We start from the raw sequence: 72,089 nt of genomic DNA on the forward strand, positions 1-72,089 counted from the left end.
CACTTTTGGCTTTATTCTCTGTCTCAGTCTCTTCATCTGTAAATGGTGATAATGCCAACACCTCATGGGACAGTGCTGTTGTGAAAATAAATTCATGAATGTTTGGGAAGGACTCAGATACATTAGTGATGAGTGACATAGAAAAGCCTATTAGGAATTTAACAGTGCTGCATTTAGCACACTGTGTTGATGGAGAACAGTAAATAAAGCATGGGGCCACACAATCAATGAAGATAAAAAGAAATATTGAATAGCCACACATTCAGTGAGCACCATCTATCCTTCAAGTATCTCCACGTACCCTGGGCAGTCGTCTCTTGCTATTCAGTTGCTATACTGTGAGAGATCAGGCTTGTGTCTAATAGGAAGTCGAATTGCTTGGACTAGGTGTGTGCATGGGGATGTGGATGGGATCATATTTAAACTAATAATTCCTGCCCACTCCCAGCACAAATCTTCTAAATTGCCCTGAACCAGAAAAGTATTGGAGAAAATAAAGAAAGCATCTTAATTCACATTGCAACATCTTGTCCACCATGCCTGCTTCTCTTGTCCCTCTAAAGCTGCAAATCTGTCTTGCCGTTGTTTCTAATGCAAACTGATCGACCTGTAGTTTTCCAATCTCGGATACTATCGATTGGAAGACCCAAGTGGCTTTCCTGGGTGTTTTGTCTTTCAGCTGAGGCACAAAGGGAACTATGTCGTAAGTTCTGGTGCAGCTTGGTTCCCTTTGTGCCTCCTTGCCTCGTGGGAGGTAGGTTGTTATGGTGCATCACACAGTATTGGCTGTCTTGTTGACCTGAATTTGATGGGTTAGTTGTGGTGGCTCGCCACTGATCACACCCAACCAGAAGATTTATATGTTCTTATCCAATTCAGACTACAGAGTTTAAGAACTCAGAGTTCTATATTGGGAGAGGATTCTCGGGGTGCTTGGCAAGAACAAGTACACGGAGGACAATACTAAATTGATAAAGCCTTATTGAAATTAACATAAAAATAAGAAATGCTAAGAAACTTATAAACTGCCAAACAGTAAAAGAATTCCAAAACTCCTGGTGGTACCATTTCTATTATACCTTAACCTAACATACTCACATCCTTCCTTGAGAACCCAGTAATAGGAGGTGAAGCACCAGCCTCACTCCTGGCATGCCCGATTACATGATGGTGCTGGCTTCCCCAATGGTTAGGAATGTTGAGTAGTTATACTATACTCACAAGCTAAGCTATAGATAGAGGTCAGAATTTAGAAGAGCTGAACTTAGCAGAACCAAACTGCACTGAACTAACTAAAAAACTAACTGAACTCTCTTACAAAGTACTTTATAGGATCCTGACCTATGTAATTCAGGCCCAACCTACTATACCCAAATCTTATTTCCGTACCCTAAGAAATCTATGGGTACCCTTCTCCTATAGGTTAGAATTATGACACTTACTTTCTAAATATATTAATAAAGATTATCTCATTCCAAAACTGCCAACCTAGCCTCACTTGATGACCTCCAAGTTGTGGTGTACCCTGCAGTTACCAACCAGTTGTAAAAGCCAGATAACCTGTAATGTGATGTGGATAGTTCCTCCCTTTGGTTCCCTAAAGTTCAGGGACCATTCAGTTGAGTTATTTCTCTTTCTTAACTGATCTAACTCCCACCACGTGAACTGCTTGAAGCAGTACAATTGCCCTTTTGGAAACTGATGGTAAAGCCATGTTTCAGAAGTGCTCACAGTTCTTTGGCTAGCATCTCCTAATAGTTGACATCTCATATGTCATTTAGAAATGACTCCAAGGGGCTGGTACACTCATTGGTCTCACAGTGAGCAGGACATTTGTGAATGGCTGAGCTTTGACACAGAATATGGAAGTAAACCCAAAGAGCTTCCTGTGGCTTTTTGATAGGGAAATGCATACAAGCCTTCCTGGTAAGTGTGTAAGTACTTGTGATGTATTCTAGGGTTGTGTCAGCATCTCCATCCCAAACTCCCTAGGGTCATTAGGTTTATTTTTGTTGAGATTCTAGAAGTAAAGTAAGCAGATTTCAGATTGGCACTCTTGGGTAGGTGTGTAATCATACCAGCAATTTGCATCTTCTGGAGAAGGGGAGCCTGAAGTCACATTCTGTCTCTGATGTTCCTACTGCCATACTTTTCTTCTGGATGGTGGAAGATCCTTTTGATTGAATCAGATGAAACCGATACAAAAAGGATTCCTGGTTTTTATGGAAGAGCAGGTGGCAGAGCCCACTTTTCTTTCTTTGCATTACATCTGCCATGACATTGTTGAGCTTTCTGAAGTTGGGTTGAGGCTGCCACTTAGTGTGCCTCGTAATTGTTTTCCATATGCTGTCCCCCAGTTGTCTCCCAGGTACTTCAATTGCCACTAAGTTCAAAGATGCAAAGAGATCCTTAGAGTTTGTAGTGGCAGTGGCAACTAAGGAGAAAGATATTGAGAGTTTGTTTAGAAGGGCTTATGAATGCTAACCCTATAACAGGAGCAGCTTCTTGACCTTTCTGAACCAGGCTAAGAATACATGTGCAAAGCACATGGCAGAAGATGCTTACAGAAATCTATCAGCAGCACAATGCCTCAGTTTTCTCATCAACTATCTGAGGAATGGGTTTTGACATGCTGCCACAGTTCCTGTTAGTTTCCACCACTCCTGCTAAAGATTATTGTTGGAGCCTTTTACCAGGAGCCAAATTCTTCTTTGATTTGCCTGTTGATCCCACTTAAGCAGGGCCACTGGCTTGCAAGCAAAAAAAAGAGTTACCTACCTTTCGTAACTGTTCTTCGAGATGCATTGCTCATGTTCATTTCAAGTACGCGTGTGCACACTGTGTGCACAGTCGCCGGAAGGTTTTTCCCCTTGCAGTACCCGCCTGGTCAATTATGGAACCCCCTGGAGCCACGCCTTAATGGAGGTATATATAACTCCCTGACAACCCGCCACCTCTTCAATTCCTTCTTGCCAGATACACCAACAGAGGGAAGGTGGGTGGGTCTTGGAATGGACATGAGCAACACATCTCGAAAAACAACAGTTACAAAAGGTAACAATTTTTTCTTCGCGTGATTGCTCATGTCGATTCCAAGTAGGTGACTCCCAAACAGTCCCTAGGAGAAAGGGTTGGAATTTACCGAGTCACAGACCATAGCACTGCTCTGACAAATGCGATATCATCTCTAGCCTGCTGTGTAATGGCATAGTGTGACATAAAGGCGTGAATAGATGACCTCATCGCCGCCCTGCAGACGTCTTGAATAGGAACCTGTGCCAGACACATTGCAGACGAAGCTTTCACTCTTGTGGAGTGCACATTAATACTGGGGCCAGTACCTTTGCTAGGTTGCAGTACACCCTGATACATGCCATGATCCATGTAGAGATCCTTTGGGATGACACTGGGAGCCCCTTCATCCGCTCAGTAATTGCAATAAAGAGCTGTGTCGATTTCCGAAATGGCTTTATCCGCTCAATGTACAAAGCTAATACTCGTCTGACATCTAGAGAATGGAGCATCCATTCCCAGTTATTAGCATGTGGCTTAGGGAAGAATACTGGAAGAAAAATGTTCTGGTTCGTGTGAAACTGTGAGACCAACTTCGGGAGGAAAGCTGGGTGCGGCCGCAACTGCACCTTGTCTTTATAAGACTCAGTGTAAGGGGGCTTGGACGTCAAGGACTTGAGTTATAGCCACTAGGAATGTCACCTTCCGAGAAAGGTAAAAGAGAGAGCATGTTGCTAGGGGCTCAAAGGCCTTCAGCCTCAAGAGCATCAGGTTGAGATTCCATGGGGGAATCTGTTGCCTTACTTGTGGCTACAGTCTATCTAGCCCTTTGAGGAAGCAGCCAACCATGGGGTTAGCGAATACTGACCATCCAGTTGAGCCGGGATGGAAAGCCAAAATAGCGGCCAGGTGCACCTTTATCAACGATACCACCAGGACCTGTTGCTTTAGGTGAAGTAAATAGTCCAGGGTGAAGGGAATCGATGACTGCAACAGAGGAGTGCCCTTCAGCAGAGACCAAATTGAAAACCTCTTCCACTTAGCCAGATAAGTGGCCCAAATGGATGGCTTTCTGAGGCTAAGGAGAACCTCCTTAACCAAGTCTGAGCATGCAAGCTCTAACAGGTTTAGCCATGGAGTGCCACACTGTGAGGTGAAGAGACTCTAGATTGGGATGCTGGAGGTGACCATGGTTCTGTGTTATCAAGCCTGGGACCATGAGCAGAGTTATAGACATCTAGCAGACTGACAGGTCTAGCAGCTGACGTGGCCACGCTGATGCTATCAAGATTATTGATGCTTCCTCTCATCAGACCTTGAGGAGGACCTTGTGGATGAGCGGGAAAGGTGGAAATGCATACAGCAGGCGCCCCTTCCAAGGAAAGGCATCCGCAAGCGAGCGTGGGCTATGAATCAGGAAACAGCAGAATTGCTGACACTTCCTGTTGCACTGTATCGCAAACAGGTCTATCTGGGGAAATCCCCACCTTTGAAAAATGTTGATTGAGTCATCAGGGCAGAGAGACTACTCGGGGTCATGAAAAGACCTGCTGGGGTGATTGGCCAGTTTGTTCTGTGAGCCTGGAAGGTACAATGCCTTCAAATATATCCAGTGGGCAATGCAGAAGTCCCACAGCTTGAGGGCTTCCTGACCCAGGGGAGAGGAGCGAGCACCACCCTGTCTGTTTATACAGAACATTGCTGTGGTATTGTCTGTAAATACCAATACACATCTGCCCTGTAGATGGGTTTGGAGCGTCTGGCAAGCAAGGCGCACCACACACAGCTCCCTGACATTGACGTGCAGAGCGAAAGTTCTGCCTGAGACCAAAGACCTTGAGTCCTGAGTTTTCCCAGATGTGCCCCCTGATCCCATCAACAATGCATCAGTGACTAGGGACAGCAATGGCTGAAGTCTGGAAAAGGGTATTCCCACACATACTGTTTGCAGGTCAAGCCCGAGGGACTCGAGGACCTGAGGAGTGAGTGTGACCAGTGTAGGTGGTCCCAGTTCGGCCTGTACATCCAGGCTAGCCAAGCCTGAAGGGGCCGGATTCACAGCCTGGCATGCTGTACCACATACATGCAAGCAGCAATATGCCCAAGTAGTCTCAGGCAATTCTGCGCTGTAGTGGTAGGAATTCTTCTGAGATCCTCTATGATGGCGCTCATGGCAAGGAAGCGAGATTCCGGGAGGAATGCTCTCGCCTGACTGGAACCCAGGAGGGCTCCGATGAACTCTATCCTTTGAGTGGGGTTATGGTTGACTGCCACATTCAGAATGAGGCTGAACCTGTGGAACATTGTCCGCTCCAGGCTCATGTGGTCCTCCACTTGTGCCCAGCAGCGGCCCTTGATTAGCCAGTTGTCTAGGTACAGGAATACTTGCACCTGCCGCTTCTGCAGGAAGGCTGCCACGACGGCCATGCACTCGATGAACACCCGAGGGGCCACCTCAAGGCCAAAGGGGAGGGCTGTGAACTGACAGTGGGTGTTGCTGACCACAAATTGAGGCTCCGTCTGTGGCACGGAATTATGGACACGTGAAAGTACATGTCCTTAAAGTCGAAGGCGGTGTACCAGTCCCCTGGATCCAGGAAGGGAATGATGAAAGCCAGGGAGACCATGTGGAACTTTAACTTCCTCATGAATCTGTTTAGGTTTCGCAGGTTTAAAATAGGCCTGAGCCCAGCCTTGGCCTCAGGGAGTAGAACCTCCTGCCCCTGAACTCCAGAGGAACCTCCTCTACTGTCCTGAATTGTGGAGGTTACTTGTGAGAGGGGTCCCTGAAGAGGGATGGGGAGGACGGGTGGGAAGGCAGGAGGGAACAGAATTGGAGAGAGAATATCCTAATTCTACCATGCTCAAGACCCATCAATCGGAGGTTATTTGAGCCCAGGCACAGTAGAAATGGGATAGAGGATTCACAAAGGGAGGGAAAGGATCCAGGATTTGAATTGGTGTGTTGCCCCCGGGCGCAACTTTAAAAGTTTGGCTTAGCAGCAGAGGGCTGCTTTGCTGTGCCCTGGCCTTGACCAGAGGAGGACTGAGGGGACCTCCTCCTGTTACTCCTGACCCGCTTACTGTTACAGTCCTGCCTGGAAGGAGCTGAGTAGAAGCGAGGGGCAGGTTATGGTTTGAATGGCTTTCTCTGGGGGGCTGGCATATGCAGACCCAGGGACTTAAGGGTTGCCTGCGAGTCCTTCAGGCTATGGAGCCTAGTGTCTGTTTGCTCTGCAAAGAGTCCTGAATAGTCAAAAGGCAAGTCCTGAATGGTGTTCTGGACTTCATGCAGGAGTCCCAAGACTTGAAGCCATGAGCTGCATCTCATGGCTATCGCGGTTACCATAGTCCGAGTCACTGAGTACAGGAAGGCCTGTAAGGAGGTCCTTGTGACTACCTTGCCCTCCTCCAGAACCACCACAAATTTGGAGTGGGATTCTGACAGTAGCAGTTCCTGGAACTTGGACAATGTGTTCCAGGAATTGTAGCTAGGACCACCTGCTGGTTGGCAATGCGAAGCTGGAGCCCTCCGGTAGAATACACCTTTCTACCGAAGAGATCCAGCCTCTTTGTCTCTTTAGACTTAAAGGTCAGCCCCAGCTCTCCATCTCTTTCTGGTTGGCCAACTCCACCACCAGAGTACCCGGTTGAGAGTGAGTAAACAGGTGCTCATACCCTCTGGATGGCATGAAATATTTCAGCTCTACCCCTTTTACCGCGGGGGGGAAGAGAGGTGAGTGTTTCCCATAGCACCTTAATGGTGCTAACTAGTGGCAAAGCCACCCTTCAAGGTCCCCTTAGGGACCAGAATGTCCACCATAGGGTCCGTCTCCATCTGCACGTTGAGATTTTGAGCCACCCTCCTGAGCAGCTCCTGGTGTGCCCTAGTGTCCATGGCAGGCAGTGGTGGTGGAACTGCCCATCACCACTTCATCCCCCCCGTCAAGACACCTTGTGCGGTGCCGGTGCTGGTTCCCGGGCCTGGGCCTGCGTCTGCCTCGGTCCCAGAACCCGCACTGGTATCAGTGCCAACCTGCGTGCCCATCTCCTGCCCTCACAGAGGTTCCCGGGCTACTGAAGTAGCTGATGGAGGGACCCAAGCCTCCAAAGCCACCGACAGGGATCTGGATCCCAGTTCTTGGGCTTGGTGGTAGGTCCATGGTGTCCAGAAGGGCCATTGAGCCGGCGCCTGCCACTGCGGAGGCCAAGATATCACGGGAAGCGGCTGCCCTTTTTCCTGCCTCGAGTGGTGCTGGGAGCAGTGCCGGCTGCTCCTAGAGGCATACGACTCCACCTCAGAGTCTGATGAATAGTCTGACCTTGGCGACCAGGATGGTGTGGACCCAGACGGTGCCGGGCAGCAGTGCTGCAGCAAGGGCAAGAGGTGCTGCATCAGTCAGCTTGCCTCTCGAGGGCATGGAGCCTCTCTGCGGCACCGGTGCCGTGCAGGGGACTGCACCATCATCGCAATAAGGCCCCAAGCCACCTCAAAAGGTGTCCGGTGTGGAAGGAAGGTCTATGTCCTCCTCCTGAATCTCCCACACCAGGGAGTCCACAAGAACTACACTCGACGGACCTTCCTGCAAGGCGGGAGTCAATGGTGCCAGCAGAGTCACAGCCAGAGTACGGTGTCCTGACGTGGGACACACCCCTCTGGCACCAGCTCACTCCACTACTTTAGTGGGAGATTTCAGAGCAACAGCCGTGTTAGTCTGTATTCGAAAAAGAAAAGGAGTACTTGTGGCACCTTAGAGACTAACCAATTTATTTGAGCATAAGCTTTCGTGAGCTACAGCTCACTTCATCGGATGCATACTGTGGAAAATGTAGAAGATCTTTTTATATACACACAAAGCATGAAAAAATACCTCCTCCCACCCCACTCTCCCGCTGCTAATAGCTTATCTAAAGTGATCACTCTCTATACAATGTGTATGATAATCAAGTTGGGCCATTTCCAGCACAAATCCAGGCTTTCACACACCCCAACCCCCGGCCCCCCCCCCCACACACACACACACAAACCCACTCTCCTGCTGGCAATAGCTTATCTAAAGTGACCACTCTCCTTACAATGTGTATGATAATCAAGGTGGGCCATTTCCAGCACAAATCCAAGGTTTAACAAGAACGTCTGAGGAGGGCGGGGGGGTAGGAAAAAACAAGGGGAAATAGGTTACCTTGCATAATGACTTAGCCACTCCCAGTCTCTATTCAAGCCTAAGTTAATTGTATCAAATTTGCAAATGAATTCCAATTCAACAGTTTCTCGCTGGAGTCTGGTTTTGAAGTTTTTTTGTTGTAATATCACAACTTTCATGTCTGTAATCGCATGACCAGAGAGATTGAAGTGTTCTCCGACTGGTTTATGAATGTTATAATTCTTGACATCTGATTTGTGTCCATTTATTCTTTACGTAGAGACTGTCCAGTTTGACCAATGTACATGGCAGAGGGGCATTGCTGGCACATGATGGCATATATCACATTGGTGGATATGCAGGTGAACGAGCCTCTGATAGTGTGGCTGATGTTATTAGGCCCTGGTGTCCCCTGAATAGATATGTGGGCACAGTTGGCAACGGGCTTTGTTGCAAGGATAGTGGTTCTGTTGTGTGGTATGTGGTTGCTGGTGAGTATTTGCTTCAGGTTGGGGGGCTGTCTGTAGGCAAGGACTGGCCTGTCTCCCAAGGTTTGTGAGAGTGTTGGGTCATCCTTCAGGATAGGTTGTAGATCCTTAATAATGCGTTGGAGGGGTTTTAGTTGGGGGCTGAAGGTGACGGCTAGCGGTGTTCTGTTATTTTCTTTGTTAGGCCTGTCCTGTAGTAGGAGACTTCTGGGAACTCTTCTGGCTCTATCAATCTGTTTCTTCACTTCCGCAGGTGGGTACTGTAGTTGTAAGAATGCTTGATAGAGCTCTTGTAGGTGTTTGTCTCTGTCTGAGGGGTTGGAGCAAATGCGGTTGTATCGCAGAGCTTGGCTGTAGACGATGGATCATGTGGTGTGGTCAGGGTGAAAGCTGGAGGCATGTAGGTAGGAATAGCAGTCAGTAGGTTTCCGGTATAGGGTGGTGTTTATGTGACCATCGTTTATTAGCACTGTAGTGTCCAGGAAGTGGATCTCTTGTGTGGACTGGACCAGGCTGAGGTTGATGGTGGGATGGAAATTGTTGAAATCATGGTGGAATTCCTCAAGGGCTTCTTTTCCATGGGTCCAGATGATGAAGATGTCATCAATATAGCGCAAGTAGAGTGGGGGCGTTAGGGGATGAGAGCTGAGGAAGCATTGTTCTAAGTCAGCCATAAAAACGTTAGCATACTGTGGGGCCATGCAGGTACCCATAGCAGTGCCGCTGATCTGAAGGTATACATTGTCCCCAAATGTAAAATAGTTATGGGTAAGGACAAAGTCACAAAGTTCAGCCACCAGGTTAGCCGTGACATTATCGGGGATAGTGTTCTTGACGGCTTGTAGTCCATCTTTGTGTGAAATGTTGGTGTAGAGGGCTTCTACATCCACAGTGGCCAGGATGGTGTTATCAGGAAGATCACTGATGCATTGTAGTTTTCTCAGGAAATCAGTGGTGTCTCAAAGGTAGCTGGGAGTGCTGGTAGCATAGGGCCTGAGGAGGGAGTCTACATAGCCAGACAATCCTGCTGTCAGGGTGCCAATGCCTGAGATGATGGAGCGCCCAGGATTTCCAGGTTTATGGATCTTGGGTAGTAGATAGAATATCCCAGATCGGGGTTCCAGAGGTGTGTCTGTGCGGATTTGTGGTCACTTTAGATAAGCTATTACCAGCAGGAGAGTGGGTTTGGGGGGGGGGGGCGCGGGAGTGTGTGTGTGAGAAAACCTGGATTTGTGCTGGAAATGGCCCAACTTGATTATCATACACATTGTATGGAGAGTGATCACCTTAGATAAGCTATTAGCAGCAGGAGCGTGGGGTGGGAGAAGGTATTTTTTCATGCTTTGTGTGTATATAAAAAGATCATCTACACTTTCCACAGTATGCATCCGATGAAGTGAGCTGTAGCTCACGAAAGCTTATGCTCAAATAAATTAGTTAGTCTCTAAGGTGCCACAGGTACTCCTTTTCTTTTTAGTGGGAGAGCGACCTTTGTCCGTTCTCTTCTGCTGGTGCGGCACCGGAAGAGGTCTTTGGCACCGGAGAATGTCAGTACTGAGGGTCCCTGGAGCGTGAGTCCTTTCTCAGCGTCGCAGCCACCTCACATCAAAGTGCTGGGCTTGGGGTTGGACGCCGCCTGGGCTGGCTGGGGACAAAGGGCTGACTCCATGAGCAGCAGTTTCAGCCTAAAGTCCCTCTCTTTTTTGGTCCTCGATCGGAAGCCTCTGCAGATCTTGCACTTATCTGTTTGGTGTGCCTCTCACAGGCACTTCAGAAAGGAGTCATGTGGCTCTCCCTTTGGCATGGGCATCAGACAGGACCCGCACTGTTTGAAACCCTGAGACAGAGGTATGCCCCGGTTCCCGGGAGGGGAAACATGATGGGGATGGGGGAAAAACCCATCTAAACTCACTATACTATTTACACTAACTGTAAGATTTTAACTATTTACAGGACACACTGAACAAGTCAACTAAGGGATTGCTTGCTCTTTGCAAGAGAGAAGCTGCTCCAACAAGCGTCACTGGCAGTAAAAAGGAACTGAAGAGGTGGCAGGTTGGCAGGGACCTAGATACACAGCCACGAAGGCGCGACTCCAGGGAGCTTCGCAGCTGACTCGACAGGTACCATTAGGGGAAAATCCTTCCAGCGACTGGTGTGGGGGTGTGGGAATGAAAACTTGCAAGCCAAAGTAAAAGATATATCTTGGCATCAAAATAGAAAAGGTACATGAATGGTCATTCTGTTACAAAAGAATTTTACTTCCACACCAGTGCAATTCCAGCACCAACCCAAATCCAGAATGTGGTCACCTATATTTATTGAGAATGGGATAAAAAGCATGGTCCTATAACCAAGGCACTGGACTAGGATACAGGTGACCTGGATTTAATTCTTGGCTAAACCACAGAATTCCTCACAAATCTCTCTGTGTCTCAATTTCCTCATCTGTTTAAATGGGAATACTTCCCTAGCTCACAGAGGTACAGAGAGGATAAAGTAATTAATGTTTGAAATACTCAAACTACAGTAATGGGGACCACGTGTACCTAGATAGCCAGAAATCACCCTTCCCTATTAAACACCTGTCTTATTATTGCCATGAAAGCCAAGCGATCCCACGCTAACCCTGAAGGGCTGTTCATTCAGACATTAAAGTTGGCCAGAACAATCAGGCTCTGCAACAATCATCCCAGAAAGGAACTCTGCCAGCTCACATGAGGCTATGAAGTGCAATGGGATGAACAATCTCCCAATACCACATTCCATCTTAACTCCATTACAGGACTTTCACAAAATGGACACACTCGACCAAATCCAGCTTTGGAAAAGGAGGTTTGCAATTCAGATTGGTGCAACAATTATAGCCATGCCTGCCTTTATTTTCCCTCAGTTCAAACTGCCCCTTGTACCTGATGAGATACTTGGGCCAATAGCAGCTTAGACATATCTCAGTAATACATGCATTCAGGGACCATATCTGTGACAGGTTGTCCCCCTTAGGATGTCACCTGATGTGCTGAGATACTGCTGAGCCCGCCTATTATGCCAGCCTGGGCACCCTTTTTACCTGTCTTGATGAGCCAAGCTATTAAGCCTCCTCCAGCACACACACACAGGCAGGGCCACTCCCAACTGCAGAACGAAACAGACACAGAACAGTTCTGGGAAAGCTCAGCTTAAGGGACTTGCCCCAGCACTCAGGTATCCACCTCCCTTGGGGTGCAGACCCAAAGATATATTATGAAATCTCCCTCCTCCCTCAATGTGGAGGAAGGTATACACAGCCTCCGCCCTTTGCCCCCCCCCACACACACACCCCGCACTGTGAATTGTACTAACAGGATTATATTATAAACAAGAAATAAGCTTAACTACAAAAAGTGAATTTTAAGTAAATATGAGATAACAGAACAAAGCAGATTACTGAGCAAATAAAACAAAATATGCAAGTTAAGCTAAATATACTTAAGAAGCAGGTTACAAAATATAATTGCTTACCCTAAATGTTATTTTAGGCAGGTTGCAAAATTTCTGTGGTTTAGAGCTCGTTATACTTCTTTTCAGTCTGGACTCCCCCCTTGCCTTCCCTTCAGGTGTCTTTAGCAGTCTTTCTTCTTGGGCATTTGCCTTCCTCCCCACCCTTAAATAAGATGTACATAAGGCGGGAATCCTTTGTTTCCTAAACTTGACCTCCCTTCCCTCTAAGGTGCCACAAGCACTCCTCGTTGTTTTTGCTGATATAGACTAACATGGCTACCACTCTGAGATAATCAGGTGACAAGACCACCTGACCTAGTAGTGTCACAGTTACGTCCCCAGACACCTCCCAAGAGGGAGAGAGATCAGTATCTTCATGGTTTTGTTGTTCCTTCCTGATGGCCCATCAAATTTGATGGCCTGTCGTCGGGTGGGTGTCTTCCCATTACACACCCAGTTGTAATGGTTACATAGTCCATATTCCTAACCTTAGGTACAGAAATGATACATACATATGAATTGGATAATCACATTCAGTAAATCATAACCTTTCCAATGATACCTTACAAGACCCATCTTGCATAAAGTATATCTGTCATATTCATATTTTAAGCATATTTTCATAAAGACTATGGAGCACAGTGTCAGTGTCAATGATCACATCTTGAATATGTTTTAGTCTCACAGACCACCTACCTTATATTTCGCAAGACGTAAAATTCTCTTTCAGCCAACCCCTGCTCACCTTTTCACTCCGGATCAGCGGGTAGAGATTGATCTATCAGGGATCGATTTATCGCATCTCGTCTAAAATGCGATAATCGATCCCCAAACGCACTCCCTGTTGACTCCAGAACTCCAGCTCACAAGAGGCTGAAGCGGTGTTGACGGGGGAGCGGCAGCAGTCTACTCGCCACCGTCCTCATGGCCAGGTAAGTCGATCTATTCGTGTTGACTGAAGTTGCGTATCTTAGGTCGACCCCCCCCTAGCGTAGACCAGGGTTTAGTTTCCACCACAACTACTTTCCTCCCTCCTCCCCCTAGCCCTTGCTCCTTTATCTCAACCCTCTCTGTAATATAAAAATGGCAGTGAAATAGCTACAAATTAACAGTTTGTTAATGTGTTTTGATTAATCTAGTTCAAAAGAGGACTAGATCAAAGCATATTAAATGTTAATGCACGTCACCAAGGGTCCACAAGGACAGATATTCCACAGCAGGCTAGCACAGGGCTTTCACACCCCAACTGGATAGAACTGTATGCAGAGTGTGCACAAACGCACACACACTCCCCATGTGCACCTACAAAGCAGGTGGAAGCATGGAATGCATATTGATAGGTGGGGACTGAAACTTTGAAGCATCAAACAATAAAGGGTGCTGTGTCAATCACTGAACTGCAAATGGAATAATAGGTTTGCAAATTGGGTTAGTGGGATTTATATTTGAATTTTTACTTACAGACATTTCTTCACAACTGAAAAAAATTAATTTTTGCTAGTATTTAACTACAAAAAATAAGAACACCGATGTTTCTAAAACATTTTATTACTACAAACTGGTACATTTTATCACAAAAAGCTACAAGGCCTGTTTAGAACATGTACACTACTATACAGTGTGCGATACACTCCAAAAAAATAGCCACACTCACAGCACAATTTTTAAATTTATGCATCGTAGCCCTAAGGGGTAAATATTATGAGCTGCATAATGTATTATGTCACACAGCACTTGGAATATTTACCCTCAAACTACCTTTTTCAAGTGATTAGAACAAACACTAATAATATAGCCAATTTTCAACACCAAAAAAAGAAAAAGGAAGCTTAAAAAAATATACAACACAAAATGTTTTAATCAGCTCTAACAGTTTGGTTGCTATAAAAGCTCAACTAAAATGGTCTTAATGTCATTTTAAACAAATGGGAAACACAGAAATTATATAAACAAGTTATCTGCATAATGGCATGCATGCATAGGGTGGGGATGTTACACAAGTCTCATCTGTGAAACTATTACAAAGTCTTGCATTGAGCCACTTTAGAACAGAAGTAAAAAGCTGTTTTTCAACTTCAATTTTTTCATTTTCATGCATTTAGTTATCTTCAGTTTGGTCAAGGGTGAAGTCAGTTTGTTCTTCTGTTTCTTCTTCCTCCTCTTCCTCTTCTTCTTCCTCTTCAGCAGGCTCATCAGCCTTGTCTTCTTCTTCTTCTTCTTCTTCTTCTTCCTCCCCTGCCTGCTGATCCTGAGATTGATCAGTAATTTCAAAAGGATTTTCACCCTAAAATAGAGAAATTAAACTGTTCAAATATTTTGAAATCTAAGACATTAAAAATGAAACCTTAATTTTATTTAGCAGAAACATGCACTGTCAAGTCATGTAAGAGAAAAAACTGTTGAAATAATGCTGGAATTTGTTACAACATTTCTGGGGCAACACATGGAGATCAAAAAATGGATTTTCAAGGTTCATGATGAGCTACATCTAATTTTTATATTTTAAACAGCCACCTCATGAGTATAAAGTGAGAAACAGAAGTACAAATCTCTATATGTTAGAAATCATGATCTCAATATTTGACTCTAATGAAATCAGAACTGGCACTTAACAGTTTGAGTTGATGCAGACTGAAAGCACCCATGTGTTAGATATGCAGATAAAACCTCAGTATCACTTCAGCATTAACAACTCAATAGATAAAACAGCATGCTTAAACTTCGCAAAAAAGCAATTCTTCATGTAGCTCCAAGAGCTTTGCTTCCTGGATTGAAAGGTGAATTTGAAAAAACTGGTTTCCTTCTACCTTCTCTTATTCACACTAAGGGCATGGCTACACTTGCTAGATAGAGCGCATTAATGCAGCCCAGTGCGCTCTAACTCACAACGCGTCCACACTGGCAAGGCGCATAGAGCGCTGCTGGTACTCCACCTCGGCGAGTGGAATAATGTTTGATGCGCCCCCACTGGAGCGCCGCAGTGCCAGTGTGGATGCCATGGTCTGCTAATGCGCTCTGATCAGCCTCCAGAAGTGTCCCACAATGCCTGTTCTAGCCACTCTGGTCATCACTTTGAACTCTACTGCCCTGCCCTCAAGTGACCAACCATCAGACCAGCCCTTTAAATTCTCTGGGAATTTTGAAAATCCCCTTCCTGTTTGCTCAGCCAGGTGTGGAGTGCTCTCAGCGAATCTTTCCAGATTACCAGGCCTCCACGTGCCAGGCGATCCCAAGTATGGAGCAATGGTGAGGTGCTGGACCTCATCAGTGTTTGGGGGGAGGAAGCTGTCCAGTCCCAGTTGCGCTCCAGCTGTAGAAATTACAATATCTTCGGGCAGATATCAAGGGACATGATGGAAAGGGGCCATGACCGGGATGCTCTGCAGGGTTAAAGTGAAAGAGCTGCAGAATGCCTACCACGAAGCCTACGAAGCAAACAGCCGCTCCAGTGCTGCACCCATGACCTGCCATTTTTACAAAGAGCGGGACACGATACTTGGGGGCGACCCCACTTCCACTCCAAGTACCACCATGGACACTTCAGAGCACAGTCCAACAAGGCAGGAGGAGGAGGAGCAAAGCGGGAGCGAGGGTGCTGAGGAGGAGGAAGACACCCCGGCATCCCTAGATGCACGCATCCAGGAGCTGTTCTCAAGCCAGGAGGAAGGTGGCCGGTGCTTGGGGAAGGACAACCACCAGAGGAGGTTCCCGGTAAGTGGCTTTTATTTTGGGAAGGAAGTTATTCAGTGTGGGCTCTTGGGACGAGGAGGGTTATGGCTGCATGCATGCCTAGATGCAAGATAGGGCGCTGATGTGCTCTCTCACATCGTGGTAATCGGCCTCAGTGATCTCTTCAAAGCTCTCATCCAGAACTTGGGCAATGTGGTTGCATAGGTTTTGTGGGAGAGCCACTGTGGTCCTTAACCCAGTCAGTCTAACGTGTCCACACCACTGTGCCATGAGGTGCGGGGAGACCATTGCTGCATACAGGCAAGCTGCATATGGGCCAGGGCGGAAGCTGCATTGTAGTAGAAGACCCTCCCTTGCTTCTCAGGTCACCCTCAGCAGCAAGATATCTCCCAGGACGAACTCCTATTGAAAATGTGGGAACAGTGTTCAGTATAGGGGCCCCCTGCAGCTATTGACTCTCCCCAAGGCACAGAAACCCAGAGGACAGTACAGCCATGAAAGAATCAGTTCCCACTGACCCTGTGCTTACTCACCATTCTGGGGCTCCTGGGGGTTGTGCGCGCTCGCTTTGGGACAGGCAAATTATGAGACTGTGCTCACCCTCCTTAAGTACGGGGGAATCACTGCTCTGTCTGGTGTGAACAATGCTGCCCCTGTTAAGTGTTGCATTTTGCCTTTACAGATGCAACCTTGAGATCTCAGCCGTCCGTGTTATCACCGGCCGAGAGGCTGCAAAGAATCAGGAAGAGGCCACATAGAAGCAAAGAGGACATGCTGCATGAAGTCATGCAGAACTCCCTTAATAAAAATCAAAAAGTGCAGGAGTGGTGGGAGAGTGAAAGGAGGGTCCGCCACCAGAATGCATATCGCCAGCACCAAAGCACAGAGCAGCTGATAAGCATCATGGGGCGCCAAGCAGACTCGATCCAGGTGCTCGTAGCCATGCAGGCAGAGTACTACCACCCTCTTTCCCCCACCCCCCCCGGCAGCCCTCATCCCAAAACTCTTTCCCTTGTGCCCCATGTCACCTCCAACCCACTTTCTCCAACATCCGGGTTCTTACTGCAACCAGCTGCCTCCAACACCTGTAGCTTCACCACCCAGCCCTGAAAACTATGACCCTTACCCACTGCACTCAACCCCCATCACCATGCAGTGTAGCCATCCTGAAGTGCAGCACTCATTGCACAGCACTCCGAACAGGAAGGCTTGAGTATGATAACAGAACATACTAAAACCTGTGATTGTACCGTTCCCCACCCCACCTCCTTGCCCTTGTGTTTCCCAAGCAGTTGTATTTCTTTTCAATAAATGCATTTTCTTTTCATTAAATAGATTTTTTTTGCTTTGAAAACATTATTTATTATTGCATAAAGTAAAAGATACCTTAGTCCAGGAAAGCAACAGGTACTGCAAGTCAGTGTATCATACGTAGCGAACACAAATTCCTACTAACATTGGAACCACTGCACTTCACTCCCGTGCAGGGCACCAGACACCACTGGTGGCTTTCAGCCTCAAATTGCTCCCTCAACGCATCCCTAATCCTTGCAACCCCACGCTGGGCCCCTCTAATAGCCCTGCTCTCTGGCTCTTCAAATTCAGCCTCCAGGTGTTGAACCTCCGAGTTCCATGCCTGAGTGAAGCTTTCACCCTTCCCTTCACAAAAGTTATGGCGGGTACAGCAAACGGATATAACTGTGGGGATGCAGTCATCGACCAGGTCCAGCTTCCCATACAGAGAGCGCCAGCGGCCCTTTAAACAGCTAAAAGCACACTCCACAATCATTCTGCACCAGCTCAGCCTGTTGTTGAATCACTCCTTGCTGCTGTCAAGGCTCCCCGTATATGGTTTCATGAGCCATGGCATTAAAGGGTAAGTGGGGTCTCCAAGGATCAGAATGGGCATTTCCACTTCCCCTACGGTGATCTTCTGGTCTGGGAAAAAAGTCCCAGCTTGCAGCTTCCTGAACAGGCCAGTGTTCCGAAAGATGTGTGCATCATGCACCTTTCCGGGCCAGCCTGCGTTAATGTCAATGAAATGCCCACGGTGATCCACAAGCGCCTGGAGAACCATAGAGAAATACCCCTTGCAATTAACGTACTCAGAGGCTAGGTGGACTGATGTCAGAATTGGAATATGCGTGCCATCTATCGCCCCTCTGCAGTTAGGAAAACCTATTTGTGCAAAGCCAGCCATAACATCATGCACATTACCCGGAGTCACAGTTCTTCTGAGCAGGATGCGATTAATGGCCCTACAAACTTGCATCAACACGATTCCAACAGTCAATTTCCCCACTCCAAACTGGTTAGCGACCGATCGGTAGCTGTCTGGAGTTGCCAGCTTCCAGATTGCAATAGCCACCATCTTCTCCACCATGAGGGCAACTCTCAATCTCGTGTTCTTGCGCCGCAGGGTGAGGGTGAGCTCCTCACACAGTCCCATGAAAGTGGCTTTTCGCATCCAAAAGTTCTGCAGCCACTGCTAGTCATCCCAGACTTGTATGACGATGTGATCCCAGCACTCAGTGCTTGTTTCCCGAGCCCAGAAGCAGCGTTCCATGGTGGTGAGCATGTCCGTGAATGCCACAAGCAATCTCATATCTTATGTGTTACTCGTGTCGATATTATTGGAGTCCTCACTGTCACTTTGGATCTTAAGGAGTAACTCGACTGCCAAATGTGATGTGCTGGCTAGACTCATCAGCATATTCCTCAGCAGTTCGGGCTCCACTCCCACAGACCGAAAGGGGAGAGAGAGTGCGCAGTACAAAAAATGTCGAAAGATAGCGCCAATTGTGGATGGAAGCAGAGGGACTGCTGGGATGCGAACCGATGCATCATGGGGCGTGGAGACAGGACCCAGAATGCCCCGCACTCCCTGCCCCCTTCCCACAAGCCACAGCACCAGAATGGGAAGAGGTGTTCTGTGGGATAGCTGCCCACAATGCACTGCTCCAAATGCTGCTGCAAGTGCTGCAAATGTGGACATGCCAGTGCACTTGCAGCAGTCAGTGTGGACAGACTGCAGCGCTTTCCCTACTGCGCTCTACGAAGGCTGGTTTAACTCAAAGGACTCTACATTTGCAAGTGTAGCCATGCCCTAAGTCAGTCTATTCATCCTCAAGAAGACAATTCTATTTTAAAGGTGAACTGTAAGGCAAAATTAAAACAAGTTAGACCCAGAATTATAAATCTTTTAATGGTCACTGAAATTGTCTGATCTGAAATTCATATTCTTGGTTATCCTTACTGAACCAGGAAGTAGCAAGCAGATTTCAGACAGAAGTTTATTTTAAATAGATTAGTCAAAACTTAATTTTCTCATGAATGCTCTCCCTGTTTAGTAGGGACATTCAATACAGAACATTTTTGTTTTGCTGTACACCTTTAAGAACTGTGTATTAATAGTAAGTAAAAACAATGGAATTACATGAAATGTAGACAGCTGTTTTGCACAGGCTGCTAATTAAAGCACAGCTAGTTTTCCAAGAGTATTACTTAAAGGTGATCTGAAAAGGAAAAAATATTGGGCTTCTGCCTTTTTTGCTTATGATGTGCAAAGAAAGTCATGTAAGTTTTGGAGTTTATTTTTTAAGATTTTTTCAAGCACCACGGTGTTATTCAAGGTCGACTTAGGAGGACTACAACACCAGACATGACTGGAACTTGATAACCTCAATATTTCTTAGGTTAAAAAAGCAACACTTAAATCTGGATTTATGCCCTCTTTTGAGATACACACACACAGCCTGAAACCAGAGGTTACTGACCTTACGGTAACTGGAGTTCAAGATGCTTTTGTCCACATGGATCCCAATGCAGACACATGCACCTAAGGCATGCAAGTGTCCACTGGGGTTATGAATTCACCCTGTGTACCTTTACGGATGTTTCTTACAGGAAAGATATAGAGCAGCTCAAACTTCCAGTCAGTTCTTTCAATAATTCAGAAATCCAAAAATTCAGAAATCCAAGAACTCTGTATCAGTGGGGAAGGCGGGTGCATCCTGGGATCCATGTGGACAAAAACATCTTGAAGAACTCCAGTTACTGTAACATAAGTAACCTCTCTTTATCCACATGGATCCAACTATAGAACTAGCAATTATCCTTCAAAGAGGTGGGTGATAGAGTCCTATCTAAATGGCGACTGTAGAACAGCATTACCTAACTTGGCATCTGATCTAGAACCTATCACAATGAAGCAGTGATTGGTAAACATATGAACAGAACTCCAAGTAGCTGCTCTACAAATTTCAGAAATAGGAAGCCCTCTGAAAGAAGCCACAGATATCAACTGGATCCTAGAAGAGTGTATCCTAACTTGAGGGGGAACAGGTAGTTTATTCAAAAGAACAGGAAATTTTAATACAGTCTGTAACCTATTTACAGAGTCTGAGAGGATACAGCCTACCCCTCAGCTTTACTACCAAAGCTACAAAAAAAAGTCTAGATGATTTACAAAAAGGCTTCGTTGTGAAAAGATAAAAGGGCATATCCCTAAGAACATCTACATGTGTGGAGTTTAGTCTCCACAGAAGAGAGCCATGAGACTTAAGAAAAAATACCAGTAAGGGAAGAAACTGATTTACATGAAGTCCAAAACTACTTTTGGTAAAAATCCTGGATGAAGCCCGAGTGTAACTTTGTCCTTATGAAACAGCATATGGAGGGCCAGACATCAAAATTTGAATTTCGCTCATCTTGTGTGCTGAGGTGATGGCTACCAAAAACATCACTTTAAACAGAGAGGTGATACAAAAAACATGACAAGTTCAAATGGAGGGTCCGTCAGACTTAAGGACCACGCGCAAGTCCCAGGTAGCAAATGGTTCCTTAATATTGGTGGAAATATGTGAATTAAGCCTTTTAAAAACCTACATAACATAGGGTGATAGGAAAATCTAATGACCATCAACATATGGATTATATGCTGATCTGCGGCCAGATGGACCGTAACAGAGCTAACTAAAAGCCCTGAGTACTTAAAAGACAGTAAGTATTCCATAACATAATTAATTACAAACCCAAAGTAACGTATTATAAAATTTTATTTATTTTGGTCTTGATCATGTTTAGGCATCAATGAGGAGACAAAGATACACACACACACAGCCTACTAATACAGTACCAACTGGTACCAATACAGTACTAATACAGTACCAACTAGTAGCTGAATCTTTGCAGAATCCTACCGCAGAAATTAGGTTAGGTTTAACCAAAAATAAGACTGTGGGGGAGATATGATTGCTCTCTATGAATAAATCAGAGGGATAAATACCAGGAAGGAGAAGCATTATTTAAGTTGAAGGTCACAAGAACAAATAGAAAAGGAGTACTTGTGGCACCTTAGAGACTAACCAATTTATTTGAGCATGAGCTTTCGTGAGCTACAGCTCACTTCATCGGATGCATACTGTGGAAACTGCAGCAGACTTTATATATACACAGAGAATATGAAACAATACCTCCTCCCACCCCACTGTCCTGCTGGTAATAGCTTATCTAAAGTGATCATCAGGTTGGGCCATTTCCAGCACAAATCCAGGTTTTCTCACCCTCCACCCCCCCCACACAAATTCACTCTCCTGCTGGTGATAGCCCATCCAAAGTGACAACTCTTTACACAATGTGCATGATAATCAAGTTGGGCCATTTCCTGCACAAATCCAGGTTCTCTCACCCCCTCACCCCCCTCCCAAAGACCACACACACAAACTCACTATCCTGCTGGTAATAGCTCATCCAAAGTGACCATTCTCCCTACAATGTGCATGATAATCAAGGTGGGCCATTTCCAGCACAAATCCAGGTTCTCACATCCCCCCCACCCCCATACACACACAAACTCACTCCTCTGCTGGTAATAGCTCAAACTGACCACTCTCCAAGTTTAAATCCAAGTTAAACCAGAACATCTGGGGGGGGGGGGGGGGTAGGAAAAAACAAGAGGAAATAGGCTACCTTGCATAATGACTTAGCCACTCCCAGTCTCTATTTAAGCCTAAATTAATAGTATCCAATTTGCAAATGAATTCCAATTCAGCAGTTTCTCGCTGGAATCTGGATTTGAAGTTTTTTTGTTTTAAGATAGCGAGGGGGTGAGAGAACCTGGATTTGTGCAGGAAATGGCCCAAGCCTTAGAGTACAAGTACTCCTTTTCTTTTTGCGAATACAGACTAACACGGCTGTTACTCTGAAACAAGAACAAATGGATATAAACTGGCCGTGAACAAGTTTAGGCTTGAAATTAGATGGAAGTTTCTAACCATCAAAGTGAAGTGAAGTTCTGGAACAGCCTTCCACAGGAGCAGTAGGGGCAAAAAACCTAACTTGCTTCAAGACTGAGCTTGATAAGTTTATGAAAGGGATGGTATGATGAAATTGCCTACAATGGCATGTAGCTCAGGGATGGCCAACATGAGCCTGAGAAGGACTCAAGTTGGCCACCCAACTCACAACCACAGGCAGTAAGAAGGAACTGAGTGGCAGATGGTGCTTCTCTGCCTTTTATACCCTTGCTGTGAGAGGTGCAAACGTACACCAGTTGCCTGTGCAGCCCAAAGGGACACTTATGGCTAAAAGATTTCAGGTTTATGTGCACACACCTATGGTGGGATCCGTGTATATGAATTCTCAAACTATAGTTTGTTTATTTTTGACACTTTGCAGGTCAATTGTAGGTTGCTATTATGTCCAGGTACAATCACAACTTGCCTTTGGTAGTAGCGAAATGAATATTTAACAAATCAATAAGTGTGAAGTGTATATAACTCAAAATTCCAAACCTTCTTTAAATTGTTGTATATGTTCAATCTTACATCTGCAACTTCAGGGAAAGACATTTTAAACTATCAGCTTTAAGAACTAAATGCAAGAAAACCAGGAAATTCCAAGTATAGAAATGCACTTTTAAAGTCACCTAAACAAATTTACCTCTATTCTCTTCTCTCCTCCTCACCCCCAACTACCTTAGCTTGCAAGCTAGAAATGTTTTGCTAAGGATATTGAACTATAAGTCCAAATTCTGTATATTTGTAGAATTTAATTAAAGACTCAAGAGGCTAGAGCTCATGGCTTCAACTGATGCATCTATGCTAAATCTTACAGGATGAGAACAATTTGAGATTTTAAATCCTGGTTATTTGGCTCATTGATTGCAATCTTGTAATTTTTCCTGAAGACTTTACTCTTGTCAGTATAGATTGAAAAATCTGTATTATTTTGACACCCTATGTATGGACAAAATTATGGCTATTTTGACACCTACTTATAGTTACTCTCACTACAGTTTAAATATCAAAGCATGGTTATTTAGTTGATCCAGAAAATTGTGCATTATACATGAAACTGCATTCACAGGCATCCCAACAGATGTCCTGCTCAAGGATTGCAAAGGTTCTTTAATTCTAAGTTTATGGTAGCATAGACTGCTATTGGCAATGCTGATTTATTTGGACACTGAAATAAACGATATCAGACTAGTCATTTTCTTCTGCAGCAAACAGAAGTGGAATAATCAAGTGGTCTGTGGACATACTAGCAATTTAGTATGACAGTTATGAGATGTGTAATGGAATCTTTGCATTTATGTTACTGATGAAGGAGGATATTTCAGCAAAAGGATTACCGCAGCTTTAATACAAAGTCACAGGATTTGCAACCTCTGCAAGAGTCAGTGTCATACATACTGTTATTTACTAATAAAGCATCAACAATGCACCTAATTTACAAACTCAACATGAGTCTCTGCTTAAAAAGTAAAAAGGACACACAAGACTGGACAAACTAGGACACCCCAAAATGGGAATACAAAAGGATTTAAAAAAAAAAAAAAAACCAACATGTTAATAGCTGACTTATTAGCATCACAAAATTTTTGTAAGGTACTTAAAAGAGGGTAGAGAGGTGGCTCAGTGAATAAAGATGGAAGGGTATTCCATGCATTGGGGTGGTCTGTAAGAAGGCAGAGGAGACAAAAATGCACTGAGATTAGCATCAATGGGGAATGTAGAAGGAACAGGGTGACACCATAAACAAGATCAGAGATGACAGTATCATTTTTTCCTTTCATATCTTACCTTGACATACAGCTCATATCGTGCCTTCACTATTGGGTTATTCAGGATGCTGGTAGCAGTCAGTACACTCTCCCTTTTTATTTGTTCTCTGTAGGCCTATGAAATGGATTTAATTGTAACTATTACAAACCTGATCTATTTAAATAGTTGTGTGATACAAATTTAATTCATGCTCTATTGGTTAAGGCTGCTACATTAGAGCTGTTACACATTTACTTGTCAAAGCAGGAAATACTAACTCTTGGCATAAAAGGTCCAACCTACACAATAAATGAAATAAGAGGAACTGGGTACAACACAGCTGTATCTGTATTTGGGCGAGTGGACTGGCCCCTGGCTTTAGCCTTGTCTAGGGATACAGTTAAGCCCTCATCTACATTACAAACTGCAACCATGTAACTGGTTTCTCTGAATGTATTTAATGTACATTTAAACTTACACTGGCCGCTAATGCAAAAAAGTTCTCTGACTTACCATCTTACCAGAGCAGATTGCCCTGCATATCATTTTCTATAATTATTGAAAATATACAAAATCTCAGTAACTGTATAATGGACAAGGAATGTCCAAACTACTGCAGATTTATATTATTCTCCAAGCCACACTCACCAGCTACCACCGTTTTTCAAGTCATGTTCCTCTTTCAACCAATCACTTTAGTAGATTAGCTAAATTAAAAATGCAGCATTTTAAATTGCAATGGAAATTTTGTTTCTGTATATCACTACTACTTCTCAACTGTTCTAATTCTTTCTATATAAGACTTTTCCTTCTGATTAAAAAAGTGCTTAACAATCAGAACACACACCTTGGCTTTAAACATCAGTGAGGTGGCATGCGTATGTGTACATGAAACCAGCAGAGGAAATGATGGCAGCAGCACCACCCAAAATATATGAATTTAGGCCTTGCACTAGGTATACATTAAAGTCTGATACAGACAGGAAAGGACAATGAACTATTGCAATATCACTATAAATAAGTACCTAAATCAATGCTCTAAACTCCTATTTATAGACTTAAATAACTATTGTTCCAACAATTCCTTTCATTTATCTCATGCATTCAACCAAGAACAGTATTTAGTACTACTTAATATTTAATGCAGTAAGTTTTCTTACTAGTTTCAATTTCTAATAGAGCGAGGAATTTAACAGAGAAGTATGTCACCACTGATTTTCTTTTGATCCTTATTGGCAGCCATAAAGCACATTATTAATGTATACACTGTTACTGGAAAGTTGAACCTTCATAAACCATTACTTTCACTAGAAAACTAGCATATCAGAGTGTATACTCATTAGTCAGAATATAAATCTCTCATCAAATCGCAACTTAAAATGATTGTTCCATTTAGTAACATAAACCTAAATCTTACACTGAATCACAAGAAAACTATAAAACCCCATAGCAACAGATCACAATGTAAGCTGTCTATTTGATAAGACGGCTGAATTTATTGCTCCTCATTAGATGCCCAGTATTAAAACAGAAGATTCTAAAGTTAAAAAGGAAACCTGCATTCTATTTTCTGTTCAGATTAGACTGTACCTTCAGCAGTTCACAGAACAAGTAATTACGAACATTTATAAAATACTAAATCTTACTTGCTTTCCCTTTGTGTGATCAGGAGATTTTAAGTGCTGTTGAACAGAACTGTGTAGTGCAGGAACATACACACTGCAAGCACTGCAGTGAACAGTCTCAACTTTCATCATGTGGTCATCAGCAGTAACGCCTAGCAAAGAAAACAAGACATTACCACAATTATGAGGCTCTATTGTCTATATCAGTGGTCTCCAAAGTGGGGTGCACAAGACAATCGATTGGGGGGTGCAACAGGAGGAGAGCCGCCGGAGGGAAAAAAAAGGGGGGCAGGGGTGGCCCTGAGTCCTCCGGCCCGTGGAGGAGCAGGGGCAGCCATGCAGCCAGCGGCCAGAAAAAAGCAGCACTTTCCCCTTCAAAGTCGGCCTGAGAGAAGCGGTGCTTTGAACGGGAAAGCGCCACTTCTCTCCAGCCGCTGGCTGCGCAGCTGCCCCTGCTCCTCCTGAGTCCTCCGGCCCGTGTTCGCAGGGCCGCATTCCGAAAGGGGCTTTAGAGCTGCAGGCCAGGGCCCCCTTAGCCCAGGGCCCTGAAGCCCCCGCGTTCCGGGTGGCCCTGCCTGCTGGGGGGGGGCAGCTCCCAGAATCGTGGCCATGGGGGTGGTGCTGTGCTGCACAGAGCCACCTGCACACCCCTGCACCAAACAGGATCTGCCCCAGGTAAGTGCGCTGCACCTCCTGCCTGCCCCTGTCCTGAGCCTCCTCCCACAGTCCCACCCTGAGCGCCCTCCCACACCCTAACTCCTTCCCAGACCCCGCACCCCACTCTGAACACCCGCTGTATCACAAAGTGTTAAACCAAGATTTTCAAAAATAATAAAGCATATTCAATCACATTGCTCTCACTAAAAATATTAATAATAATTATTTTTAGGGAGAGCAAAAAGGTTTTTTGTACCGTTAATAAAATAAAAAAAATTTAAAATATTGTTTATTTCATCTTTATCTCATTGTTTTTTAATTTCTATTTTTTGTGTGTTTTATAATTTACATAATATATTAGTACAGTAGTACATGTATATAATTTATAATTTATACATATATTGGGGGTGCGTGCTCAAAAATTTTTTACTGATGGGGTGCACGATCAAAAAAAGAGGAGACCACTGGTCTATACCAATCATACACAAGCAAACATTTACAAAGCTCAGTTCACGCTAATTAAATTGGTCAAAGACAGTCACAGTTGCTTAACTGAAAGAAGTCAAAGATGCTCCTGGGAAATAAATCAAACCCACTTTAATATCAAAGATATGATTCATTTAAAAAAAACAAAAAACACCAAAGACTCAGGTCTAGAACTCTTAAATGGAGCTGGTGGATGACAGTCTTTATGTTTAGAAATCGGAACCGAAGACAGTCCTGACAGATCCTTTTTCTTATGCATTTTAACCACCTGCCCGGGGGTCTTATGTGGTCCTGAGCCCTTCAGAATTGCGAGCGAAGGCTCACCTGACCTTGACAGAGTCAGGGAGGGGTCTCTTCTTTTAGGAGTAGACCTGGATGGGGATCTGTCCTTGTATCAATGAGTGCACCCCTCCCGTGCAAAGCCCATGGTGACAATTCCTTGGGCTTAGCAGCTCTAGGCTCCACTCTCAAGCTCATCCTTAGAGGGTAACTGCTCGTCAGTTAAGGTCACTGTACAGGGGAGTCTCCCTTGCCTGAATCCAAGCGAGATCTCATGGCTTTCTCCATAAGGTGCTTCCCAAGCTGAACATCATGAACTTCACATATTCATGGGGGAAACAAACTGTAAATACTGCACTTTGCTGAGATATGCATCTTACCCAGACAGCAGTGGCAGCACAGATGCTAACTGCTCATGGAGAAAGAGAGAGGCCAAGATATGCAGTTCTTGAACCCTAGGACACCAGGCCTAGTCCCAATCCACAGGGAGGGACTCCCTACAATGGGAAAAACTAAGCCGAACTAGCTATATTATCGCAAAACTTTAACTATGCTAAATATTAAAACTATTTACAATATATATTTACAGGTTGATGAGAAAGAAGCTGGGGAAAACTGTGGACCCAGAGGATTCTGAGTAAGGCCATGTAGTAGTAAGAAAGAATGGGAGAGGTGTCAGCCTGCACTGCCTCTTATGCCCTCGGTCTGCAGCACAAGGACAGCGACTGCACAAGTGAAGGCCACCAGACACTGCTTACTAAGAATTTCCAGACTCGGGCACACGGCATGCATTGGTACCCATGTGTGGAATACACATACGGACCAGCACTCACAGAAGAACCTCATTTTATTTAGGGTACTTAGATATTTTTAAAGTAAAATAAATAAATAAATAAATAAATAAAACCCCCCCAAAAAACCCAAGTATTTTCTATAGGACTGATCCTATTGTAGTAGCTGTATGAATTGCCACTCTGCCCTACTTAAGGACATATGAATTTTTTTTCCCCCAGACAGGAAAAGTTGCAGGACTCAAATTCTACTTAAAAACTTACAATATTTGCATTCAAGGTTTTCTGTTAACAAGCTAACATGAAAAGATTTTCCTATACACACACACACAAGAATTTAAGGGGATGACTTTTTAGAACTGCTGTAAATAGTTTAATTTAAACTATTTAACATGTTTTATAGTACACTGTATTTTACACCGCATTTAGCAGATATGACATCCACTGGACCAAAGGTCTAAGGGCTTACTTACACATGAAGCGTGTGGATCTCTTATCTAATAAGTGCTATGCTAATTAACACCGTACAAAGATCAAGGATAAGTTCCTGGCCACTATATGCTCTATAAAAGGGTCAGAGTAGCAGGAGGGAGGATTCTTCTTAGTGCACACACTCTGGAAAACAGCCACAATGCTGCCTCCTGAAAACCCCTTGTAAGACCCAGCATAGAAGCTCCACCTGGACAGAGAGGGGTGTTGGGGCAGGGCTGCTTACACAGTACTGCAGCTCATAAGGCAGGGAGGACACTGCCATTCAGAAAAGTCTCTAGGGCTAAATTACACCAAGGGCTTCTCCAGCCCCAGGACAGCCCCAGAATGGCTACAACAGTGGCTTAAAAGTCATTTTAGCCCCACCACCTCCCCAAGTTGCGAGTTTAGTGCTGCACTTCTTAAAGGCCCAGAACAGAATCTCATCCCAAAATAGGAAGGGTGTGGAAAAAGTGATATGTAATCTGACTCAAAATCTTAGTAGTAATACCTATTCTTGGAAAGTTTTGAGACCACTAACACTACAGATGCACTGGAGACCAGAACTGTAGAACTAAAAGGAGGAGACTTGCCTTTGGAGTAAATAGCTTTTAAAGAGAGTCTTAAGAGTCCAACAGATATTATAAAGTGCACTGGAACTGATTTTAATCCAAACATCAGATCAGCATGTTCAAATGAAATGAAAAGAAAAGAAAAAAAAAAAAAAGACATGGATATTCCCAAAACATGCACTTTCACATGGAGTCTGTTACTTGCCTTCCATTACATCTTTTTCAACAACTTGGACATTTTCAGTTTGGTTGTTGGTCTGCTGCTTGCGCATAGCTGTCTTCTTGAATTTATTCACCATACACTCCTTGAATGCAGGAAACAGAATATCAATTTTAAATGACTGACGTATTTCTCCACCCATACAGCACCCCAAATCAGAAACATACTAAATTTTGAAAGTTACCCAGCTCTTTCTATTCTTGATTATTAGATTTGTTTGTATCAACTATTATTAGTTCCAAGGGAATTTTCTGGCATAATGACTAACAAAGACATTCAAAGCTATTAACTTCAATAACGGCGTATTTTGTTACCTAGCTATGAAGCAATGCTACTTTTCAAAAATTCTGAACTTGCCTTTCTGTTCAGTAGTGTTTACTGTGAACAACCCTTTTCCTAAGTGAAATGATCTAATGAAAAATTAAGTACATGTTTTGAAGACGATAAATGGTACAATTTAAACTCCAATATGCAAGTGACCTACAAATCAAGGTTTCAGAGTAACAGCCGTATTAGTCTGTATTCGCAAAAAGAAAAGGAGTACTTGTGGCACCTGAGAGACTAACCAATTTATTTGAGCATAAGCTTTCGTGAGCTACAGCTCACTTCATCGGATGCATACTGTGGAAAGCGTAGAAGATCTTTTTATACACACGAAGCATGAAAAAATACCTCCTCCCACCCCACTCTCCTGCTGGTAATAGCTTATCTAAAGTGATCACTCTCCTTACAATGTGTATGATGATCAAGTTGGGCCATTTCCAGCACAGATCCAAGTTTTCTTCCCCCCCCCGCCCCCCCCCAAACACACACACACACACAAACATTGTAAGGAGAGCTGTAGCTCACGAAAGCTTATGCTCAAATAAATTGGTTAGTCTCTCAGGTGCCACAAGTACTCCTTTTCTTTCTACAAATCAAGATAATTTAGATGTATTCAAGTTAGCAAGGCCTGACAAAATTCATCCACAGGTCTTTAAGGAACTAGCTGAAGCAATCTCAGAACCATTAACAATTATCTTATCTAATTAGATAAGATAATTAGATAAGGTAATAGCTTATCTAAAGTGATCACTCTCCTTACAATGTGTATGATGATCAAGTTGGGCCATTTCCAGCACAGATCCAAGTTTTCTTCCCCCACCCCTCCCCCCACCCCCCAAACACACACACACACACAAACATTGTAAGGAGAGCTGTAGCTCACGAAAGCTTATGCTCAAATAAATTGGTTAGTCTCTCAGGTGCCACAAGTACTCCTTTTCTTTCTACAAATCAAGATAATTTAGATGTATTCAAGTTAGCAAGGCCTGACAAAATTCATCCACAGGTCTTTAAGGAACTAGCTGAAGCAATCTCAGAACCATTAACAATTATCTGCAAGAAATCATGGAAGACAGGTGAGGTCCCACAGCACTGGAGAAGGACAAATATAGTACCTATCTTCAAAATGGGGAACAGATGACCCAACGAATTATAGACCAGTCAGCCTAACTTTGATACCTGGAAAGATACTGGAACAAGTTATTGAACAATTAATATGTAAAACCTAGAGAACAATAGGGTTATATAGAATAACCAATATGGATTTGTCAAGGACAAATCCAGCCAAGCCAACAATTTCCTTCTTTGTCAGGGTTACTGTCCTAGTGGGTAGAGGGGAGCACTAGATGAGATATATCTGATTTTAGTAAGGCTTTTGAAACAGTCCCACTTGACATTCTCATAAGCAAATTAGGGAAATGCAGTAAAAGGTTTAGAAAGCCTGACCTATGGAGAAAGGTTAAAAAAACTGGGCATATTTAGTCTTGAAAAAAGAAAAATATGGGGGATCTGAAAACAGACTTCAAATATGTTAAGGGCTGTTACAGCTTATGTCAACACTTACAACAACATGTAAAGTACAGGCACTACACATGTAGCTACATGCCGCAGTGAAAGGCAGGTTTACAGATATACACAGCAATGAAAGGCTCCAGCAGCCCTCCCTGACCCACCACCAAAGCCTTTCCCCGCTGCCTCCTCCTTTCCTCACTACCTCCCTTTTTCCCGACACCTGCCACCGCCAGAGCCTTTCCCCACTACCACCCCGCTCCCTTCCCCTCCCACCACCAGCCTTTCCCTCCCTCCCCTCCAGCCGCCAGAGCCTTTTCCCAACTATCTCTCCTGCTCCCTCCCCCTCCACCACCAGAGACTTTCCCCACTTCCTCCCCTGCTCCCTTCCCCCACACCATCAGAGCCTTTCTCTGCTCCTTCCCCTGCCAAAGCCTTTCCCCACTGCCTCCTCTCCTCCACCATGGGAAAAGGCTTTGGCAGTGGGGAGACAGCTGGGCACTACACTACTAAAAATTGCAGCGTAGACATGGGAGGCACAGTTTCAGCATGTAGAGAGCCATGTAGGGTATATACCCTAGGGGTTCAGGGTACAGGGCACTTAATCTATTCTACTTAAGCCATGACTCACTGTATACACTGTATTTATACTGGTGCTAGCTTTGCATGCCATGACTGAACTCTACACACCACCATCAGTGCACCTATAAAGAGGACCATACTTAATTGTTCTCCATGTCCACTGAAGAGAGGACAAGAAATAATGGGCTTACTCTAGAGCAAGCAGAGAAATTTAGGTCAGATGTTAACAAAAATGTTCTAACTGTAAGGGTAGTTAAATTCTGGAATAGCCTTAGGTTGTAGAAGACTCACTGGAGGCTTTCAAGAACAGGTTGGACTAACATCTGTCAGTGATGGTCTGGGTTTACCTGGTCATGCCTCAGCACTTGAGGCTGTACTAGATGATCTCTTGGGGTTCCTTCCAGCCCTACATTTCTATGATTCTATGAACATTATGACTTACGTGCAGAAATTCCATCACTACTTTGTCAAATTTGGTTTGCTTCTGAATATGATCCAATGTTTCCTGGTGAGCAGCACTTTCCAAATGAGCTTCAATGTCTTTCTCTTCAAAGGTTCGAAATTTACAAAATGAGCAAGTGAATGCCATTCTAGCAGGAGAAACACGTATGTTAAAGGTGTTACTGTTCAATAAGTTTCTGTTTGTTTTTTTAAGTCACTGTTTTTCAAAAATTACCTACATGGCTTATGTGGGGACATGTTAAATCCAGTCATCTGTGGCAAGTAGGAAAGCTTTCCCTAGTAAGTGTAGAACATTAAGCCAACTTTTTCTATAATTTTTATTAATGACATTTACATAAAAGAAAGCTAAATTTGCAGTGCTATGGTTCTGAAGGTAAGGGCCAAAAGTGAGCCGAATACAAACCCAGCTACTGAATTTTCAAATAGGCATGTACTGAACTGTCACTTAACATTTTGTAAACTGTAGAATGAAACAGCTTGGTTAATTTTATTGCTGATATTCAAAAACACTGTCAGTGTTTAGCAACAGTGAAACTGTCAAGTGTGTCAATCTCATATTGGTGGGGAAAGGTACTAACAGCAGGAACAGGAAAGAGGGCCAAAAAAAAATGGAGACTGTTTGAGGAACAGATGTAGCTCAAGAGTGCTTCTTTCCCTCCACCCATATAATACGTAATCCTATATAATCACAAAACTACCAAAAAAAACCCCACTTCAGGACGAGATCACATCAGGGAGATCTCAATTTATTTTTACTACAAAGTTGAAGTCTTACATCAAAATTCCCCTTGCACTCTGGAGAGTCTGAGATCACGGTATAATCTTAATGAATCCATTTTCCTGGGGCACAGTTTAGTGGAATATACTTGAAACTGAATACTCCTCTTATTTACAAAAGTATTGCCTTTTTGTGTGAAAATCAGGTCTCCCACATAATTTGGCACTTTTGTAATACTTAAAATGGAGACACATGAAACACAGAATAAGATCAATTCCTATCCTCAGGAGCTTAGGAAGGATAGCAGGAATACCCTTTCAGCATGTAGATTCACCTAATTGTACTATAAACACATGGCGTAGTACTGGAAGATGGTACCACTATAAAAGATAATTATTTGAACATCTCATGAGCGTAGTGGTGTGCACAAATATATTTTCAGAAATATTAATGCTACTATATCTCAAAATGTTTCAAGTTCTCTGGTTGAGCAATCTCCTCTTCTCCAAGACAAAACCGTTTTTTTTTTTTTTTAAAAAAAACACTGTTGTATACCTAGCACTCTTTCATGTATTCCTCTATAGAGAGTACTGGGACCAGCAAAAGGTGCTAGGGAATGATGACAGATGTTAAGTAGAAAAAAACAACAGCACAAACCTGTATCCATCACCATATTTTTCACTGTTTTTCTCCCTTCTACGCCTCTGTTTCTCTCTTCTTGCCTCAATTCGACGTTTTTCCTCCTCTTCACTTTTGACCTCTGGTTTGGTACCTTAACACATAGTGAATTGGGTTAAACACTTTATATCTCCAAAATCCAGAGTGTAGAAAGTGTAATGCTTGACTTCCCCTACCTCTTTCACAACCATCTTTTCTAGTCCCAAAATGTAAAATAAATTCAAGTCATAGTGTTTCAATGGCATCTAAAAGTTTTGGGTATTTTTAATTTAAAAAAATCAGTAAACATTAATATTTCAATGCAAGTTTAGTGGTTAAGGGCCTGACTAAAAATCTCAAAAGTGAGGAAATTCAGAGTTAAAGCCAACCCAACCACATTACTAAGGCATTTCCAAGTAAGTGACTAGGAGGGACACTGGAAAAATCGCAATTATTCAAACACCCCACAATTTTAGTGTTTCACTGCAATATTTGCTGTTGCATAAAACATAATTTATTAAAAAGAAATCAGTCTCTAGCCACCCTTTTTGTTGTGAAGATAGCTTATACAATGGAAACGAATACAAAGATAATCTACAAGGAAAAAAGACAATTGTTAATGCTTCTTTTTGATTATTTATGATGTATAGGCACTGAATGTCAAATTTGAAATCCTCCCACACACTTTTGGCTTATAGCTTAAAGATAAATAATAGATCTTCCTGGTTTTTGCTAGAGGGCTAGAGTAGTGGAGGACCAATTTTCTTAGCAGGGATAGTAGAATCTTAAAGAAATTCTGTCAAGTGTTTCTCAGGCATTTGAATAAGAATATGTTGACAAGAAACTAAGTTTTAAAATGTCTGACTAAAAATCCCTTCCTTTCTAAACTGCTCAGTTTTCAGTCTTATCAATCACAATAGTTCTATATTTCTGCTCTAGAATTCTATGAACATGTAAAAAAAAGTCATTCAGGCCACCGTTCACAAGAAGTAAGGTGGTATAATTTGTTTTTTCTTTTTGCAGGTCAACTTTAAAGAAAGGTCATTTCCCCTGAAATGTGTGTCCAGCCAAACAATAGCAGAAAATGTGTACACACTCCCATGACAAACTCATCCCAGTGAAGAGAATTTCAAAAAGGTTGCTGGGCCCAGAAGTATTATTAAGTGTTCAAAACATTCATAATTACTTTAGAAGAGCTGTGCTTCCCTATTGGCCTCCAAAGACTTTTTGTATTTTATTTTGTGGAATAGGCTCTTCACCCTTCATGTAGGGCCTGAATACTACTCTGCTCCTGCGGGAAAGAGAGTATCCTCCCCCCATATCATTCTTTTTTTACATTTCCCAATAAAGCCTTCCAGAGTTAAAATTTTCAATGCGGCGCCTTACCTTCAACCCAGAAAATGGGCAAAGGATTCCTTGTTTAACTGCTGCATAAATCATCTGGTATGGAGTTTTGTGGAGTGAAATGGCCTGAGCAGCTTACCCTCAAGATCAGTAGATACCTTGAAAATGCCCAGCCTCTACCAGACCAGGGGAATGAAAGCCTCAGTCCAGATATGGACTTGTGTCTCCCACTTTCCTGCATGACATTGCATTCATTTTAAAAGCTGCATAAATTTTCATATGCATTTGCTAAAGTGGCATTATTGATGGATCCATAGATTTGCAATGTTTCATACAGACCGCATTAGAAAAGCACACCTGCAAAATAGGTTAACTAGCAGTCCATTCTTCACAATTTACTATTTAAAGTTAATGACTTGCAGTATTTTGCAATTACTGAGTGAAAGTCTCAGAAACTGTTCTGCAGATTTCAGTTGGTCCTGTAAGCAGAGTAACCACACAAACAAAAAGTGTTATAGTTTAATGGAAAGTCCATTACACAGCATCTTATAGGCATCAATATTTTTCTATCTTTACCCCAAACAGACAGTTTCCACAATACTGGAAAGAAAGTCATGAAAATTGCAAAGTACCATTTTGAAGTAAACGTCCATACTGTGTAATTTATTTTCAATTACATTGTTACACACCTTTTAATTTCAAAACTTCACAATTCCTGCTTAGAGCACCCTCCAGATTATGTCCCAATGATTTGTATTTTGCCACACAGAAAATTAAGTGGTACTTCCCACCCTCCCCATAACCTTAGGGCAGGCAGACTAAGGGCCTGTCTACAGCATGCAGCAGTGTGTGCTATGGGAGTGTGAATTCTAAAGCACACCAATATGATACGCACTAACTGGCCCATATAGACCCTGCTGGTTGTAGCCAGACAGCCAGCCCCACCCCCCTCAGACCAGCATTGCTGGAAACACAGGAGGAAGCAGGAACAGGGCACTTAACATATATTCCAGCACAGCCTTTGAAGCTGTGAAAGCACAGGTGTGCTGCTACAATGTGCCTCTGGGAACAGATACAAGGATTAAGCTCACAGCAGGCAGAGGCCCTGTGACAGACATGGCTCTTAGCCCCAACTAAATAGCGTGATGCACACACACCAACATCCTAGTTGGGAAAATATTTACCCTGATAAAAGAAATGTCCAGTAGTCGACACTTATTGTTTCTCTCCTTTGCAAGTGTAAACTACTCTTGCGAAAGCTGGCGTCACCCCGACAGACCAGCCTCAATTTGGCATAAGAAAGGAGAAAGAGAATAAAGGAGTACAGAGGTATAAGTAGGGGACCTACAGCACCATGATTTTTGAGTGCTTTTCACTATCTATCTGCTGGTCAGATAAGTGACAGCCTCCCAAGGCTTCTGCAGCTAAGAGGGTCCCTACGCCTTGTCCCTTATTCGTCTTTCCGCGGAATTGAGTGACCGATCCTGGCTTGGCACCGCTGGAATCGAGAGATGCAAGGAGGGTAAGAAGCACCCACACCTGATCTCCTATCTTTAGTGTACACATATTTTGAAATAGAGCTCTATACTTTGTTTTCTTTCTTTGGGATTGTGGCTTCAGTTTTGTAACTTGTTTGTGTGTGTAACATCTCTACATTTAAATAAGTAGGCACTAGCAATTTTGTAACCACATGATTAGAATCTAGCTTAATAAATTTTGGTAACCATTTATGCATAAGCCTGACTTGTTTTCTCTGGTTTACTGTAAAGCAGCCAACACAATTAAAGAACCTCAGCCGTTTTGGCTCTAAAGCCTGGCCATTAGGTGAGAGTACTAAGAGCCTAGCGTTGAGTTGTGCCGCCTCCACGGGGCAAACTCTTGGGGCACCTGTCAGTCAATCCTGGCTGCCCGCTGCGAAGGAGCTCTGAGCTCTAGCAGTTAAAGTCACGGGTGTGGAGAGGCTCTTAGTGCTGCCATTGGGGCACCTGTCAGTCAGTATTGACTGCCCGCTGCGAAGGAGCTCTGAGCTCTAGCAGTTAAAGTCACGGGTGGTTAGGACCTTGGGGCATCCGTCAGCCTAGCCCGGGCTGCCCGCCGCGAAGGGACAGTGCGTCCTAGCGGTTAAAGTCACGGATGGTATAAACGGGCATAGCTGGCACCTCACCAAACATCCTTGGCCGTCGGCTAACACTGGTGCATATTGAAAGTCTGTGCACAAAGCACCAATGAGCACCAATAGGCTCCACGTTGGGCAGTTAGTGTGCAGCACACTAGTGCGCTTCAGAATTCATACTCCCAGAGCACACATTGCCACACAATGTAGACAAGCCCTCAAACTCCATTCTGAGAAGCACTGTCCTCCAGTACTTTAGGAAGTGCATTAAGCCATTTCAATATACTATTAGTCTACAAAGATCAGGGGGAAAACAACATGTTCTGGACATGGCTTTGTCCTGAGGGGATCTGCCAAGGCGAAGGTACCTCTCAACAAGGTGAACATCACCATAAGGCAGTGAATGAAGAAGTGGATGTTTCTTCCTGAGACGACCAGTAATGAACTGATGCACATCCTGCACAAGCAGGGCGGCGCCAACATCCCTTGAATGGGTGATCTGTGTCATGTTGCAATGATCACTCATGCATTCCACCTTCTAACATGCACAGACGTACAAGGAACATTGTGGAGAGTGCTATGCATGATGCCATCAGTAAACGAATCGCCAGGACCCCCTCCAACCAATATGTCGCCACCCAGCTCCCTGGAAGGCAAATTTGGATGAGATGGGGGAAACTTTGCTTCACTTTGGACTTGTGCCCACAATGTTATGCAAAAGCTGGAGAAGAGAGTCAGCTACCACTGAACATGGTGTGAGGAACATCAGGAGTTGGGAGAGCGAGAACTATGCTGGAGACGACCCTGAAGGATGCCAACCATTGCCAGTATGTGGAAAAACCTGAGACGGAAGGCCTTTGAGGTGACGTGCAAGTGGGACACCAGCAACCACTCCCTCCCTAGGGGCAGTTTCACCCCACTTGCTGACTGGAGATTCATTCACAGGGCCTGGCTTGACTGTGTCCCGCTGAACAGAGCTGTCCGCCACAGGAATCAAAACAAGCAATGCAAAAAGTGCAGCTATGCCAATGAGAGACTATCCCACGACTTCTGTAGCTGCTAGCCCCATTCCAGAGCCTATCAGCTGTGCCACAATGTCATCCAAGATCGCCTAGTCAAAGTCATCCTGCCACCCATGGGGAAAGTTGGCGTGAACTCCACTATCCCTGGAATGAACAGTCAACTGCGACCGAACATCATCATCAACACTAAAGAGGAACCTAAGACGACTGTCATGGTGGACATCACAGTTCCCTTTAAGAACAGGACCCCGGCCTTCTGCGACGCATAAGCTCAAAAGTGGAAAAATAGGCCCCTCAGGCTGATGCCTTGAGAGCTAGGGGTATGAAGTTCAAACACACACTCTGATCACTGGAAGTCTGGACGCATGGGACCCCAGTAACGAGCAAGTGTTGCGACAACATGGAATCGATCAGCGCTATGCTTGGATGATGTGGCAACTTATGGTGTCAGACACCATCGGGTGGTCAAGGGACATCTGATGTTGCCTATATCTGGTGAGATGTTCTAAATAAGAGAGATGAGCTGGAGTGCCGCTGAGAAGTGAAGTCAGGAAAGATAACTGAAATACTTCTCTGATGGACTGTACTTACTGAGGGACAACCTATCCTAAATCATTGAGGGACAATCTACACTCATTGCTACATTTGCTTCCCACAAGCTACTCTTAGTATAACTTTTTATGAGTGATGTACCCAAATATGTGGATACCAGTATTTTAACTGTACCATTAAATATATTAACCTTAATTTGGGATACTTCAGATTATGTACTATATGTATTTTATGGCTTTTAAACTAAACTTTGTACTTTCGGATAATTTAAGCATTATACCCAGATGTATAGAAACTCTTTCCTTAACTTGTGTATTAGATAATTTTAACATTAGCTTTAATAAAAAAAATCTGCCTCTTTATAAGGGGTGTGGGAAGAAGAGTAACTGTCCAGGGCTGTGGAGGAAAAGACTGAGGCAGATATACTCCAGACCTATTTTTGTATGACAGTGTTGTTTCTTAACTCCATCTCCTGACTGCCTCTCATTTCAATCTCTTTCAAATTAATAGAATCTCTGCTCTCTCGAATTTCTGTAATGATGCCAGCAGCAGAGTAAAAATGGTTAGGGCCGCTCAACTTTATCTTTGCAATCCTGTTGCCAGCACCACTGACAGAAGATTTATTATGCAGATATGATCACAGGGATCACATCTTTAACCTGAATAAATGGAAAAAATAAAAGCAGACACAAGGAAATGTGGGCTCAGTAACCTATTTGAACACCTGGAAGTAAAGAGGTAGCAAGCTACAATGGGGGCAATTTTAAAATTTAAAATATGTTCTGACATTTATAAATGAGATTAACCAAATACAGTATCTGGTGCTTGATGCAATAAGTTTCAATTTGCAGCAACTAAGACTTTTCCATTGTACTCATGAGAAAGGTTCCCCTACCCGCACCCCCAACTGGATAAATTACACTAAAGACACTTAAATTAAATATGAAAGATTGAATTTTGAGGCTATGACTAATACAGGGAAAGTAAAGATCTCTCTTAAAATGTGCCCTGGAAACAGTCAGCTGGAGAAAGACCCACAGGGATTTGTGACAAGAAAACACTTTTCCCTACAAAAGGAATAGCAACATTTTGAATATGGCAAGTATACCTAAGTATCTGAATATGGCATAAAAGAACAGTAATTAAGGGAAATGGATATCTTAGAATAGTGTTAATGAACAGGTCATAACTTAGGGTCAATGGCTTGACTGTCACTACTAACCTATCCAGTTACTTGATGGATGTGGCCTATGTAAAGTAAGTTTGGGGATCTCTAGTTCCAGATGATTAAGTCTTCACATTACAATTGTTACTTTTTAGTGATCCCAAAAGGAGATCACAAACTGAATGATCAGAGAGAACGAATGACTATCCAACCTCGAGATAAAAGTCCTTCAAGGTCAAAATACCATGGCAGGGCCAGTGTTTGTGCATGCACGTATAAGCTTTCAATGCTGCTGTTGTACCTGTTCTTGAAATAGTGCACTTCACTTTTCTAGTTCAGTCAATATAGTATCTCTCAAAACACTAGACTTACTTATTTTTGTATGTTTTAAAAAAAAGAACGCTTTATCTTTCTTACAGTGCCACTTACCCAGGAATGAGATGAATAGAAATTTCTAGAATCGAGTCACCTCCACAAACACCAGCTTAGCACAACTGGGCTACGCAGCTCCAAAGACAAATTAGGAGATCTTTAAGATGTACTGCACAGCTTGGAAGTATCTGGATGTGTATTTTACAGACCTGTTCTGTCACACCAACTCTGGACAAGTCAAGCAACACTGTTTCCTATGTAATGTGTATAGGAATATTTCCTCAGCACCCACTGCAATTAGTCCATGAAAAGTTTAACAGCACTCCTGAAGTGAAAGGCAAGGGGACAAATATCTGTAATTCCCAGTTGTCCATCCAGAGCTGTGCAATTCACAGTATTATTACAAGGTCGATATATTAGACAATGGCTTGCATGTGGAAGTTTCTCCAAAATCTGCATATTAACTTTACTTCACAAGTTTATAAGACGATTTTTAAACTTATTTTGCAGGTGTAGTTTGAAAACAGGATTTACAGAAAACATTGCAGATCCATCAACAACACGAAATTAGCAAGGATACAACAACAGGTATGCAATTAGGACTTAAAGTTCTGGTGTAAGAAAAGTGACTGCTAGACATACAACTTAAGATTTTTGATCCTTAAATTCATGTACTGCAAAAACAAACAATTAAGTCAAGTTCCATTAACAACTTTCTGTCATTACCTTGTTCCAGTAACTTCAAAATTTCTGGAGAAATGAACTGCTAAAAATGAACAAGTATAAAAATAAGTTTCACTAAACCAGCTGCTATACATGTTGTCTTTTCTTGCTTGGGTCTCTCCTTTCTTCTTTCCAATTTCTGCTTTTTGCCACTCTTTTTTTTCCTTCACTCGTCTCCTTTTCCTTCATTAATGAATTTCTTCTTTTATAAGCCACAAACATCTTCCCTTCCCATTTACCTTTTAATGACTTTCATTACTTCCTCACTCCCTCGGTTTCCCCTTCCCTCTTCCTCCCCACCCATCACCTCTGCCACTCTTTCAGTTGTACTATAGATAAGTTTCTTGTGGTGTGAACAAAAGGGATACTCAGGAGTTGCTAACGAGGTAGGGATAGAGCAGGGGTTCTCAAACTGGGGGTCGTGACCCATCAGGGGGTTGCAAGGTTATTACGTGGGGGGTCATGAGCTGTCAGCCTCCACCCCAAACCCTGCTTTACCTCCAGCATTTATAATGGTATTAAATATATTTAGAAGTGTTTTTAATTTATAAGGAGAGTTGCACTCAGAGGCTTGCTGTATGAAAGGAGTCCCCAGTACAAAAGTTTGAGAACCACTCTGATGGAGCACTGTAGTAAAGAACCAGTGGGACTTGGTTTACAGAAAAGCAGAAGGAAACTGCTTTCATCCTTGTCAAGTACATTAAAAAAAAACAAAAAAAAGAGGACACCCAGTTATGGCAACTGACAAGAACTAAAACACAGTAGAAAAATTCATGACAGGAGTCAAGTTTCCATTCCTCTGGCTTATACAACAATGCACTTTTTAGGACTTGGCAAGTCTCAACAGCTACAATACAAAATACTATGGAACAGGAAGCACTTATCATGCATCTTTACTGAACTCAGCATCTGCGCAGGCACTCATGCGTCACACTGCAGTTTTTCCACAGAGGATTGGTATACTGGGAATACATTTTAACACAGCAAGGATAAAGGTATGCACAATCCCATTCTTACAGCCTCAGAGCCAAGCATGGAAAAGAAACCTGAAGTAAGGTTCAATACTTAAAAAGAGTGCCCACGTTCAAGCTGAATGTCAGACTTCCAGGTTTAATATTTGCATTTGCACCCTAAGATCTGAAATTACTTTAAATAATGAAGGGGAATTATTTAATCACAAATTTGCTGTGATACTGTTTGCTTAGAGACAGTCTTCTGCCATACTTATTTAACACACCATCACGACACTTGTTCTCATTTGATAAGCTATCTTCACAATAAAAGAGCAAGAAAGTTTATTTAAATAAACAATTTGTTGGAGAAAAAAAAGATACACCTGAAGGGACTTACCTTCTACCCTTATGCATTTCTAACATGCCCATAATATCTACACACCAAGGTGACTATCTGATCTATAGTTTTTAAAGCCCCTAGTTAATAAAGTTTTGACTTGTGCCAACACCAAGCCCTAGTAGAGTACTTCAGTGCTGAAGAATGAAGAATTGCAAAACATCACAAACGCCTGTGTCTAAAAAAAGGAAATTAAACAATGCCATTTGTATTATTTTTCATTTAATTACTTACTAGGTAGTTTATTCTGGTTCATCATAATAGGTTTTGTCAGTTTGGGTTTCTTGATAAATGTCCCACCAGGTTTGTTATATGGCTGCTGTATAATTTTTCTCTTTATTCCTCTTGCAGCAACTGCTGCAGAACTGGGTTTGTTATGATAGTCAACAACAATTCCAGGTCTATGCATCCCTCCAAAGTCTCCCATATGCTGGAAATTTGTGAAATCAAGAAAAAGTATTAGTATATGAAATCAACAGAAACAACACAATTGTTACATGTAAATATTTATAAATACATTTAAGCAGATAAAAATCTGCATTCTGGAACAAAACACTGCTAAAATAAAACACATCAAAATTGGGTGCTTAATGACTTTGTTGATGCTTCACTAATAGATTAAATGTGCACCTATGAACTGGGTTTCTGCTTATTCAGAACCATTAGTCCAGGCTATGAGTATGCCTATCAGAATTCATAGCTCAGTACACTTCAGCTCCTTCTCTTTAGATTCTCTAGTTGATATGTCTGTTCTTTTTTCTGGCGAGAAAGCCATCCAAGTTCTTTAGAACTCATCTGACAGTCAGAAAATAAGTTTTCTTTGTGGGTTTAGGACAAGGAAATAGAGATGACCATCAAGATTTTTCTATTTTGATGGCAACCTTAAAGCATAGAAGTTGTCCGGTGTGGACCACTGACTACTGGAGAACACCCAAAATACTCTAGTAACTTTATCCTGTCAAGAGGATTTAAGACAGTGAACCCAGTGAATTTAGGACTTCTTTAAAAAATTGCTTTTAGGGGCAAAAACATCCATGCAAAGCAGAACAAGTCAGCAACAGGGACAAGGAATTGGGCTAGATGACAAGTCCGTTAATTCCTTTCTGTCTTGTCTTTGAAAGAGACTGTATAATGTACAGACATCTGGGGAGTTGTATCTGTGACAGTCAATTCTTTGGAGGCAATGGAGTAATCTGAAGAGGAGGAACCAAGGCGTAACAGCACAAAACTGATCTCCTATTTGCTCATTTACTTGATTAACAGAGGGTAGACAGGAAAGCCCACCTGACTGGACGGATGAATCAGATAAGCAGAAATACCTGTAATGTCACGAAAACAAAACTAATGTTTTACTACTCAAATTAAGAGTACCTTACAATCATTTAGTATAACGTACTATATGAAAAAAAATATACTCATAAACAGTGAATATATTTTAAACACACACGGCTGGAGTATAGTACGTATTTTAAATAGGTATATTTACAGTTTTAAAAACATAAAAGTCCATGCACAAATTCTCAAGTAATTCCAATTTATCTATTTAATTATCAAGGTACTACTACAAAGGTATCTAGCACATGTGTTCATACTGCATGTATTTAAATTTGATGTGAAGTACACACTTGAATAAACAGTCTTTCCAGGTGATCCACATTTTTAAAAGCAAATATTTCCATCGTCTATTAAAGGTGCAATGCATTTTACATATGGAAAGTTGTTTAGCTTTTATATTGTCCTCAAATAATTCCTTTATGAAGGGTAAAACTGATAACATTAATTTTTAAGAAAAATTTTAGATAAAAGTACTCTACTATATTTTTAGACAGAACTTTTAGCTCGGAAACAATTCTAAAAGGAGGGCATCTGAATTTAAAACCCCACCACTTTCAGTTTGACAAACAGAGGGATATAAAAATTAGACTCTCTTTCAATTAAGCTACCTGTTAGTTAGCAGCTATGTGTAAGTTTTCTGTGCTAAATTGATTGTGGCAGCTATATTACTTAAGAATATTGGGTAAGTAATCCTTTTTAACAAAAACAAAAAACAAAAAACACACAGGCATTTAGAAGACCCAATACAAATTATTCTCATCTACATTTTAAGCTACAAACAAGCTATATAGTTTACTATAACAAAACTGCTTCATAAAGAAACATGGTATGTTTACAAATTTTATAAGATAGTAAGATACCTCTAAGGTATAGGCAAAAAATGTTCAGTAAGTGAACTATTTGCACGAAAAAAAATCAAAGATGGAATTATAAAATTAAATTAAAGAGACACCATCAACTTAAATATCAATTCTGTCTGGATATTTTTCCCTACTGTTATAACATCTCAGATTTAACAAACTGAAAAATGTAGAGATGTTTCTCCAATCTTTCAGCTTTTGTACTTTGTGCAGTCAGTTTCCCTATTTCCTATTTGCCTGGCTCTTTTACATAACATGGGAAATGTGTAAGTACAACAAAATTGGCAGAGGTAGTGGATAAGTAGATGTCGTATATGAAACTCATTTTAATTCCTTTTAAGATGACTAGATTTCAAGTTGATGACATCCTTTTAAACAATACTTTAAATTTAAGGAAAACCACTATAACTGCTTGCCACCTACCTTTGACATTTCCGCCCCTTTCCCCAGATACAAGTTAGAGTAAGAACTAAGTTAAAAATGAGACCTCCTGTTTGGTCAAGCATGTGTTTAATAAAGAATTAGCTAAAATTTCACCTGCCCATATGAAGACGAAAAAAAAAAAACAGTTTTATGGCATACACAGCCTAACATTTTATTTTTACATATACATTGCACCTTTAACCTACTCAAAACTTCAAAAAGGTTCAAGTTAACCTTTTATAATTATCCAAGAACTTTCCCACCAGCAAATATGCTAGTGTTTACAAGGAAAAAGGCAACTCCTTTTAACCCCTTTTAGACCAAACCTAGTACTTTTATCTTCACCTTTCAAACAAAAGGAGAGATTTAACAAAACCTTATCAACTAATCTTATATTGCTCTTTACTTCCAAAACAGAGGGTCTCCGTACTTCTTCATAAATCAACTTCAAAGGGATTACCAGGCTGATCAACTATGACAGTTTGCTTGGTCAGAAGTACACTGCGATGAACAGTGTATTAGTTTTAAAGCTGTGGTCTTGAAAGGGTTTAAAAGAGTGACTAGTGAAAAGAATCTGAAAAGATTCTGTACTTACTCCTCGGCCTCGGCCTCTGCCTGTTGATGGTCCTCCAAAAGCATCATAGCTTCTGCTTCCAAATCCACTTTCAGGATAAGCAGGCGTTCCTCTCCCCCGAGAGCCTACAGGTGCAGGCTTCATATGGGGTGAAGAAAAACTGCTGTAGGAAGAGTAACTCTCTCTTCCTCTGTCCTCCATAAACCCAGGCCTCAATTTTGAACGTGAGTAAGGTGCTTCCCAGCTAGACCCGCCCTGGTTTCTACCTCCGAAAGAGTCAAGGCTATTCCGGTAGGAGCTGTCAAATCGACCACCATAACTACCTCCGAAGCGGCTTTGTTCGGGTTCATTATAACCATAGCCAGATCTGTACAGATCTCGCCCACCCAGAGAAGACCCGGAGTCATAAGACTCATAAGGTCCAAACCTGGAAAAGTTGCACAGTGAGGGAAAAAAAAAAAAAGTAAGCTTACTAGTGTTATACATTTCAAAAGACAAGTTATCAGTTGACATTTATCAACTAAAATCAATTTATACTATACTGGTTTGTACGGTTGTGTTACTGTTTTTATCTTGATTAGGGCTGGGCAATTCAAGCTGTGACCAGATAGAACACTATCTGAGCCATTTTCTGTACAAACAATTCTAAAGTTCAGTATGTCTGAACTTTGTTCAATTTAATTTCTCAGCAGTATTTACTAAACATTATTTGAGCCCAGCCCTAGTCTCAGGAAAATAATCACCTGCAGAAGCTCACAGGGTAGTCAAACTGTTTCTTTTTCAAAGTCATGCCTAACATTTTAACAATTAAACAGCATTTAAAATGGCCTATTTTCCCAATTGAAAATTAAGCTAAAATATATTTAGTATTTATAATACAACAGAGGTGATTTTTACACCCCCATAGTTTTACTTTAAAAAATAGAAAATTAGTGATCTATAGTTCACTTGTATTTTTGGACATTCTTCTTGTAAAATTTAAAATTTTCCAGTCACAGAGATCATGATCACCAATACCCCTTCATCTTTTACTTGTAGACCATTAAGTCTAGCAACTTCAGCATTTGGAAAATCTGTACAAATATGTACACATTACACATGGAGATGGTCCATGGGAATCTCAAGGTAGAGTGATAAGTAGCAGAACTCTTTAGTTATTCACTGGGGTTTGTTTTGTTTTTAGTTTTTTGGGGTTAGGGAGGAGGCGGGGCAAGGAATCATTATCATCTCTAACCACATTGGGAAAGGGAGCTCATTAGTCTCCCCAGAGAATTAAAATAGGGCAATTCCACAGAAACTGGGAAAGGGAAGCCCTTTACTAACAGAAATACAAACTAATAAAATGAACTCAATTGCTTCCCATGTCTATGGTAACATGAATGCCTTCATTTTAAATACATTAGTCTCAGAAGATCCAAAACTACACACAAAAATGACACTATTTACAGAAACAGTCCATGCACAATTGCAAGGTTTTATGGCAATAGACATTTTAATGTGTTCAAGTCTCCTGTCAACCTCAATCATATACAGATTACTAAATGGTAGGTACATCTTATTCCTGGATCTGTGCACAGATTTTAATTGATCATAAGATTTATCATTTGCAAATCCTAATATTCATCAACTAGTAGTCTAACAAAACTGCAAAGTATATTTTCTCTATTCTCCCTACTTGCCTAATGGCATTTTCTCTATCCTCCCACCTGTCCTTTCCCAATGGCACTGCCATGCCTACATACAGTTACCATACAGTAGTCCTGCTACCTCCAGTCGAGGATTCAACTGTGCAAATGAGGACACCAACAAGTTATTTACATTTTCTTGTAGTTTTATTTTGTTCCAGTTGAAACACTGCTCTTAGAAGCAAACTACTCTGCCCAGGATTTTAAAACCTGAAATAAACCAGTTGGTATATACTGTATGTGTAAATTTAGTCTGAAAGAGTATCAGGAACACTTGAGTATTAAATATGCAACACTGCACCAGAAATTTTACTTTTAGATCAATCCATTTTACAAAATAGCCCAGAATACGCAATTTTGGTGTAATTAGTACCTGCCAATAAAATAATCTGGACATGACTTTAAGTCATAATACCAGTGAACATTCTCACAGTTTACATTAGAATTGAAGGGGTAAACATAGATCCTAAATGTTCCTTGGAAATGGAATGCTGATTCCATTCTTAGACTCAATCTAAAGCACTGAACCAATTAAAACATTTTAGCTATAGACTGCTAAATTAAGAGACATTAAACCAGTCTAAATTTACTAATCAGGTACAGACTGCTGAAAGTCACTAAATAAAAAAAGAGCATTGTAAGTTTTAGTTAAAAAAATAAGTATGTCATTATGATTGCAAGAATTATCCACAGAAGTATTGATTTGGACTGTCAAGATGTCATAGCATAAGTTTTCCAGTCTTTATTGAACATGAAGACTTATAGAGAATGGAACGCTATATATATATATATATCACACAACATGCCTAAGGAACACTTAAGTTGGAAAAAGATATACTTTAAAATTTTAACTGGATTTTTTAAAGTTCTTGAGACAACTGAATGATTATTTTACCTGTTACCACCTCCTCCTCCTCCTCCACCACCTCCTCCTCCATGACTCTCCATCCCGTAAGATTGATTTAGATAAGAGTCCATGGATCTTGGGCCACCATAAGCTCCATGTCCATAGTCACGGTCCATTTCTTAAAAGAACAAGAAAAACATTTAATAGAAGTTCTCGTTTATTTTGAGAAACAGGTAAAGTAAATCTGTGCGATGATATCCATAGAAGATTTGGTAGAGCATGCAGATGACACGCAGCTCTTCAGCTTTTTGATCAAGACTGTATTGTGTAGTGTCCTTGCCTGTCAAAGGCTAGTGCTTGCATGACAGTCAGCTAGGTTCACTCTGGGTAAAATGGAATTATTGCTGGCTGTAGAAAATACCTGGAATATGGCAATGACAACCCCATTAAAGGTTGGTCCACCCTCCACTTAGAATTTTTCAAAGGAAAACATTTTACAAAAATCAAAAAGATGTTAACTCTGTGGACCACAAATTTATCCAGCTCTGGGACTAAGAACCTGTTGTCATACGAGTGATTTTTAAACGACATCAAGTTCTATGTTGATTGTTACAGTGACCTCCATATCATATCGTTTGCACACCAAAATTAATTCTTGCTACCTTTGCTGTTCTTTATTTACACACAAATCATTTTGCCTACTTTATTTAAAATCAAGAAGTAATTTAGCTATTAAAATGAAATTTTATTGAACCTTTTCATGTTTACACTTTTTCATTCCTAGTTTGGGTGGGAGGGGGATTTCGGGAGAGTCAAGACCAGGTAAGTACCACTTTGGCTGTTCCCAGCCCTACCACAACAGGGGCAAATGCATAGCTAAGTTCCCTCTAAGCACCGTGCAGGCGCTCAGAGCTGTGGCGGAGAGAGATGCCCCTCCCCAAACCTGCCGCAGTTCCTCTCCCCGGGCCCCGACCCAGCCACAAACCTCCTGCGGCCAGGCGCCCCTCCCCCAGCCCCAACCCAGCCGCCCCTCCCACGGCCCATCTGCCGCGGCTGGGGGAGAGGTGCCTCTCCCCGCCAGCCCAGGTGCTGCTGTGGGAAGAGAGAACTGGAGGGGGGTCCTCTCTCCACAGTCCCCCTGGAGAACCCCACTGCACCCCAAACCCCTCATCCCCAGCCCACCCCAGAGCCCACACCCCCAGCTGGAGTCCTCACCCAACCCTGCACCTCAACCCTCTGCCCCAGACCTGAGCCCCTCATCCCTGTCCCCACCCCAGAGCCCCTACCCCCCGCCCTCTGCCCCAGCCCTGAGCCCCCTCTCACACTCTGAACTACTCAACCCCACCCCACCACATGAATTTTGTTATGTGCACCAATATGGAAGTGATGTGTCACACATCACCTCCATATTGGTGCACATAAAATCCATTCTGCAAATGCGTGGGAATAATTAGAGGGAACACTGATGCATGTGTGTGTTAGGGGACAAAGGAGAGAGGGTCAAGCTGAGGCAAAAATCAATTATCACCTCAGCTGCTCCTAGGACAGCACAAGTTATATGTAAACTTTTTTTAAAAGTAAATGAACACCCTACAATAAAGCAATATTCCAGAATACCACTGAAAACAGAATAACATCAGCTCATTCAGATTATTAATTTATTTTAAAGCTCCTTAGAAAAGTTAGCCTTTTAGACATAACACCTGAAAAAAAATACCTAAAAATAAGTTTTAGCTTGAAATTGCTATTGCATTATTTTCTGGTTTGGTTTTTTTTTTGAAACACATACACAAAAACACCTACAAATCTGCTGAGCTAATAAAAAGCTCAAGAGTTCGCGAATGCCTAACTGACGTCATCCCTAATGGAGGCCTGCCCTTTCAAGGCATTCAACATAAAATTAGGGAGTACTATAAATATATTTAGAACCAAAAGGACGAGCATCATTTTCATGCACAGATAACTGTGAAGAATAAAGCCAAAAGAAGCAGGGACAGAAAAAGAAAGTTCTTGCTACTAATTTGAAACAACTAATGGAAAAGAAGAATCTTTTTGTGAACAATTTCAATGCCATCCTTAAAGAAACTATCCTTTTTTTTTTTTTTTTTTTTTTAAAGTTTAAAAATCTGAGCTAAGGGACTCCACTTGACTGACAATTCCTGTATGCAGTGTTGTTGTAGCTGTACTGGTCCCAGAATATTAGAGAGGTAAGGTGGATGAGGCAATATCTTTACTGGACCAACTTCTGTCCATTTCAGATGGCAAAAAATTTGATGCCATTTTACAACCAGAATTGCCTATAGTAATCTTAAGTTTTGGTTGTGCAACAGTCAGTCCAATGTTTTCTGGCAAAAATTGTGTGTTAAAGTTGACTTTGTCCCTTTTAAGACCACTGTCCCTCAATTAAATCCAGAAAGTCACACCTCTGTGACTACAGAGCCCCACTCAAGTCAATGCCTCATCCATCCATATGGATGAATTTGTGGAATCAGGGTTTATGTGCACATAAAACATTCAGGAACTGAATGCAGACATGAGCATATTTAATATGTGTAACAGGTAACATTCAGGTATGTTCTAGAACATGTATGCATCTAGTTCCATTTTCTTTCCAGACTAAAATTAAATTGCAGATTACAGCAGTCTATGTATTTACATTAATTTACTATAGTTTTAATTTATTCCACAAACCGCTACAAGTTTTTTTTTACTGTCTCTTCATAATTTCAGACCAGGCTATAGATCCTTGAAGAGTTACAGCAGTCAGTCACCCTTTAAAAAGTGCTTAGAACTGGCTAAAAAAATTCCATCAGAAAGAAACTTGCCAAAAGCTCAAACCAGTTTTAATTGTTGAGAAAAAGGAAAAAGTCCATATACTGTACTATATGCCGTTTGTGTCCTCTATTGCCATCTACTGGACATTTGCAATTTAACTTTCAATCCACACTGCTCTGTAGGGTAGAATTGACCCAATCTGGATGCAACCATGGGTCACGCATCCCCTTCTACAGCATACCTAGCAAGGATTAAAATCTGATCCTATACACAAGTCTGTAGCATCACAACTGATTTCTTCTAGTACTTTTTTAAAGTGTTCTGTTTTATTTTAACTAATACAAAGCAAAACCATTTTAGAAGCATGTTAAAGTTAATTCTAATGATATGATATATACAACTTGCCACTATCCCTCATTCAGAGAGAAAACTGATTTTGGATTCACTATAAAAATAATTAAAAAATAAATAAATAAATACCATACAGATCTTTTATAGCACTTTTCATCAGAGAGGTTTTAGAGCCATCCCACTTGGTTAATGATTTTACTGAATGTTTTAATAAATATTTTAAATGCCCATTTAAAAATTGCATTTTTCTTCCACTGACAATGCACTTTCTACTAAAAAAATGAAAATTACTAAAGATGGGCATTTTAACTTAATATCAAGATGAAAGATTTTAAACTGGTTATTCTGGCTTCTATAAAAGATAATCAAACTCTGGATTTATTGGGAATACATACGTACGTACAGCCAAAGGCTGAAAGACCATACCATAGGAACTGCCACACTGAATCCCAATCTTTTAGTGGATTGTTTATGTACTGAAGCATAAGGATTTAGGAAACCTATATTTTTTTTTTTAAAAAAGCCATTCTAATGTAAGGGTGGATATAGTTAATGAGACTATTGATGTCTAATCCTTTTTTGAATCCTTATCTCTTGTCCTTGTACTTCTTGTAGAAATGAATTCCACACATTAATTATGCATAAAGCTGCGAGTCTGTCACAGAGGTCAGGGATTCCATGACTTCCCGGGACCTCCATGACTTCTGCAACTGCCGTGCAGCTGATCCCAGAGCTGCTCGAGCAGCTGGGGCAGCCCAGGGACCAGACACATGGGCTGCTGCTCCTGCAACCCCAAGCAGCTTTCCCCAGGGGATGCCACAGCAGCCCAGAGCAACAACAGTGTCCCCAGGCCGCCCCGCCCCCTAGCAGCCATGAGGCCTCAGGCTGCCCCACCTTTCCCCAGAGCAGGCACAGCGCCCCCCCAGGCCGCCGCCCCCTTTCTGCGGAGCAAGCGTGCCCCCCACTCTTTCCCCAGAGCAGGCAAGGCAGCCCCCAGGCCACCCCCACCATTCCTGGAGCAGCCACAGCACCCTGGAGCGCACTAGAAGCACCTAAGAGTTAGTCGGGAGTGTTTATAGTACAAGTCATGAACAGGTCATGAACAGGTCACAGGCTGTGAATTTTTGTTTACTGCCCATGACCTGTCCATGACTTGTACTAAAAATACTTGTGACTAAAACGTAGCCTTAATTGTGCATCCTGTTAACACTTATTACTTTTATCACTTAAATCTGTGGCCCCATTTTTAAAACCCTTTTTCATAATACAAGAACAAGGTGCCTTCTCTGAACCATTTATTATTTCAGATCCCTTTCAAGTCCCCTCTTACTCAAGTCATCTCTAAACTAAACAATCCCAATCTTTACTCATATGGAAGTTTTTTCCATGCCCGTAAAAATGGGATGACAACAAACCCTGCTCTATTTCTACTATATCCTTTGTGATGCAGAGTAACAAGAATTGAGCACAGTATGCCAAGTAATGTCATTCTATTTTTTTCTTTCATTAATTCCCATCCTATTCTTTGAGTATCTCAACATTTTATCCCCACCCCACCCCTTTTTTTTTTTTTTTTGAACGAGCAGAGGTTTGCATTGATATGTCCACGCAGACACTCAACACCTTTTCCTGGCTGATTACAATTAATCTGGATCCCGATCATGTGTACAGCTAGCCCGCCTTATACTCATTAAAGCGAATAACCTTGTTATTATCACCAGTGACTTCTCAGCCAGATCGCTTTGGACTGGCTTTACTGCTCACACCTGAAACTGGCCCGCTGTGTCAATTCACACCATAACTGCAAGGGAATGCCTGGCGAGCCGCAGCTGGGGCGGGCGGGCCAGTGGGAATGCCCTGAGGCTGGGCTGCCCTGAGGCAGCTACTGCTCCTGTCACAAGCTCGCCCCCAGGGCCCCTCACTCCCCTCCGGCCGCGTGCCGCCCCCTGCACAGAGGCTGCAGGTCCTCAGGGCCCGCTCCCGGCTTCCCGGGCACAGAGGCGGAGCCGGGGGCGCCCGTCGCCGCTGCACGACACAAAGCGGACGCTGCCATTTTGAGATAGAGGCGGGTCCTGAGGAGGAGGCGGCGGCCGGACTCTCCCCTCGCTCCGGGGGGGGGGCGCCCTCACCTTCCCCGTAATCCATGGCAACGGCGGCGGTGCCCTGTGTCGGGATCGGTGCAGGCCTCCTTGGGACCACGACAGCGGCGACCGCAGCTTCTCTCAATGGCGCCTTCGACAACAACGAGGCTGGGCGGGGCACTGGAGCGACCCCACAGAGACGTCGGTCCTCGATTGGTCACGTTAGGGACATCACGTGACGACCCGTGGGCGTAAAGACCATCGAGAGGGCATAGAAATGAAAGGCAACGCGGAGGGGAAGAGCAGTGGGCGCCGCCATGTCTGCTTCGGGCATCGTTCTTTAGGGCCATGTAGGTCACTGGCTGACTAGTCGGCGGCCGTTTTGGCGTCTGGTGGCGGCCATGTTTGAGTCTGGCACATAGCCTAAGAGCAGGCCTTTGTTTATTAAATCACTTTTAAATGCAAAACAATGGCGTGGTTAACTTTTTGTTTTTTAAGGTATCCAGCCCATGGAAGGTAGCTCTATTTAATAAAAAAAAAAAATACAGTTGTGCCTTTTAACTTCCATCCACATAAAGCTTGACATTAATCACAAGTAAATAATCACTTAATAAACAAGAAGTGCATCAGTCACCATTTTCTAAGGTCACTTACATTAACTCAGATCCTTACATTTGTTAAGTTATATAATTCCTTAAATAAATATACAGTGTATCCTCTTTGTTAGCCAAAAGAAGTACCACATTTAGTGTACAGGCTAGCTTTAGTTGCTAACCAGCAATCAACCATTTTAAAGAAAATGACTAACCAGTACAAATGTAAAACAAGATTAAAACTGATTTAAATAAAATTCCTACTTACTGACTTAAATCAATATATGCTGATTCTCTTGCTCACTCCCTCAAACGGGGAGAAAGTCAGTCCCCTGTTGAAGAAGTGCAGAACTGTTTGCACAGCGGAGTGCTTATTTATCTAATATCTCCATATCATATACTGAACCCAATGTTTTTCAGCACCCACTTGTCTATGAACGCAAGGCAAGTTACTATAGCCTATTACAGGAGAGAGGAACATGAGACTAACCCAGGACCAGGCCCCTTTTTTTGTCCTAAACCAAAACCTAAGTTTTAGAGCAGCTGTAAGTATGTTTTCTACCCTCCATCTCTGCAAGGAGGCAATTGAGAATACTCCTGACCTTGATCTTTGGAAAAGGTAGATTGAGAGGGTCACACACTCTAGCTTTTCTTGTAGAGCAATCCTGTTCTAAAAATCTAACCTCCTATTTCACCCCTGCAGAGGTGTGGCCAGAGGGGATGAAAATTTTCTTCCAAATGGAGCCTTCACCTTGGCTCTAATCACAGAGTTCTCAGCCAAAGATCCATTAGGCTTGGTTACAGCAACAATTTCAAGAGCCAAGTATTCAGCATGTAGTCTGTGCACACACCCCTCTGCACATACAGCCCTCTGTAAGCAAAATGTTTGTGTACTATTACTTATGTATGTAAAATTTCAGAGTAACAGCCGTGTTAGTCTGTATTCGCAAAAAGAAAAGGAGTACTTGTGGCACCTTAGAGACTAACCAATTTATTTGAGCATAAACTTAGCTCACGAAAGCTTATGCTCAAATAAATTGGTTAGTCTCTAAGGTGCCACAAGTACTCCTTTTCTTTTTATGTATGTAAAGGACAGAACCCCTTTTCCAATGAGCCTGACTGGGCAATCGGAGGTGCCTATGTAATATCAAAAAAGACATCAAGTAAAAAGTTATGAGGAGGAAGTAACTGCTCGGTTTCGGTAGCTTTATGGTTGCATAATCCAGAAAGGTTGTATAGCTCCTGTCAATCAAAAGATGCAGAGATCATTTCCCTATGAATAAAGTATTTGAGGACTAATTCAACTAAAATAAAGTTTGTAGTTTCCACATGGAAGGGCATAAAATGGACTCCACAGACACCTGATGAAGTGGAAGCAGACTACGCAACAGCTTGTTACAATCATTCCTTTACCACTTAATCCTATAGGTTGAAATATTCCATTTAACACCAGACACTGGCCTCTGGACTGGCTGAGCTGTGTTCTGCACAAGTCTGGAAGGAACAGAAATGGGACTAAGGCACCTTTGTGGCTCATCAAATCCTGAGATAAAGTGACCTTGGTACAAGACAGAATAGCTTTTCTGCAGATATTCTCCATTGTTATCTTAAAAGACACGGTCTCTGAACATTCTACTGAAAAACTTATGCGCTAGAATACACTGGAAAATTATCACAAAATGGACACAAACAGTAAAAGCAAATTCTACAAAACATTTATAGAAATAAATTTGTAATATCCACCTAGTTCTATTCTGTCACCTCTTCATTCAACTGTCTAGTCTCCATTGACAAGAGCACATAGTTCTCTGCTGTTTGCTATTGAGATTCATGAGATCCCTATCCAGCATATGAAAATTAAATTCCAAAAGGATAGAAGTAACCCACAGAAACAATCAACATCATACAAAATATGTCTATAGAGCCTGATCCAAAGGCCACTGAAATCAGTAAAAGGATTGCCATTGACTTTGGTGAGCTTTGAATGAGGCCCATTCAAAGAAAGATTAAAGTCCAGCATAATTTAAATATAAAACACAAAGTGCTGACTAGAATTACTGCTATATACATTGGGGTCATTTTACATTATAAAGCAATTACTGACAGATGAAGAGACTGTCTTGGGGACAGTGATATGTCTCATTAGTAACACTGGTATAAAAGGGATGTATGACACAAAAAACAACAAGGAATCCAGTGGCACCTTAAAGACTAACAGATTTATTTGGGCATAAGCTTTTGTGGGTAAAAAACCACTTCTTCAGATGCATGGAGTGAAAATTACAGGCTGAAAGTGTTTTTTTACCCACAAAAGCTTATGCCCAAATAAATCTGTTAGTCTTTAAGGTGCCACCAGACTCCTTGTTGTTTTTGTAGATACAGACTAACATGGCTACCCCCTGATACATGACAAAAAAAAGTGAACACAGAACAGTAACAACGGAGGTGCTTTGGGCACTAAGCATCGCCCCCAATAAGCTTGGGACTTACAAAATGATAGAGAGTGATAAGAAACTGGACCTGCAAGCAGATTGAAGGTGCAGCAGGCATATCACATAGGTCTTTCGATTCAAGATAAACAGTCCAATAAAAGTGTATTATTTTAGCCTTAATTATGATCAATTGGCTGCTGTTGGTTTGACCCTTTTTTAAAACAAAAGCTCATTTTTTTACTCCCTGCAGGATTCCCAGAAGTGAAAAACAAAGCAAAGAAAAACAAATGGAGAGACAAATAGGGAGTGAGAATAGAATAGTACTGTGCTTTATCATCCAAAATGTGAACGTTTTGGCTAAGCACAGAATCCCCCTCAGAATGCTCATTCTGCTCTTGAATTCATGTTCTATTGCCTCCTTTATTGTATTGGTGTTTTTGTAAGTTATTTTGAGTAGTCCATGAATAAGAAAACAATTGGTCATCTAGTCAAGCATCAACAGCAGAGAGAGTATTATAAAAATCTCTCTCTTTTGTAGTTTGATAGTATCACTACCCAGATTCTCTCTCTGTTTTGAATGCCATGTTTTCTGTTACTTTCTGTACATTCAGAATATTGTCTAAAAACTGAAGAAAATTTGCAAAAAGTTTCCACGGTTGCTAACAATGGGTCAGCTCCACTGGTATTGGAAATGTTGGGAGCCCTCCTATGGACAAGTCATCAGTGTTTTTAAACATTGTGGGCTTGATTCAAAGCCCAATGAAGACAATGAAAGTCTTTCCACTGATTTTCATGGACTTTGGTTCAAGGCCCTGTGTCTTCTAACCCTATTTAAAGCGGGTTTAATTGACAAAAAGATTCCAGAAGCCTATCTGTATTCCAAGGGACCAATGCTGCTAACACCAGTGGATATGAGCGACATTATTAACACAGGGCTCTATCATTTGACATTTTAGGAGACTAACCACTTGGATTTCTTCTCTCACATTTCAATACAATATTCCATGCGGGAGTGGGGGGAAACCTGGAATCATTCTTATTTCTAGAATTTGAAATCTAATTCCTCCATTTCAATTAGATATAAGCAGACCCTGATTCTTCAAGCAGGCAGACCAACACAACCATCCAGAGCCCACTGACTTCAGTGGGCCCAGATGCACACATGGATCTAATTTCAAGACTGATCAGAACCATAGTCTGGCATTTCCTATACTGCCATATTACTGCCTTTGCGCTACATTCAAAGACTACATCAGACACTAGAGTGGGAGGGAAGGGTCAAACTCATTCTGTGATGGAATGGCCACATGGTACATTCCCACAGTCAAACCCACAGGAGGTAGACAGAGAGCTCAGTAAATTCCATGAGCTTTTCCTTCACATGCTCCCCTGTTGAGGAAAAGGGTTGGGAGTGTAAGACCCACAGAACCCAGGGATCCTCTGGGAACTATTGTACACAGCCCCACAGTTCCTGAAACTTTTGCCCTGCTCCTTCCCTGAGAATATAGCTCCTCAGAAATAAATACATAGCATTCAGAAATCAGAAGAATAATTTGAAAGAACACTTCATTTGACAATAGTGAAATATACTAGGGTGGCAGTCAAACTCATTTTATTCTCCAGTTCAGTTTTGATATGTTTTGCAGTATGTGGCTGGGAATATATACAGAGAGAATGAAGATTTAATAATCTCACCTCCCTAGAGCATGAAGATCTCTGCACAGCAGCATATTAGTAACCAGCAAATTACCAATGAAGTACTCTACTTTTCTTACATCCAAATACCTCATTAAAAAGGCTACAATTTAGTCACAGGTATTTTTAGTAAAAGTCATGGACAGGTCATGGGCAATAAACAAAAATTCACAGATCGTGATCTGTTCATGATTTATACTAAAAATACCTGTGATTAAATCTTGGGAGAGGGTGCTGGGGGGCAGCATCCTGGGGGCTGCTGCTAGGGAGAGACTGAGTGGGGATGCCCAGGGCCAGTGGCACCAGCTGCTGGGGGCTGCGGACCACAGCTACTCCAGCCAGTTGCCCAGGGACCAGTGCTCTGGGCCACGGACTGCGGATGGCCACACAATGACTGCTGCCTGGGGCCATGGACTGCGGCGGCTCCGGCTGCCCCAGGACTACTGCCGGGGGCTACCAGAGCAGCTGCTGGTGTGGCTGTCCCAGAGCCAGCTGCTCAGGTGGCTCTGGGGTCAGCCACCCTGGCCCCTTACATAAGTCTTGGAAGTCACGGAAAGTAACAGAATCCATGACTTCCACAGTATTCACGACAGACATGGAGCCCTACTCGTTAACAATTATGCTTACTGCTTTTTAGATTTACAACTGGCCTTCATTTTTTCACAATTTGGATGTCAACTGCAGTTATCTGATCTGTACATCAAAGTGCCATTTCAGATGTACAGGACTCTGGCTGGACTGTATGCCTTGGCTATCTCTTCTCTCCATGGTGGGCAAGGGAGAGAAAAAGGGATCATAGTTGCATTGCTGTCCTAAGCAAATATAGGATTTGGAATCCTGCCATTGCTCCTTATTCTCTTTCTACCAGCCACCCACCCACCAGTGCCTTGTATCATTTCTTCTTCCAGCTTGATGTTACATTTTAATTTTATGCTTAGTCATATGCAGTGGGAGCCTCACTTCCTTCCTAAGAAAAATGCAAGTGGAGAACCAATAAATAAAATGCATTTATAGATATATTACATGGGAATTTTGTGGTTTGTTTATATACTTTTGCCTTTTAAAAAAATTCTTTAAAACAGTGATACTGCTCGGATACAGCTGGGAGTGGTGACAGTAGAGACCAATACACAGGCCAGAGTAAGACCTGAGGGAACGTTTCCCTTTAGTGGCTAGCACCAAGGATACAAGTCTCCTACATACTCATAACTAGGACTCTGTGTTTGTCACAGAGGTCGCGGAAGTCATGGATTCCGTGACTTCCTGCAACCTTCATGACTTCTGCAGTAGCCGCTGTGGCTGACCCCAGAGCCACCTAAGCTCAGGCGGCCCTGGGGACAGCCACACCGGCTGGTACTGGAGGCATTCTGCAGCCAGCCACTCAGGCGGCCTCCCAGCCAGCCACACTGGCTGCTGCTTTGGTGGCCCTGGGCAGCTGGCCCCAGGGACCACCCAAGCAGCAGCCAGTGCGGCTGGCCCCAGAAACCGCCTAAGCAATGGTCCTAGGGGCGGCAGGAGCAGCTGCAGCTTAGTGGCTCCTGGCAGCAGTCCCAGGGTGGCCGGAGCAGTTCCCCCCGCCCAGTGGCGGCCAGAGTGGCAGCGGCCCCCCCAGGACTTCCCCCCCTCCAAGATTCAATCAGGGCTATTTATGGTATAAGTCATGGACAGTTCTTGGGCCATGATTTTTTGTTTCTTGCCTGTGACCTGTCCATGACTTTTGCTAAAAATACTTGTGATTATATCATAGCCTTACTAACAAAGTTATTTGTTTAGCTGAAGTAATAGAGGCTTCTGCTTTTGGTGCTGAAGATCCTGGGTTCCCACCCTGCTGCTGAACATGGTGTCTGTGTATATAAAAAACCTTGGGTTTGTTACAGGAGGACAGAAAGGGAAGCATGCAGCCTTCATTTAGAAAGGTGGCTGTCTCCAGGGGACATGCTACTCAAAAAAATAAAGTCTCTTTCCATACCAGCTGGTGTGGGTGGAGCAGAAGCAAACTATCACAGGCAGCTTTGCTCGATCTATTGTTCTGCCTTTTTTCAGAGTAGCAGCCGTGTTAGTCTGTATCTGCAAAAACAAAAGGAGTACTTGTGGCACCTTAGAGACTAAAAAATTTATTTGAGCGTAAGCTTTCATGACGGCATGCATCCGATGAAGTGAGCTGTAGTTCACAAAAGCTTATGCTCAAATAAATTGGTTAGTCTCTAAGGTGCCACAAGTATTCCTTTTCTTTTTGTTCTGCCTTGGTTCTCCACCTATTCAACAGTGCATCACAGTGTCCCTGTTGCGCTCCAATCTGTGTTTTGGAGGGGAGGGAGGGACAAAGGCATTCTTCCTAACTCTGCTCTCTGTTAATCACTTCTCCATTTCAGACTTTTCTCCATATTGACCTTGGTTCAAAAGTAATTGGGATGCAGTACTGCCAACATAAAGCATTCAAGAGTTATGAGTCAGGGTCCTGACAATTATGAAATTGGCTTAAAAACCATGAGATTTTTAAAAATGTTATTTTTATTTGCATTCTAATTTCTAAGCCGTTAGGATGCATTTGAGTGAAATTTTCAAGCTTTTCTCTGCAGCCATCAGGACTATAAACTTTTTTCAGCTGAAATTCTCATTCAGGCTTTGTCCACACTACCAAGTTTTGTCACCCAGCCTAGGGGCCACTGCCAGAGAGGTGTGCGGGGGCTGCTTTCAGGAGCCGCCTGAGGTAAGTGCCACACCCCTCACCCCCTCCCGCATCCCAATCTCCTGCCCCAGCCCAGAGCCTGCACCCCATACCCAAACTCCATCCCAGAGCCCTCACTCCTCACACACCCAAACTCCCTCCCAGAGCTTGCACCTCTCATGCACTCAAACTCCCTCCCAGAGCCTGCACTCCAAACCCCCTCCTGCATCCAAACTCCCTCCCAGAGCCCACACCCCCTCCTGCACCCCAACTCCCTGCCCCAGCCCAGAGCCTGCACCCAGCACCCAAACTCCCTCCCAGAGCCTTTACCCCTCCCGCAGCCAAACTCCCTTCCAGAGCCTTAGGCAGGTATGGGGGCGGGGGCAGGACTTCGACCTGTTCTGGGCACCACCAAAAATTACACAAACCTGCTGCCCCTGCTGGTAAGTGGCTGTGGCTTTTGTAGGGCAGAGGTGGGTTCAGGGCATAGAAATGTGGGAGGCTGGCTGTGTTTCTGTGGGCTGGACATGTCCCCGTGTAGTACGGCAGAACAGGGTGTTGATGCATGCCGAGATCTCATGGGAATCCTCCAGAGAGATCTCCAAGAAAGTTTCCTGGAGGTACTCAGTAATTCTCTGCCGCATGGTTCTGTGGTATTTCAGCTTTGTTCCTTCCCCCATTGTAGGACACTGTCCCGCACCATTCAGCAATCACTTGGGCAGGAACCAAAGCAGCACATAGGTAAGCTGCATATAGAGCAGGGCGGAAGCCATAAGCATGCAGTAGATGTACCCTGGTTTCCCTGCTTACCCTCAGCAGTGAGATGTCTGGTAGAATGATATCTGCCTGTGTAATAGTGTGGGATAATTTTAGAATTATTTACCTGTAAAGCTGCATCGCAACCCCTGCAAAAACTGTATGTTCTTCAGTCCAGGTGCAGCATCCCACCCCACTCACCCCTGCCCAAAACAGCAAGGGTCTGTGAGAAAGTGATTGGTATGTTGCAAAAGGTGCATGTAAGTGAAATGTTTCAGTGATGTGCTTGAATTTAACAATCCCACATCTGTGCATTGTCCCCTGTGCTTCACCAGATGTGGCCATCAGGAAAACCCCATGCACCCCTGGCGACCATCTCTGCCAGATAAGAAAAAGAGGCCAAGATGCAGCAAAGAAGAAATGTTCTTCAGAGCCGGCCCACAACATTTTGACACCTCAGGCGGGGAGCTCAAATGACGCCCCCATGCTCCCTCGCTTGGGCCAAAACTTTGAAAGGTTTCAATTCTGCCTTCTTCCTGTTCTCCTCCTCTCATGGTACTGCTCTGCTACCTACCCCAATAAAGGAGAACTAACAACTTAAAATGCCTTGTTCAAAAATTTTAAGTAACACTTAACTTTCAAACGCCTGAACAGCAAATGTAACTTTTCTTGTCTGCATAGTAAACACTGGCATTTTTATCTGTTTGAATAATCAAAGTGGTGCTTTCCATGCCCTCTTCCATGCAAAGATTTGAACTGCTTCCTGAAGGTCCACAGTCTGGGCCAGCTCATGCTCTATTGAGATGGTTGCAAGGCCACATGTTTCTCTACTGAGATGGCAGCTCTCATTCTGGTGTCCTTGTGCCACAAGTCTGGGGCCAGCTCAGCATACAATTCCAGGAAGGTGGCTTTACGCATCCGAAAGTTCTGTAGCCACTGCTCTTCATCCCACACCTGCATGACAATGCGATCCCACCATTCAGTGCTGGTTTCCCTAGCCCAAAAGTGACAGTTTACCCTATGCAGCTGCTCTGTGAATGCCAAAAGCAATTTAAAGTTGCTGCTATCCATATCATGCAGAATGTCGGGTGCCTGCGAGTCTTCCTCTGTCAGTAATTTCACGATTACCTGCACTGTCATGCACGATGTCCTCATGACATTTAACAGAGCATAGGACAGAAGTGCAGGATCCATCCCTTCTCACTATAGATGCCGGGGTGCACAGCAAAGAATGGCCATTGAAAAAATGGTGCAAAAGAAAGCCAGAAGCCAGTGGAGGGCTGGGACACAAAGAAATGCGTGATGGGACATTTAGCACAGTCCCAAGATGCACCGCGATCGGCTCCGCCTTCCCACAACTCCAAGGGACAAAAGGTGTTGCCCTGCACTGTGAGATACATACCTACAGTGCATTGCTCACACTGTCAATGACGGTGCCCCCAATGTGGACATGATCTGTCACCAGAGGGGGCTAGTGTGAATAAGCTTTTCCAATTTTTATTAAGTCAACTTTTGGCTGTCAATCTAAGTGTAGTCGACAAAACTTGGTAGTGTAGACAAAGCCTGAGCTTCTTGATTCTAGCAGCTAGGGCTTTAAGAAAAGCACTAACTACTGCAAGACTCATGATAAAATTATAAGAGTTGGCAACATGTGAAAGTGCTAATATCTTCAATATTTTTGCTTTTTATTTCCAATTCTCCCTTCGCTGAAGCAATTTCAGACTGGTACCTTGCCTCCAGCCAAGAGAATGCACAGTGTCTCCTTCTTTTAATTTAGTGTTACGAGATGCGTGAAACCTTGTTAAGGATTGAGGTGGATAGGTGTGAACTCACTCTTTGACTATCATAACGGTAAGCATATGCCCCACGCCCCACCTAAGAAAAAAGATGTGTGTGAACCCATACAAGAGCTTTTGCTGAGTACTGTTATGGGTGGGGGCGGTGTGCAGGAAGGCATAACACAAAGAAACTCAGAAGGGACAAGAAAGAAGTCTGGGAGAGAGAGAAAGAGCCAAAAGGAGCAGCTGGAAGTACAGTGGCTGACCTCAAAAAAAAAAAAAAAAAGAGGTTTTGTGTTAGGACTGTAGGCTGAAAAGAGTGCTCTGGGTGTTATGAGCAAAAGAAATTTATTCCTTCTGTGTTCAGAGACACAAGATTTTGTACATTCTTTGTAACTAAACAAAATTGCATCTAAGAAATCCCTGACTATCATCATTTTCTACTTCCAACTGGAACATTCAGAGGAACATCATCATATTACAGCCCTGCCAGATACTGCTGCAGGAGGGACTTTTCACAGACCTGGGAGAAACTGCCAGCTGACTTTACCAGGTTTGTTATGTACTGTAGTCCACAGTGCACATATTGAAGATTTTAGGTTGCAATTTTTTGGCAAATCATCTACATTTTACAGACACATTACTACAAATGTAGGCAGAATTCTTTGTAATTTACCATATAAGAAAATAGCTACATTTTTTCCACACCACACACACACACAAGTTTTCTTTTGCTCTGAGGAAGACACAAATTGCAGCAGACAATTTACTATTCAAGAGGAGTAAAACCTGCATATACAATACCCATTTCTGAGTTGTTTTTTCCAGTTGGGGTCTGTTTGTTTAAATTTAATGCTGTTGAATGTAAGAAAGAGAGAAATGTATTTGCATGAATCAGACTAGTTCAAGCATGGACTCTGCAAGCTTAACCACACAGTCCTGCCACAGCAGGTCTGTCCTTAAGTGCCTCACTCCCACTTTTCCAGACTGTCACCTCTCTTAAGGCAGAGACTAGCATGCATGCGTGCAAAAAAGTGGGAATAGGGAGGTGATGTGAACTTCCGTGTGTTGTACCAAGGGCTCTGGGGACAATAGGGAAATCTCAGAATTATAAAAACAGCCACTGTGTGGTGCAACATTCTTGTGGAAATTTGTGCTAAAAAGCAACCTCAGTATGCATAGACACCAACATAACAAAGATTTAAAAGAGCACCCTCCAAAAACCCCAACTCAAAAGCCCAGAAGAAAACAGCATGGTGGTGGTGGGGACAAATCATTCCAGACAATAATATTTCCTTTTCCCCCCAAAAGAAAAAAGACAAGCCAACAAACCAAATACATCTGGCCTTCTCAAAAAAGCCAAAAAGACAAATGGCAAATTAAAATTTAAACCAAATCCCATATGTAAGAAGAAAACTAAGCACAATAAGTGAATGGAGAACTACCTTGAAATGAACACCACAATCACCAGTTTCCCTTAGTCCCCTCTTTGTCCACAGCACAGCCACGCCAGGTACAGCTATCCAGTTGCAGCTGGTCTAGTTCGAGCACAGTTTCCCAGAGAGGGTATTTGTGTCCAAGATGCTAGCTACACCACACTATCGACTAGACCACATAGTAAGCCGTTAGATTAGCTTCACAACAGTATGGTTCCCATACGAAAAGAAGATCCTTGCCCACACTGCTGTGGGAAAGCTGTGCTAGAGACCTACTAGCAACAGCCATTTTTAAAAGCTTGTGTAGCTCACCTAGTTCCTCTGCAATGCATGGACAAGGTCCACATGTGAACTAGCTGTAAAAAAATTGAATTCTATCCTTCTGATTTGACCACCCGACCTGCTTAGAAGCATGGCATAATTAGACAGTGAAGATGAGGGAGGGAATAGGACCTACCGTACCTTGGTGCCTCTGGGCATTTTACCAGCCCAGACTTAACTGCTGCTCTTTTCTCCCATTTCCCTCAAGAAGTTTAGTAGAGAATATTCTGTATGATATGTTATTATATTAGCATAAACACACTTCTTCATTGCCATACGCTGTTCTTATTCCTTTGCAAACCCTTCTGTCTCAAACAAACAGGGCCAGCTCTAGGTTTTTTGCTGCCCCAAGCAAAACATTTGCCGCCCCAAGCTCCGAGAGCACAACTGCCCAAGCAACAACAAACAACAACAACAAAGGGGGGGGGAGGGGAGGCCAGAATGCCGCCCCTTGAAATGTGCCGCCCCAACCACGTGCTTGGTTTGCTGGTGCCTAGAGCCAGCCCTGTAAATAAAACTATTCCTTATATAGGAATGGGTGTTGCTCTTGGCTACTTTCCTGGTCAGGTGATCATTATCCTGACCAAGCTGAAATGAAACAATTTTTGAAAATATACAAATTGAGCCCATTTCATTGAAATCCTATGGGGGGGTCTTTCTATTGATTTCAGTGGGAATTAGATTGAGCCCACTGTTATTAATGAAGAACATATTAACAAAGTAAAAATGTACATACATAATTACAGCCCTTGGAATTGGGATATATCAGCATGCCTGCCCCAGCCCTTCTCTTCCAAGCTCTGGGTATCTAGGGATGCCTTCATAAATAACACAAATGTGAGTAAGCAATAGAGTGGGTTGACCCATAGTTTGTCCAGTATAGTGTCTGCAGTCAAAGCACTCATGCAGTACTGGTATGCACATCACTGGTATTGGTATGCACATCACTCCTATGGCAAATAACCAACATCTGGTAAAGTGTTAGGCACAAAGATTAGGGACCAGATTCTACATTTCAGGTATATGGGACCACTATGCAATTTGGACAGTCTTCTACTGCATGTGTGCAAACAGGACAACAGTGGTTTATCTGAAAGGGGTATCTTGTGATGTATATCATCTAAGATTAGAACAGAGACCTTTGATTGTATAAAGTCATGCCCCATGCATACACAATTCCTGTGTAACTATCACAGAGATCCTTGGGTAGTTATTACACAGATGAATTATTACATAGTAAAATAAACAGAAAACTCTAATTGACATACCTATAAAACAGAAGAAGGAACTTTTCTTGTGCAGTACTCCTAAAATCAAAATTCAGACTTCTGAACCAAAGGTTGCTCAATACTTTTATAAAAAATCTGTAGTTCCTAAGATGGCATTCCATAGCCTGTCCCCTGGAACACCTCTCTAATATTGCCTTCCTTTTGGAATGCAAGCTTGTAGAAAACTCTCTAGAGATAGCCACGTTGCGGCTACAGTGAAGATTAGGATTTTCCAGTGATGTGCTCGATATGATTGTATTACCATTTGAGGATGTAACTAGACGCTGCTGTAATTTAGATACCTGGAGCTGGATCTTCAGGGAAATTGGTCTCAATTGTTAGTTTTGGAGATTCCCACCTCTTTGTGCTTCATTCCCTTCTCTTTTCTGGGCAATGCCTTCTCTCCTCCACCCTTTGCAAAAGTCTGTTAAAACTCTCCAAGATAGACAAAGAAAAACATACCCATGGAAGAGCAAAATAAGATGGTCATCCAAGTTACACAGAAGATTTGCAAAATTCATCTTTGCAAAAGTCTGGGGTATCCAATTGTCAAGAGCAGAAATCCCAATGCGTCTATATAGCCAATCATTATAAACAACAGAAAACTAAATGCTATGAAAGGTGGTCTTGGCTGGCTTAGAGGATTGGTTAGTAGTAGGACTTGGAGTTTTTGGACCAGATCTTCAGGTTTGGTCAAACTATATTTGATACAAAATTTCAGGGGGGACAGGGAAAAAGTGACTTAAAGCCATCTTTGAGAAGCTCTGATCCTGGGGAAGCTGGGGACTAGTTTGGCTTCCAGCATTAATTAAAGAAACTTCAAGGCTGTTCTATCCTAAACTTGCTGTAACACTGCCTCAGGGACCATTCCACAAGCCCTTGATCATCCTTGGCACACTCGTACGTCAGAGGGCTGAACGGGAGTGGCATAGAGCCAGCATATTTATTATTATTAATTAGTAGTATTTATTACTGTAGCACCTAGGAGTCACAATCATGGACCAGAACTCCATTGTACCAGGTGCTGTACAAACAAAGAATAAATATCTCTACATCAACTTGAGATTTCCCTACATAAGGGGAATCACTAGCTACCCATTTAAGGCAGTTTTCTAGACTCTGTGGCTTAAGGGTAGTAAAAAATGGCTAGATGAGGGATCAAGCCCTATCACATCTAAGTCAGTAATGCAGATCGTATCACCAGCTATCACATACTCTTACCATCTAGAAGCTGTTCAATGGACTGCTGGATGTGAAATAAATCGATGGTGTTAGAGCAGTTCCCAACAGGCTGGGGTCACATCACAAAACCTTCGTCATGGATGGCACTAGCTGGAACCCTTCTTGGCAGCTGCAGCAAAAAGGAGTCCATGGGTAGAGGGAATGAACTGTTCTAGGTATGGTCTCTCTGCAGTTCAGAGGTGAGGCCCAATGATGGCACAGCATAAATAGGCTCCCACCATGCCGCACTTGATTTGTGAATAAAAGGGACAATGTTAAATTCATATGTTGTAAACACATTTCTTAGTCTATGTTACTAATTGCACCTTTGGCTTTTTAGAACAGAATAATTTAAAACCCAGATTACAATCAACACTGGGCTTTTTTATTTGCTCTTTGAGTTTCTTGGACAATAAGACTCAGTGAAGTCAGTTTCATTTAGAAAGATGCTGTGCTTGACCAGGAAAGACTGTAGGCAAATGTTTATTTGTTTCACAAACAACAGTCTCCAGTGAAATAAAAAGACAATGGAGACATTTCTATTGATTTTAGGCTTTGTAAAATTTGTTTTTACAGAAGCTATGTGGTAGATTGTACAACTCTTACTCACAATGGTGAACACCTACTCGGGCAAATAATTCCATTGAAGCCAATTTGATGGCTTCCTATTCCCCAGAAAAGTAGACGATAATTAAATCATGGGAATTTTGCCACTTTACCTCAAATTCTAGAACTATGAGATTCCTGAAGCTTCTGATGTAGTCATCTTAGATGTGTGGCAAACTAATTTAGAAAGAAAACTGACATTTTTCCTAGAATCAATATTCACAGAGAGAATTGGAATGATCTCACTGAAGTCAATGGAAATTTAGACTTAGACTGTAGTAGGAGCAGGATCAGACCAAATATTTTCAACTTGTACAGCTCCAAACCAGCAGCAAAGGAGGAAAGGTGTTTTCCCAAGTGATTTATTTGAGCAACCCCAAGATAGCATGTTGTTTCTCACGGAGGAGATAATTGGAATTCAGAAGTATATAAAGGGCCCCTCTAAATGCTTTCTCTTCTTTTGTCTAACAAAAGGTCTCAGAGGCTGGAGTTAGCCTGATGTAACGAAGAAATCTTTGCAAGAAAAAACAAAATCACAGTGGGGAAAAATAAAGAGACTTCAGAGAGAGTATTTCAAGTGCTGTCAAACTTTTAGCAGGTTAAAATAGGAACTGCTCTGCACAATGGTTCAAGTGTGCAAATTTCTAAAGAGGCATCTGGAAAAAGACTGGAACCATTTCTTCGGGACTGTAAAGCCACAGGAGCTAGTCTTGGAAACAGGGGGAAAAAAGAAAAGAAAAAAAAGATTAAAAGGGGAAGGGCTGAAATACTTCACCACTGTATCTCAGCTATTGATCAAGTTCTAAGAAACAGCCCAGGTTTCTTAAAAGACTCAGACAATGGTGCTCATTTAACTATATGCCTCATAGGCTAGAGCTCCAACACACTGTGTCAGAGAGAACAGTTAGCACTTTGAATGCCCATGTATTGCAGGACATTTACATTCCTTTGCTTTTCATGATATGTTAGGACTGGTTTCAAGTTCATTGAAAGGTTGGCATCCATGTAAAAAGCCTTAAAAAGAGACATTTTTTTTTATTAGAAACAGTAACTTCTTATAATGAGTATTTATCCACCATATTTTGTGGGTACACTTTGTGTAGTCGGGTAACACAAGAATAGCTTCCCAGACAATAGGGTGCATGTACTTCACTGCCCTCCTCAGTAATCAAGCCAACTTCCCTGGGTGGCAGTGATGCAGAGAGCACCGTTGTACTCAGGGTTCAAGGCATTTTTACCAGCATGTCCCATACACCTGCTCAGAGCAGCTCTAGACAGCGTGATGGCAAAAAAAGTCTAAGCCGACTACACTCGTGCTTCCAGCATCATGCTATGGTAGGAAATTTCCACAGCAATGACAGTGTAGGCATCTTAGAGACTAACCAATTTATTTGAGCATAAGCTTTCGGGATGCATCCAATGAAGTGAGCTGTAGCTCACGAAAACTTATGCTCAAATAAATTGGTTAGTCTCTAAGGTGCCACAAGTACTTCTTTTCTTTTTGCGAATACAGACTAACACGGTTGCTACTCTGAAACCAGTGTAGGCATCATATGGTATCTAATTCTCCAGCTCTTGCACTGAGCACCGTTACTCTCACAAGGAATTCCATTAACTGCTCACATGAGTAAGTGCTACTCAATGCGAGTAAAGGTTAGAGAATTGGGCCACAAGTTAGCACCACCTGCAGGGCCATCTAGACCTGCTCCAGGTTCTCCAATGCATCTGAGCCTGATCCTTCTCTATATATTCAGACTCTAAGTTGCAACAGGGACTTGAGTCTCATACAGTGCTAATCACACTGTCAACATGATAGCAGCAATTTAGGGTCTTAGAATGACTACTCTACAAGCTGAGAAAACTACAACAATTTCTGAATCTCTTAATTCTCTTAATGCTGAATTTTGCAAAAAGTAAAATAGCAGGTTGTTTTATCCTTACACTAGCTTTCAATTATATTGATTCTCCTGCGTGGACTGTCCAATACATTCACAATTGTTCCGTGCTTTACACCTCCTGCTATTGTATCCCACTGAATGAATCAGTAATTAGTAGCCCTTTAGAATGACAGTGAATGTTAAAAACATTCAATTAAACAAATTATTCGTAGGTAAACAAACAGCTAAAGCAAGCCAACAGGAATAGGAAGATAAACAAAGCCACCACAACACTGAGGCCTTGCTTGTGGCATGGCTACACTGGAAACTTCAAAGCACTCTCCCGGGGGCGCTCCCACGGCAGCGCTTTGAAGTGTGAATGTGGTCGCACGTGAGCGCACAGCTCCCAGCGCTCAGAACCTGTTTACACTAACGCTTTATAGCGCTCTGACTTGCTGCGCTCAGGGGGGTGATTTTTCACGCCCCTGAGCCAGCAAGTTAGAGCGCTATAAAATGGAAGTGTAGCCACGCCCTTATTAGAAGGGTGCATTGCATTGCTATAGTCCTGGCTACATGAGAAAATGGTACCAATTTAACTAAATTGGTTTAGGGTATGTCTACACTTTAAACACTGCAGCGGCGCCGCTATAGCGCTTCAGTATAGACACGACCTATGCCGACAGGAGGGCTTCTCCCATCGCTATAGTAACTCCACCTCCCTGAGCTAGGTTGATGGAAGAATCTTCCTTTGACTTAGCGCTCTCTACACTGGGGGTTAGGTCAGTATAGCCACACCTTTGAGGGGTGTGGATATTTTACATCTCTGACAGACTAGCTATACTGGTGTAAATTCCTTGTGTAGGCCAGACCTCAGAAACTGATCTAATTATATCAGTGCAATTCCCTTTCATGGGCACTTATGTCTGGTCCACACTAGAAAATTGGGTCGATTTAATTGTGTCACTCAGGGGTGTGAAAAATCCATACCCCTGCAGCATTATTAAGCCAACCTAAGGATATGTCTACACTATGAAATTATGTCGATTTTATAGAAGTCAATTTTTAGAAATCGATTTTATACAGTTGATTGCATATGTCCCCACTAAGCGCATTAAGTCGGCAGTGTGTCCCCTCAATACTGTGGCTAGCATCGACTTATGGAGCGGCGCACTGTGAGTAACTATCCCACAGTTCCCACAGTCTCTTCTGCCCATTGGAATTCTGGTTTAAGCTCCCAGTGCCTGATGGGGCAAAAACATTGTCGCAGGTGGTTTTGGGTACATGTCATCAGTCTCCCTTCCCTCCCTCCATGAAAGCAACTGCAGGCAATCATTTTCACCTTTTTTTCCTTGGTTACCCGTGCAGATGCCATAGCACAGCAAGCATGGAGCCCATTCAGCTCACCACTGCTGTTGTGAGCATTGTAAACACTTTGCGCATTATACTGCAGTATGTGCAGAACCTGGCTAAGAGACGCCAGCACGAGGACGATTGTGATGAGGTCATGGACACAGACATTCCTGAAAGCACGGGCTGTGGCAATTGGGACATCATGGTGGCAGCAGGGCTGATTGATACAGTGGAATGCCGATTCTGGGTCCAGCAAACAAGCACAGATTGGTGGGACCACATAGTGCTGCAAGTATGGGATGATACACAGTGGCTGCGAAACTTTCACATACATAAGGCCACTTTCCTTGGACTTTGTTGCTTTCCCCTGCCCTGGAGCACTGGAATACCAAGATGAGAGCTGCCCTGGCAGTTGAGAAGCAAGTGGCAATAGCCCTGTGAAAACTTGCACCGCCTGACTGCTACCAGTCAGTCGGGGATCAATTTGGAGTGGGCAAGTCTACTGTGAGGACTGCTGCGATCCAAGTAGCCAGTACAATCACTGATGTTCTGCTATCAAGGGTAGTGACTCTGGGAAATGTGCAGGTCATACTGGATGGCTTTGCTGCAATGGGGTTCCCTAACTGTAGTGGGGCAATAGACAGAACACATATCCCTATCTTGGCACCGGACCATCTTGCCAACCAGAATATAATCCGCAAGGGGTACTTCTCAATGGTGCTGCAAGCATTGGTGGATCACAAGGGACGTTCACCGACATCAACGTGGGATGGCCGGGAAAGGTGCATGACGCTCGCATCTTTAGGAACTCAGGGCTGTTTGAGCAGTTGCAAGAAGGGACTTACTTCCCCAACGGTAATTTTCTGGTCTGGGATGTTGAAATGCCAATAGTTATCCTTGGGGACCCAGCCTACCCCTTGTTCCCATGACTCATGAAGCCATACACAGGCAGCCTGGACAGTAGTAAGGAACAGTTCAACTATAGGCTGAGCAAGTGCAGAATGGTGGCAGAATGTGCCTTTGGACATTTAAAAGCTCACTGGCGCTGTCTGCTGACTAGGTTAGGCCTCAGCGCAACCAACATTCCCATCGTTATTACTGCTTGCTGTGTGCTCCATAATATCTGTGAGAGTAAGGGGGAAGACATTTATGGCAGGGTGGGAGGTTGAGGCAAATCCCCTGGAGGCCGATTTTGAGCAGCCAGACACCAGGGCAATTAGAAGAGCACAGGTAAGCATGCTGTGCATCAGAGGGACTTTGAAAACCAGTTTCATGACTGGCCAGGCTACGGTGTGACAGCTGTG

General features: G+C 42.9%; 1 protein-coding gene across 1 annotated transcript; it reads right to left on the reverse strand.

The window, feature by feature from the left end:
* Positions 1–13,654: 13,654 nt before the first annotated feature.
* On the reverse strand, positions 13,655–52,991 carry ZNF326 (zinc finger protein 326). Its single transcript, XM_084637346.1, has 10 exons — positions 52,833–52,991; positions 47,626–47,755; positions 45,067–45,472; positions 42,088–42,283; positions 33,213–33,327; positions 31,818–31,965; positions 28,946–29,045; positions 25,509–25,639; positions 23,902–23,997; positions 13,655–14,408 (listed from the first exon to the last, which is right to left on the reverse strand). Exons 1-10 carry the CDS (start codon positions 52,846–52,848, stop codon positions 14,223–14,225), a joined length of 1,524 nt encoding a protein of 507 aa, XP_084493472.1. The 5' UTR covers positions 52,849–52,991; the 3' UTR covers positions 13,655–14,222.
* Positions 52,992–72,089: the final 19,098 nt, after the last annotated feature.

Source organism: Lepidochelys olivacea, assembly GCF_965140295.1.
Source record: "Lepidochelys olivacea isolate rLepOli2 genome assembly, chromosome: 8".
In the NCBI taxonomy this organism is placed as follows: domain Eukaryota; kingdom Metazoa; phylum Chordata; order Testudines; family Cheloniidae; genus Lepidochelys; species Lepidochelys olivacea.

Excerpts from the sequence above, each read along its gene's own strand:
- ZNF326 (XM_084637346.1), bottom strand. Across the intron at positions 25,640-28,945 it reads TGAAAAAGATGTAATGGAAG|GCGTTACTGCTGATGACCAC; the intron begins GCAAGTAACAGA and ends TTTCTTTGCTAG. Across the intron at positions 14,409-23,901 it reads GATATGAGCTGTATGTCAAG|GGTGAAAATCCTTTTGAAAT; the intron begins GTAAGATATGAA and ends TCTCTATTTTAG.